Raw genomic sequence first — 72,089 nt, 5'->3', positions numbered from 1 at the left:
GACAAATACTTGCAAATTTAAATTTGATAAATATTATTTCGATCTATAGAAGAGTTATTTTCATTATTTTGCACTTTAGCACAAAAAATGCATGACGAATCTAACTCGTCAAATATACTCAAGAAATTAATTCTTATAAATATAATAAATATGATTAATAATTATGTATTATATTTTTTTTAGAACAAAGTCCTGCCGAGGAGAAGAAGCAAAAGGAAGAGAAAAAACGATATCTTTTAAGAAAGCTTAGTTTCCGACCAACCGTCGAAGAACTTAAGGAAAAGAAGGTATTTAAAGGATGAACAATTAAATAGAGAAACGTTGTATATCGTCATAGATCATATCTTATTTGCTCTATAATCTTGGAGCATCTGGAGAAATTATGAGAAGTAATGAGTATAGAGGTTAATTAACTAATTTCATTTATCTTTCGTATATATTTAACAATTTGTCCAAATCAGTAATATGATTATTATAAGAAAATGAATATCTTAGATTTACGTAAATAAAATAAATAAATAAAAAAAAATGATTTTCGATTTGATAGCGTAAAAAGTAAGATACTTTGTCTGTTTTATAGATCATCAGATTCAACGATTACATCGAAGTTACGCAAGCTCACGACTACGATAGGAGAGCCGATAAGCCATGGACACGATTGACTCCAAAGGATAAAGCAGCAATTAGGAAGGAATTGAACGAATTCAAGAGTTCCGAGATGGCTGTACACGAAGACAGTCGACACCTTACCAGGTAAATAAAACTAAATGAAACCAAGTAATTGACACCTTTCTTTTCGATCATTATTAATTCAATATTAGTGCAATATTATAAGACTAATTTCATTTGTAGATTCCATAGACCATGACAATTGCAATGTGTAGAGGTGATGCAGTGTGGTGCAGGTGTAGTAAGTGAAGGTGCAGTGTGGTGGCCACGTGTTGAAGTTGGATAAATCGAGTTTGCGTCTGGGTTGCGTAATTAAATAGCGGAATACGCCATAATCTACCAGTGATTGAAGATGATGAAAAAGGAAGAAAAATACTTTGACGTTGCTAAATCGTGTCGCCGGTTATTGTTCATTCGCGCATCGTTTATCTATTATTCGCAACAACCATCGTCGTCGTCGTCGTCATCATTGTTATCTTCATATTGTTCTCATCATCCGGCGATCCATGACTCGCAATGTCAACTATGCTTTGTTTAGCGTTCTCGCAACGCTATGAAGATTGTGATAGGGTGGTTTGCCTAATTTAAAGAAAATAAATTTTGGGGGATCACTCGCCGAAATACTACATTTTTTCTTAGGGAACGTTCGCATCTACGCTCATTATTTTATATTTTTTTAAACTTTTATTTTATTTTTTTTTAAATATGCCTTCTTTCCCTTGTTCTTATGCTCTTCTACCTTCTCTCGTATAGTATTCTTCTCGTTAATTTCACAACGCAATTGTATAATTCATTTTCAAAACGTTTTTAATCACGAATTTTTAATGGTACGTAATTGTTTTATAATTTTTCATTAGTCGATGTAATATTTTAAACGATGACGAACGCGAAATTTTAAGATATATATATATATAATAATAAGATATTAATATATATATATATATATATATATATATATATATATATAATATTAAAGCACGTAGGTGAAGGATAATTAAGTAGTTACGAACATTTTTCGTTACACGAACGTTACACGAACGTATATGCGGACGAATCCTTACACATATACGAAAAAAAAATTATCTATGCCAATCAATTTTGTCACCTGGCATCATCATCCACATAATAGTTTAATTCTACCGAATTTAGTTACTTTCCTTAAAAGAATTAATCTTTTCATCTTCATAGTCTTTCAATTTTTCTATTCTTTGACAAAATATTTTTATTTCTCCATTGATCTATTAATTATGCGCTACTTCCTTTTTTACATAATATAAATAAATATAACAAAAATAAATAAATAAATAAACAGATATCGTTCATATTTCAAGAAACTATGACAATCGATAAGAATATTCGATCGACGAAGAAAAAAAAGAAAACAAAGAAAAAAACACAATTAAGAAAGAAAAAACACCTTTCCTTTACTGCCAGGTATTATTTTTCTCATAGGGCTTGAAGACCAAACGCTAACGACTAAATATAAATAATGTTCTCTGTTTAAACGATGCATATTGTGCAATTCTACTCTGTATAGGAATATACATATGTACGTTAGTGATTTATTATTATTATTATTATTTTAGTATTGTTACTTATTATTATTCTTATTTTTATCACAAGCTCAGTTTGGTTTTTTTGAGAATATATAGCAGACTTTCTTGGTCAAGCTATACTTCTCAACTATTATTTATAGTTGATGATAGCGTCACTGAGAAATTATTATTATTATTATTATTATTATTATTATTATTATTATTATTAATATTAATATTATTATTATTATTATTATTATTATTATTATTATTATTATTATTATTATTATTATTATTAATATTATTAATATTATTATTATTATTATTATTATTATTATTATTATTATTATTGCCATTTTTATCATTATGGTATTATTTTCGATCACACAATTTTATTTGCAAAAAGAATATAATAAAAAAGAGAAAAGAAGGTAATACGTCAACGTACATGATGTATATGCACACATATATGTATATAAGACAGAAGCATCTTTGTTGTTTAAAGATTATCTAATCAAAAAGTTTTTAAGAGAGGATCAAAAAAGAAAAAATAAATGAAAAATTGGCTGAGCGAAATCGCCAAGATGAACTGGAATTCTTGATTTCTGATTGTAATTTAAAAGAAAAAATAAGAAAAGTCGAATGAAGTAAAAAAAGAAAAAAAAATATAATGGGTGAACTTAGAAAAAGATTAGAGAAACTCTCGCATTTCGTTTATAATTTTCAGCTTATAACTCCGCTTGTAAATTTTTGACTCTTTCCACTTTAACCCAAAATTACGGGTTTTATATTTACGTTATAAAATATATGAGGAAGAACAAAAAACGAATTAAGGAAGACAAAAAAGAAAATGATAGAAGACATGAAATATATCTAATTTTGATTATTGATGATTGATGAGACCGTATTAAACATTCTCTTAATGTATTTAATCACTACAATCAAACGAAAAGATTGTGAGAATAAAAGAAGATCGTGACGATGAGCTTGAAAAAAAAAGAAAGAAAAAGAAAAGAGGTATAAGGAGAAAAGAATTTTTCTCATCCTGTATAATCTAGTTTTGACGATCGCGTCCAATGGCATGAGAAGATCGAAGCATTGATTATTCTCTTTTTACACCTATTGGTAAACTCAACAGTTCGATATATTACATTCGTCAACTTCGAGTTGCATCGGAGGTACCGATATAATATAAACTTCCAAGGGCATCACGAAGACGCACGTGATAAAGAAACGATGATGAGCGAACGAGGAATAATAATTAAGCAAGAATAAACGGAACGAAGAAAATAAAAAGTGTACAACAAGAACAAGAACCTCTCTCGTTCCATTGGTTGAGCAGTGTGACTACCGTGTAGTCAAACAAAATATCCACTGCGGATTGTTTGAGAGAATAAAATATATGTAGCATACGAATGTGTGGGTCGTAACGTGAATGTTTCAAATGATATGCCGCAAGCGATGTGATTATCTTGTCTGTGTGTGTGTGTGTGCGTGTGTGTGTGTGTGTATGCATGTATATATGTATGCATGTATGTATATATGCATGTATATGTTCTTATTGCATGTGTGATGTATGAAGGTATATGTAAGGTTATATGAGAGTGTGTGTTAAAAGATAGAAAAAATGTGAAAAAGAGAAGATGATCGATGAACAAGATATTATAATTTTAGATGCAAAATTGCGGGGAACAAAATTTGGAGAAAAAAACTTCATGCCTGCTGTGCGTTTGGCCTGTTGTACTATTATCATTTTCTCCTGCTTTTTGCATACCCGCTCGCGGATAATCGACGAAGAGAGATGAGGATGAATGAACTGACTTCGATAGTATACGGCTGATGATTAGCGAACGATTTGTGTACATATTAATGGAAAAAATGAAAAAAAATAAACAAAGAAATAATGAAAAGAATATATATACTGTAAAACACACCGCAATATAGATATTCGCAGTTAAAACACGCTACGATAATTACGCAATTGTAAACGATGCATACTTATAAATACTACTTTTTAGATAACAAAGCTCTAATGCAAATCATATACATATATAAATATTATACGTATACATATAGACATATAGATATATATGTATATGTATATATATTATTATTATTATTATATTATTAATATTATTATTTGGACGCGGTACAACAAGTAGTATGTGCATTTTCCAGCACAGATAGTTGGTATTTTGTGTACAAAAGTGAAATTGAAAATAATTGTTGAACTCATGTCGAGAACGCTCGCATTGAGCCTTCACAGAAATATTCGTCTAGGAAAAATAATAAATCGAAAGAAAAGAGAGAAACAGTGACAGAGTTTTTAAGCGATAAAAAAGAAAAAAAAGGAAAGACGAAAATAAAAGAAAAAAAGAACTAAATTCTCTCGATGTTGATATGCAACGATCCAGAAGTTACGAATTCATTCGAGCATTCAATCGACACAAAACAAATCAATAGTGTTTAATTCGAAAAACATTATCGATATTAATTTTATACGCAAGTAAATAAGATGCGTACATTCAGTTCTGATAATCAGCTTCGTCCTTCCTTTTTTTTCAATCGACGTAAATGCATACATATGTACTTTGATAAAAAGCATTCTCGAGCACTCATCGCTTCTCTCTTTCTTCAGATTTCGTATTATACAAAATGCTGAAATTGAAAATTCATATTCTTCTGCAAATTGATATTGCAACTCGATAAATGCGATGCTCTTTTATTTACCATTTCTGTCAAACTATTCTCATAGTAATTTGAATTATTCGTCAATTTTCAAGCCCTTTTTATTGTAGTTTAGATGGATTTAAATTTCGCAGGCTTTTACACACGATACCTCATCGTTTAGTAGTTGCGTTTTCAAATCGGCCATGAATTGCTTGTAAATAATGCTAAGAAAAAAGAGAAGAAGACAAAAACAAAGAAAACTGTAAGAATTTCAGGACACTATTTCGTCTATTAATAATTCCGTTATTGTTTGCAGAACGAATAAGGTATGTACTCGTGGTAATTAATAATGAATTTCGATTGCGGATTACAAAAAGAGATAAAACTCGCCATCGTCGTCCATTATGCGGACGGACGGTCGATCGTGTTTGTTGTATTATATCTTACTATTAATGGTTAATATCGATAACACAAATAACAAACAATAAGGATAAATAATAATTTAAGGTGACGGAAAAAAGGTGTGTGTTAAGAGATCGACAGCTGCTGACATTTGGAGTCTGCATATTTTCCTAAATATGTTTACGGAAGGAAGAAAAGGAGGAGAGCACTCAAGACATGTCGAGTTCTTTTTTGCGAAATGCATAGAAACATAAAAAAAAAGAAGAAAAAAACAAATAAACAACCGAAGAATGTTCGTGCTTGCTGTGCGATTCGAAGATACACCCTGAGATTTTTACCAAAAAAACTCCGCCGTACGTCGCGGATGTAGGCAATTTAAATGAACTCTCCGTTTTTTTTATTATTATGTTTTATTCTTATTTTTATCTTTTTTACAACCGTAAACTCGCCATATTAAAGGGTGAGAGAATAGTCAGAGGGGATGCATCTATGTGAGGAAACAATTTTATATTGTGAATGATTTCTTTGGGTGGAAGAAGAAGAAAAAAACACGAATTTGCGACATTCGGGGGAAAAGTGAAAGGTGAATTTTTTGTAATCACACACGTTTCGTGAATGATCACTGGCGCGGTACACAATTTTTCATACTAATAATTACGTTGTTAGTGCAAAACTCAAAAGAATCTCATCAACGAATAGAATTCCACTAAGTGATAATTTAATATAACATGTCTTCGCGGTAAATTTTCATCGTATGATCTCGGGCTAATATACATATAACTGTGTGTGTGTATATTTTATTGTCGCACTTCTAATTCTTCTCTCTCACTTCTTTTATTTATCTTTTTGTTTATTGACGACGAGTTGCCGTGAATTTTATAAAAACAAACTCACGTGTACACGATTAATCAATTTTTTAGCTTTCATCTTTGGAGAGAATAAAAAAGAAATGGTATCTCGAAACTAGTGATCACTCATTAAAACGTTTTGCCAACAATGAAGACATTTCTAGAGAAAAAACATTGTATTATATATATCGAAATTAATGAAGAAACTCTTTTATTATTAGAATAATTCTGTATATAGTTATTATGTCGTAAAAAAAATAATTAAAAATGCACTCTTGACAGGGAAGAGAAATGGCGATACGGCTACCTCGTTCGACTAAAAGAAGAAAAAAAAGATCGAAATACACGGGGAACGATTTACAGTATATAAATAGAACAAATTTATGAAACGGTAAACAAACGAACAGCATTAACAAGAATTAATAAATATATCTTGCGTTCTCCTTACATTGATTTTGAAAGAAGAAAATAAAAGGAAAAAGACGCTGCGTTTTTTCAATTAAAATTCAGTATGTTTTTCGTTATATAGATTCCAGTATGTATTTCGTACACTACGATATATCACAATTTATTGTATTATCGGCGAGATATTGTAACAAACAAAAATACTGTTAACTATTCTTAAAAAAAATTAAAACTTTTGTAAACTGAGATTAAATGTCTAACGAAAATATGATAGTTTGTCACCCTTGCCTAAAAAAGAAGAATAAGCAAAAATATCTATAAAATTTTTTACAATTTCCATCCCTTTGCTCATCATGAAAATAATTAACGAATGAACTTCAACTGACATAAAAAGAAATATGAACGAAATTTTTTATAAACTTATGACCGCGTTTTGAAATGTATTATAAAGACGTTCCTGAATGTACGAACATTCTATATATTACATAAGAATATACAAAATATATTTGGCAAGTTTGCACGCGTATCTGAACACAAATTTGCGCATTAACACTGACCGTAACATTGCTCCGCTAGATGGCAAATTATTTGAATCTATATATTACTCAGAATCATTCCTATAGATATTAAAAATCCAAAACATAAAATTTATTCTTTTAACCTTTATCCAGTCAATGTAAATCCAATTGACTCATGCACTTTTTGATAGTATAAATAGTACTTGAGATATTAAGAACTTCTTTCATGTATCTTTTAATGTATCAACATATTATGATCTTGTAAGTAGAAATGTTCAAACTTTTTCGGAAACAAAAAAAAATCCACTTTATGAGCTATTTTTCCAGAAATTTCAATAAATTTACATAAATTTGATAGATTCTCGATGCGTGTTAGAATTGATGATAAAAGATAATGAAAAGCAGGATTATTCCATAAAAATGGGATCGCGTAGTCAGCAGGGATAGATGTCAACGAAATATATAAGCGTAAATTTTAATGAATTGAAAATTGGAAGCTTTTTGTCTCTGAAACAATTTAGCGTTAATAATTTCTTTAAATAATAAAAATAAGGATGGTTAATAAAAGAAGATTAAATAATAAAGAAGTGGAAAACATTTTAGATAATTTATCGCATATTGATACAAAAATAGATGATGTTAATTATTCAGATCTTCAATCTAATTTTGAAGCAAACAACAAATTGTTGGTGAATGAGGAAGATGATATTTAAGTTATTAATGACAACATTCAACTTGGAAATGGAAATACTTTGCTGATAATCAGCCACATTATATCACTACCATCTTTGAAAAGACGGAACGAACTGATCTAATATTCTGCATTCTATTAGCCATACAAGAGCTCATAATATAATAAGAATTCAACTACATAAGGTACGTATACCAGAAGAGAAATGTTTGGAAAATCTATTTAGAGCATTTTATTATATTTATGTATTACATCTAACATAATAGAAGATATTATAAAATTTACAAATGCGAATCTTTGTTAAAATATTATATTAAAAATACGAAATAATAATGGAATATTTACAATACACTACTATGTTTACAATGTAAAAGAACAGAATCTATGTTTAAATAATTTTTTTCTCTTATTTTTACTCATAGGATATACTAGCATCGTTATTCAAAAAAAAGGTATGGTATATAAACATATACCATATGCCTCTGTTTTAAATTTGACGTAAAATATATACATATACATGTATTACATATATATGTGGTCGAACATTAAGAAGATTTATTAACATGACAGAAAAATTACAAAAATGAATACAAAGGTGGCAACGAAAAAACTGTTCTTAGCTTACAGCTTACATCTTAAATCTTTTCACGAACGACTTTGTATTGATCATTATACTCAGGTTCTTTTGTTCTTTCTTTCTAATAACAGAATAAAAATCTCACTTTCGCTCATATGCATACCTACATACTAACACTGAAACAAAGCTTAGCAAAATTCTTGATCGAATTATTACGCGATGATGCAACGAGGAATGACGCACATATAAATACAGATTCGTTCACATTTCGCGCATAAAATGCTAAGAAATTTTTCGGTACCGCATATATGTAGTACATACACATAACTTTGACAGATTTCTCTAAGACAATACAAAATTACATTCTTTTTACTCAAAGCTTTACTTTAAAAGCATTTTTAATCAAAACATTTTTATCAATCGAACAACTTTTAAATTGGTAAGATTGCAATTGGTCGCACGTTAGACATATGTATATTTGTTCTTAAATGTACGTACTGCAGGACAAGTATATGGAACAACTATAGTATTATAGAAAGCATTGGCAAAGAAAATTTTTTGCAAATGTTTAGTTAATAGAATAGCTATAGATAATTCTGCTATCGTGCGGATTTCTCTCTGAAGTGTATGGAGCAATGCTTAGACTTATGACTTATTTCTTCACGATCAAGTAAGTCTTTCAAACTGTTGTTTACATATTCACAATCATTGTCAATGTGCAAAATATAAGCATTATGTATGCATTTATTCTTAATTATGGTGTCATATTTCTCAAAACAATCAAAGACCACTTTTATTTCTTATAATATAGTCATATCCATGACTATATGCAGGATTTTTAAATAACACAAAGTATCTCACGTCTAGCACTACATTGGTCCGCAAATATTATGTATATTAAGTCATTTAGCAGCTGCCTGCTATTTGATTTATGGGAATGTAACCGTGTTTGTTTATTTGCCTCATATTTGAAATTATTAATATCAGAAATGTTTTGCAATTACATATAATTAAATGCTTGCAAACGCTATTTTTACATATATTTTGTATTTCTTTAGATATTATTGTTACTTTTCATTCTAAGTTTTTATAAATCATTATTCTTTAAAGTAACACGTACAGTTTTTTTTTGTAAATTAACGGATCAGTGACCTTAACAATATTATAATCTTTTCTTATTATTACTTTTTTAAAGAATAGATTTCTTCTCAACTTTGGTACCTACAGTACTTCATATAGAATACTAATCTCTAGATTCCTTTCCAAGCACTTCAATAGTTTGTTGATTTCTTAACTTCAATAAATTTCCACTATTTTATATTTCTATTAACGAAACTCCTGGAAAATTTTCCGTCTATATGCTATGTCCAAGATCCACTTTTATTTTTCTGTGTCATCATGTACATTAAATACCAACATGCTATCTTCTTTGTAACAATAATTTTTTGTAGAAGTATGAGGTAGCATTTATTTTTATAAGTAAATTTTTAATAAAAATTCTTTATTATCTAGCGATCTTAATAAATACCCAGTAGTTACATTTATCGAATGAATAACACGAACAATCGAATTTATTAGTAAAAATAGGTTTCGAGATTCTAAATAGATAAAGCAAGATTATGTAATAGAAAGCTGAATACGTATTTAGTAATTATATTTATTAGTATAGTTACTAAATATGTATTAGTAATTATATTTAAATCAATTCTCTTCGATATTAATTCTCTTAATCTTATTTACATTATAGTAATTATAATGATTACGTAGTGATTACAAAGTATTATAGTTATTATGATATTATTACAAAACTATAACTGTGGACAAAAGCATAGATTGTATTAGGGCTTTTTCGGTCATTAATATCCGTTATTATTAATAAAACGAAATTAACAAATCGCTGCGCAGATATTATGTGAAGGGAGCTTTTTGTTCTTCTTTATTGTTCATCGTGAAAAAGATATGCACAACAATTTAATCAATTCGTGGTACCTAAAAATTTAGTAGAGGGCGTTGCTATAAAATGAGCTCGGACTTTGCTTCCGTGACTGATCGATCATATGATTTTGCCAATACTCAATCTTGTCGTCAAGTTGAGATTGTAGGGAATTTCCCCAACTCGTAATGATAACGAAGCAACGGCGGCGTACTTTTAACTGAACTGAATAAATTTCTGTGATCAATTCCTGATGATAAGACAGGATACCATTGGATATAAAGAGATGAAAAATGTAGATTTAACAAAACGAAATACTAAATTACGATCCTGACACGACAATTATTGCATTGTACGTTTACAACTACGAAAGCACGTTACGCATTTCTCATATCGTGGTCAGCGATGACAGTCGATTTGCACGGAGAATATTCCCATCTTTTCCTAGAATTATCAATCCATTGGTCGCGATGAATAAGGATGGAGGAACTAGGCTCGGAAACCGTTGAAGTTTCAATAAAATATCGCTCGCCGCGTTCTCGCAAATTAATGGGAGAATGCGATTTCTTTGAAGGATCTTTTATGATTCGTGAGGTCGATGCGCAATAAAGAATGCTTCACGGATTGAAATTATAACAATGTATTTCAAAAAAATGAGATACAGTTGTCCTGACCTGCTTGTTTCGTTATAAGTATTTTCATATTGCTCATATATCTCATTGTAGATTGCCTTAAATTCTGATGTTTCCTGATTGTTGTATATAATTACCAAAGACATCGATTTTTTATCTTGTTTGTTATCTTCTCTCTATGATACAAATTTTGTTTTATTTGAATGTCGTAATGTATTATATCATTTAATCTTACATGTATTTCTTGTAGAGTTTCTACTTATAGTTTCTACTTTTTAAGCAGTTATCACAGAAATGAAGCCGTTATGGTTCATACTATTTTATTTCACTTAATAGTTTTTAGAAATTATCAAGTTTTCAATTATATAGAAAAAGATCTTTGAAAGAATATTCACATATTGTTAATTCTGTCGTAGCCTTCTTTTTTATCTTGTTTCTTGTCTTGTGGCTTTTCTAAATTTATCTTTGCCTATTACTTATTTATTGAAGTTAATTTATTTATTTATTTAATTTGGTATCGCTTTTCTAAGCAATTTTTACTTAAACTGCTCCCTTTCCACTTTTCTTTCCTAATTTATTATTACCTTTGCGAATAATTCGAGAAAAATTCATATATCAATAGTTCAAACAGTCGTAAAAGTTCAAACGTATCAAATAGTCATATCAAAGCATTCGCAGTGTCCAGTAAGACAACTGAATCGTACCAACATCTCTGGGTATGTCTCAATCGGAGGTATCCAGCATAATCTAAATTGTAACAAGTCATTCCATACTATAATTAAGATCTTACAACTTAAGATATTACAACTTTTCTCTCTTTCTTACTCTGACTTGCTCAAAGCTTTAATTGTTATTCTTTACTCTGTGTTACTCTTCTCGTTACTCTTCGTTACTCAAGATCTGTTCCACTTAGGACCTTGTCGATATTCCTCACTTGGTCTACTTAAGACCTGATACACTCAGGATCTTCGTCATTATTTCTCGCTAGATCTCCTCAAGATCGTCCGCGATACTCCTAGCTTGTTCTACTCAAAATTGTCTCTCCGTTGTTCTTTTTTCACGTACACTCCGTAGCATTTCTCATCTCCACTTACATTCGTGTATACAAATTCGGTAATTCTTATCGCTCCTTATCCTATTCCTTATTTCATTGTCTATATCACTCACATTGCATTTCCATCTCACTCCTTCTCTTTCTCTCATAAACAACGTACCTCACAAAGGACAGACCATGTTCTGTTCGACTGCCAACCAACTTGTCTCATATACACACGCACACAACTAACTAATACTAATAATACTAGAATTTTTCATTTTTTTGTTCGACTTATCTCATGCACGCATACATACAGCTATCTAACTCTAGAAACTTCAATCCCTTGTCTAACTATCGATAGGCTTATATCATACATACATACACACAACTAGTCCTAGAAACTTAGTGTGAGAGAAACTTTTTCTTCGTTTCGTTGTCTTTATTAAATGTGGTAATATTGTCTTACTGTCTATTTTCCGTTTCTTACTTATCTAACATAACTTTTTGTTTCAGGTTGAACCACTACTCTATATGAACAATAGGAAAACAAAAAAAAATAACAAATATGATTGGTATGAATTTATTGTACTTATGTTGCGTATGCATCCGTGTACGAATGGATGTGTGACCAGTAGCTAAAATTTATACTAAACTTCTTGTTTAAAACAATTACTATACAATGTGTATCCTATTGTCTCGGTCATTAGCCGGTGAATTGTATTCAAGGAAGGACATATTCGTGTTCTATATAATAAATTTCATCTATGATATATTTATTCCGTTTACACAAGTTTAATTGCTCCAAACTCTTGATTCCTTGATAATATTTAACAAATGTCTGTAAAAATTTCCGTATATCTTGTGTGATCATTTATAAATATAACAAAATATTTTACGCTATCATATGTTCGAGTACACTAAGCCAAATTTTTCGTTCTTTAGACTGTCCGTTCATCTGTATGATTGTTGACAAATTTTCTCTTAAGATATATTTCGCAATTTATATAGGAATTGATTGTGTGTAGTTTCACACCATCGACCATTTCATATGATTTTAATTTTTTTAAATTACTCACGCTAAGTCCAAATCGCTGATGCCATTTTAATAAATTCTCACTTCCATAACTTGTGTGCATCATAAGATTTATATTTCAGTTTACTAAATATAATTATCTGTTTTTAGTTTCCGTTAGTGCCATAATTCTACAAATACGTTTCACTGATGTACAAATTTCTCAAAGTAATTTTAATTTGTAATAGCAAAAACCGATAATAAGTTATTTTCCGATATTGATACATAAATAGCGTCTTTTATTTTTATTAGATTTGAATTATTTCAATTAGTTTGCATTTAATTCAATTTCTTTTTAATTTGGTGGTTTAATACTGTATATATATTAATTGTTGTATTCTTCTATGATGCTGGTATAGCAAATTAACCACTGACCATTATAAATTATCAATAAATATCAATTTTTCAAACTAAAATTTTAAACCCATTTTTTGGAAAATTGTATTTTTAATATTTTTTCAAATTTACGTACACGATAAAAAATAAACTATTTGACTTATTGACTTTATCCAAACATTTTTACTTAAATAATAACCAATCATTCTCGAAGAACCAGGAATATTGATAAAAGATCAATTTAAGCCATGTTTTCTGATAAGAAAAGTTAAAAATTTTTCATGAAAATTATAATTTTCTTTTCAATCCTATAGAATTTTAATTTCTATATATTTTTATCATTTTTTTTTTGGTTCATATGACAAAATTTCATGAAAATTAAAAATCCATTTAATTTTTTGTTTTAGACAAAAGTTGAGCTTGCCGATAAAGATATATCTTCTCTGGCGAGTTACGACGGTTGCTCAATAATATTTGCCTGTTAAAAGCATTATTTTTTAATGAAAAATTCTTTTATATTTCTTTCAATACTCATTAAATTGCACTATTTTGAGAAGATTAGCCGTCTTATTTGTATTTTAAAAATTCTCAAAAATCATATTTTTCTAACTTTCTAAACTAAATTGGCCCCTTAAGATAATCGCAACATTATTGACAATAGATCATCAGGAAATTTAATTACCCTCACTTTAAATTGCTCGAACATGTGATAGAAGAATAAGCAAATAGAAATAATGAAAAGCACACAAAGCTACAAATATTTGGGATACAGACAAAAATAGGAATAGTAAAAATAGAACTAAAACAAAAATATAAACAGAGACTAACAAAAATACTGAAGACGGAACTGACAGCTAGAAGCAAGACAAAAGCAATATATATGCAATTCTAATATCAACATAATCATTAGGGATAATAAAATTGAATGACACAGAATTAAAAACATTCAATACATTCACACCTTCATAATATTACAAATATAGAATACACCACATATCTTAGTAAGAGTAAGATTCATACTAAATAGAAAAGAAAGAAAAAGGAGATATATTGACATCAGAAACATATATTATAACCAAATAAATAACCTTAGAAGATATTTCATAGAACGAGCAAAAATTAATAATCTACACAAAGCAGTCATACATACTGATACATCAGTTATGCCACTACAGTTCCACAAATAAGTATACAATTCTACTAACCATATAACAAGAATAGATATGAAGAAAGAAAAAAGAAAACTGGAAAAATAAAATTACACGTAAATCAGCAAACAACCAACATGTGGCTAAGAAAAAATAACATTAACATCGAAAAAGAAAAACTTACAGTAGCAATACAAGACTAAACAATCAACATCAACTACTACAGTAAACACATTATCAAAGATCCCAATACAATACAAACAAATGCATACAACAAATATAATCAACAAATAGAAACAATAGATCATATTACAAGCGGATGTATATATGTAATAACGTACCGAAAATCATTCACCAAGAATTAGTCGTACAACACAAACTCATATAACAGCACGCTACTCTACATACAAATACACATTCCTGAATGTATAATATTAGAGAACGATGAATAAAAAATGAATAAAAGCATTATTGATGACAAAACAATATCGCACAATAAACTAAACATTACATTAATCCACAAATATGTAGTATATTTTTTGTAATCCTTTCTAGAAGATACAAACTAGCGAAACTTGAATCACTCTCTTATGGTTAATAAGGATTTTATTAATTAGTACATTACAATGGTACAATTCTTTTTTCTGAAGTTGTTTTACTCAAAATCGCCCTAAATTCCTTTTACTCTTTGCTTGGTTTACTCAAGACTGTCCTCAGTCCTTTTTTTCATGTCTTCTCTGTTTCTTATCTCCATCTTTCTTATCCCCATACACATGCATTCGAAAATTCCGATCGCCTTTTGTCTTAGTCGTTACTATATTCTATTTTTATACTTATCTTATTCACACTACACATTCTTTTCATTCTCATTCCCAATATTTCAGCTCCCTCTCTTCCTTTCATAAACAAACGCATCTTACAAAGAACAAATCGTATTTTCGTTTGACCATCGATAGATTTCTCTCATGCACACACACAACTAATAAACGCTAGTACCTTCCATTTTTTATTCAACTGCCGATCGATTTATCTCATGCACACATACACATCTAACTAACGCTAAAACTTTCCATTCCATAAATAAAAGAAAATAACATAATTAGTTGAAATATTCATACCAAATATATCAAATATAGAGAAAAAAACATTGAAGAATACATACAATTGGCTGAACAAACGATAGCAAAATATATCTAATTAGCTAAGGAAATAAAAAATTATGACATCGGGACAAAGTTGAAATAATATCGATTATATTATCAAGTACATTAAGAAGTCATATTACACAACATTCATCAATATATTCGCGCATTACAATTACTCCCAAAAACATATATGGTATCGAAAATTTTAGTCCATTCTTTGTGCATGAAATGTGAGCGTATCATGCATAAATGCATAAGTGTATTGCCCCTTGTATCGGTCTACATAGGAATTTTCTGTGGGTTTATTTTAGTGTGAATGAATATGCTTGTGCGTATGCGAGTGAACGAGAGTGAGGTTTGAGTTCTCAAAGAAAAGAACAATAGGAAGACGAACGTAACGATCAAAAGAGGAAGGTTCCAAAAAAGACACAAAGTAACAACAACTTAAGACGTTCTTCATTTTTCTGTATAGTATTTGTTAATTTTTTTCAATAAATCATTTATTTTATTAAAATCACCGATATCATATAGTGGCAGAAATCAGTGATATTGGACACATGTATAATCCCAAGAAACTTTCTAAATACCCTATAGAGAAAACACCCTTAACAACGGTCCACGTGATTATTATCCCTATCTAGGCTCCAAAAGACTGAGAGAAAAAGCATAATAATAATAATAATGATAATATTTATTAAACTGATTATATCTTTTGGCATAGTTATACACAAATACAGAAGAACAGATATATAAGAAAGCAATAATAAGTTATTTATGATAAGGAAATAGCATTGAGTTAGCTATTACACTTTTCGCAAGGCTATTAAAGAAAAGTGATGAGACACAAAAAAGGCTAGTACATGAGTAAAGAAATTAGTCTGATTACAAATACAGTCGATACAATTGTTCGCGGTGATACTGGTTAAGTGCACGGATGTGTGGAAAAGCAGGAATTTCTTAACAATTCTAAGTGAAGTCTTGAATAACATAAGATCGAGGATTTCAAAGTAGTCGATATGATTATTCATAATTTTGAAGACAAACAATAGCTCAGATATGAATTAATGCTATTTCAGAGTGAATAGTCTGAAAGAGACTAAGAATGGATCATAATTATGGCTAGATTTTGGAATAGGTTTTATAGGAATTTTATAGGAAATTTATAGAAATTTTATAGGCCAATTTTATAGGAAACGAAGCAGTAGAATTTATGCTGGATTTTTTCTATGGAATAATGAATCTAGTAATAATGATTCCAAATGGACGAGAAATATTCAAGGTATAAAGTAACAAGAACGTGGTACAGGATTTTTTCATAATGACATTCTCATAATGAGGTCACCATTATTACCCGCATTTTTTTTATTTTTTCGATTCAAATAAGGAAAAAAAGTTTATTGATATTTGTTATGAATTCATCACAATATTTGCAGAAAGATATGTGTAAAAAAAATTATAGATTTATCCATAAAAAAAAATTGAAAATGACCTTGAAAATTTTTAAAAAGTTACCCAAATATTTACTATAATCATCTTAAAACTCTTTTTAAATTATGTTATATCAGACAAAAAAATTTCTAATTGGCTCACTAACATCAAAATACTCTAAGATCATGTTTTGTTGTTCATCCGGTATTACAGATTAACACAATGATACCAATAATTGATAACAAATAACAAACTATGGATATAATAAATATTATACATGTATGTATAGAACATAGTGACACTCATGAGCAAAAAGGAAATACATTCAATCTATTTGACTGTTTGGAAATTACTGAATCATGAAGTTTTTATAGACATTTCAAAAAAGTGATTAACGTATTGACTTTCTTAATTCTCGTTTATCCAGTTGTTCTAAATATTTTTCATTTTAAGTAATCTCTATATGTAATTTATGAAAATTAAATTCATATTCTTGATAGAGTTATTGACTTCTATTACCTGTCAAAAATTATTGAAATGTTATATATTTATTAAATGATGGAAGATTATTTAATTTAGTTTCATTCTAAATTGGTTACTTTATTATTAATATAGGTACAAAAATTAAATTTTTACAAAAATTATATCTGCTTTTTTATCAATAATTTCTAAAGAATGAATCTTTCAATAATTCGATAAATCCTTATTTAAAACCACAACATTATTGAACTATTGGAAGGAGATAAAAACAATTGTGAAAATTTTCATTTAAAACTGTCTAAGAAAGATCAACGAAAACTATTTAGAAAAGATCATTGAAATCTTGTCATACTTCCTAATAACATTTCATCGAAGAGGATTACTAATGCTAAGAAAATATTCTCGGTATTAGAATAAAGAGGAAACAGCATAAATATCGTCGTATAGTCTTAATGAGAATCAAGCAGTAAAGATAAAAAAAGAAAATAAAGAAAAAGAAAAGAGTATGCTCCTAGAAAAGAGTATGTAAAGGTAGTAGGATCCTCTTTCAACACATAATACGCGTGTTCGCTTATATATCTATCTAAAATGTTTTCTATATAACAAAACTTTTTGTCAAGCATTCCTTCCATTTTCATCGCTTCTTCGAAAAAATTGGAACTCTTCAAGCGCTTAGTTCAAATTAATTACAGTATTTATTTTCCCACTTATCATGAATGTCTATGCTTAATCTTATTAGATTTTATTCTTCTTTGTGGATATTACGATTTCTATTCTATTTCTTTTCTCACGTATCTCAAATGGAGGAAAGACAATAAAATAGGACTAAAGATAATAGTTTGGAACTAAAATTATATCTTTTAAAAGCTTGTTGATTCGAGAAAATTTAATATTCGACAAAAATCATGTTTCAAAAATATATTAAAATATTTTTATCAATAATTTCTAAAAACTCATGCCAATTGTTTTTCATCTTCGATGAAACATATAACTTAAATAAATTATCAAGTTTAACTTGTTAATTGTGGAACATTTTCGATAAGTGAACGTAGATATACGAAATTTATTTCAATGAAAAATAAAATGATACAATATTCGAATAAATGTTTAAATTGTGAAATAAAGAGTGGGAAAATAAAATGTTTTCTTAATATATAGGAGTAAAAAACAAATGATTTATTTATTCTTTCATCATAAAAATGTTACATCTTCGTGACAAGCTGATTCGTTCTCCCCGATTGATAAATTAAAATAAAAAGATATTTAAAGATATGTTTTTATATATGCATAAAACTAATTCGAATTTAGCATTGTAATACATGTACTTTGATGTACTTTGATATATATATTTTGATACATGCATGGAGAAATGGTACGAAGTTTCTAAACATAATCGGATGTTATATATATTAAAGTATTTTTATGTATTATGTATTTCGTCGTAAGGACGCAACTACGTTTAGATACGCTTCTCGCAACGAACTAGCGATTTTAGTAGATAGGCACGGAAAATCTTTCCCCTCGTCAGAATCTTCCTAATCGTCAGAGTTAGAATCGTATAGATCCACTGGTTGCGATGTAAGGCTGACGATACACAGCTAGGATACCATCGAGAACTGTCAGCAAAATATCGCTCGCCGCATTCCTGCAAATTAATGGGATAACACAAATTCTTTTGAAGGATCCCATATAGCTCGTGAGGTAGATGCACAATAATGAATATTTCACGAATTGAATTTATAATAATCTATTTTGTAGAAATACAAGAGATACAATTGTTGAAATGTTCTTGTATAATAACGTGTAGTTAATTGTGTTGACTATCTTTGAAGGAGGGATAGCCAGTAATATTTAAAAAGATTCAGAGGTCTTGATGATTCGATTCCGATAGCTGTATATAGACTTGTTACGATTTAGATTGTGCTGGATACTTCCGATTGAGGAATAACCAATGATATTAGTAAGATTCTGTTGTCTTACTGGAGAATGCAGATACTTTAATACGACTGATTTTTTATTTCTTTCAAACTATCCGCAAAGGTAATAATGGATTAGGAAAGGGAAATGGAAAGAAAAGAGTTTAAGTAAAACGTATAGATAACTGAGGTTGCGCATGTATGCGTCTACAACAAATCTGTTCAAAATATAATAAACTAAATTTCTGATTTTGGTATGAGCGAGGAGAATTGATTTATAAAGCTATTAATTGATTTATAAATCCTATTAAAAGATTATAATTAAATCTACGTTTATTTTAGACAAAAATACTAATCTTACAGCAATTAATAATAAAAAAAAAGAAATTAGATAATTGTCTTTCAAGATCAGTCCAAAATGTCTATAATTTTTAATGTAGAAACTTTAGTTTACGAGATGATCATTAATGAAAATGACAATTAATGAATTGAGAAAACCAATGAGACGGACTAATGCTTGACATTGAGCGAGATTTTTTACTGTTGTTGATTTTAACTTCGTTGTACTATCCTATACGAAAGCTTATATGTTTCGAACGTTAATCAAGAAAGGATTTATGCATCAGTTTAGATATAATGGAAAGGAGAAGACTGTGAGTTCATCAAAGAACAAATCTAAAGAGACAAAAGGACAAATTTAAGAATATTCGTCATTTATTGTTGCAGAATGAAGCGAAATAAGAACATGAAAATAGAGAGCGGATGATTAGAAAAGAGGATGAAGTGAAGAGACAATTAATTCAGTGAGTTGGTCACGTGTATAGAATGATCGACAGGCAAGTACCGAGATTGAAAAAGAAAAGTTCAAACGATAAAAGATGTATTAAAGAAGAGTTAGGAAGAGACGAATGAGAAAGAGAGAGAAAGAAAATGAGAAGGATAAAATTACGAAAGATGAATGAGAGAGAAAGTATAGAGAATGAAGGAGCAAGCAAAACGAATAAGTGTGATAATGAAAAAGATGATTTTCTGGAGAGTACTTCCGCAACAAGATTTGAAGAAAATATTAGAAAATATTTCATTTTTTTATTAGCATTTTCATATTTACATTTTTTTTTATATATTATTTTATATTTACTGATAGTCGAAATTATGTTGTTAATTGCATAAAAAAGAACAAAATGTATTAAAATGATAATTTTTAAAGTTGTTCATTTTGTGGATGGAAGGTTCTAACGTTAATTGTGTTTATGTGTACATGAGATAAGTCGATCAATTGAACAGAAAATATGATCTATCCTTCGTGAAGTGCGTTTGTTTATGGAAGGAAAAGAAGAGCTAAGATGTTGGGAGTGATAATGAGATGAAAACGCAGCGGAGTCAAATAAGCAACAAAGTAACGAATAGGACAAAAAGCGATAACAATTATTAAATGCGTATGCACGAATGTGAATGGGGATGAGAAAGACTACAGGGTAAACGTGAGAAAAAGAACAACGGAAGAGTTTTGAGTATATCAGAGAAAAAGTAACGAGAAGAAAAGTACAGAGTAAAAAGAACATTAGGCGTTCTTGAATAGAACAATCTAAGAGTAAGAAGTTATAATACATTCATTAATAAAATCCTTATTAACCAAGAATACGTGATGTGAATTAGGTTAGTCTGTATCTTCTAGGTAGGGTTACGAAAAATATCCTACAATATAAATACGTAAAAAAACTTTTAAGGAAAAATGCTGGTTATTAAGAAAAGTTTCATTTTTTTTATATATTTCATATTTACATTAAAATTTTTTTATGTATTATATTATATTTATCGATCACCAGAAATTGTTTTCGATTGTATAAAAACAAAATGTATTAAAAAGAATAAAATTTTTAACCTTTTATCAAAACAGGAAAAGAATTTTATTTATTTCTTTATTTTTTTAACCAATTTCTCTATTTCTATACTTTATTTTTTATTTTTTTTTTCTTTCTTCAGTATATGCATTCAAATTAACGGTTTATATTATAAAATCACAATGGAAGAAAGAAAAAAAAACGATGAAATACAGTTTCTTCGAAGATATAAAATAAATGAAAACGAAGAATTAAATACTTTCGATAAATTTTCACAGCGAGGACGAAGAGCTTGTTGCTTTTCGTCTCTGTCTCTCTCCCTCTCTCTTTCTAGTAGGTATATATGTCTTTAAAAAAAAAATAGATACTCCGTGAGGCGAAAAAGCAGTAAGATTCTTACTAGAAAACTAACTTTACTAAATTCTTACTAGAAATTTAAAAGAAATTTACCACATTACTATCTTAGAGGTTATATACTGTCGTAGACACTGCTTCCATTCTTTGTACCAGTGTTGAAAGCCGTTTAATGTTATCGCTTTTAAATGGTCTGCCACAGTTCTTTGGATGTTATTCATATTGCTATAATAATAGACTTTCATTTTAAATTTCAGTTAGAAGAAAAAAATGTCTGCAGGATTCAAATGTGATAAATAGGAAAGTTATAAATGTCTTTTCTTAGAAAAAAATTCGATGACCGATATTATAGATTGACACAAAGTATTGTTATAATAAAGCATCCACCTATGTACAATGTTTGGTTGGATAACGCAAATTCTTTTCCGTAGTATTGATCTTTCTTAATGTTAATCGTCGACCTGAAAACACGAGTTCTTTTTTCTTGAAAATTCTCCTCTATTTTTCCGCCGAAAATCTTTTGGAACACGATTCTTTCTCTACACATTCTTGACCTTTTGAAAATAATTTATGCCATTTATGCTAATTTTCACTACAGATTTTCTGAACATTTCCAGATTCAAAGAAATACGTTTTACAATGCTCACACGGAGAAACTACAGTAACTCACTCGGTCGTTTCAATGAGCTTTGGACACATAATTCTATGGGAAAAATAAATAAATACATGTCCAATTGTTTATGTCAATGAATTTGAGTTTGTAAAATAATGTTAAATTTTGTAAAAATTTGTAGTTTTTTTCAGTTTTATAGACTAAAAATATAAAGATCCTATAAGCAATGTATGGTACATTGGCAAGCATTTTTCATTCAAGAATCTTGAATTCCAAGCTAAATGATATTCCAATAATTTTCTTTTTTATTGTATCGATTTAAACGAAAATATACTAATAAATATAAACTAATTTATTCTTTTTTCCTTATTTGATAATTTAATAAAGTGTTACTATCCAATCTCTTTTATTTATTTTCTCTATTAATAGTTGACGTGAATTTTGCAGTGATCTATGCTAAATAAGACATTTTCGTTTTGCATACTTTTATATACGAAAGAGATATGTAAGTACCAAATGACGTAGGATCATAATTGATTACTTGTAGTACTGTCAAATACGTGTCAACTACACAACTTTTAGCGTTTATTTAATACATAAATTAAAAGTTTTCCCGCTCTTGGGCCCTGCTACATGGCGCGCACTCTCATGCCATCATAATTTTAGAGTTATTTATTTATTTTTTTAACTTGATAAAATGTTATTCTCGTCCGAAGATGATTACAGGATTTACTAACTGTGGGTTTAAAAAAAAAACAATTGGAAAAGTGGTAATCATCTTCAAACAAGACACTACATATAATTGCGTTATAATTGATTACTTGTAGAAGTTTAGAATACATAACATCTTATATAACATTTTATTGTACTTAAATATACAGATTTATAAATATAAAACTCAGTTCTTCAGTCATCTTCAAGTAGAGTAATATAATCGACGCCACGCAGAGCTTTCTTCTTTCTTTAAAGAACGGTATTGACAGGATTGGTTGGTCTTTCCCTGGCTTTCAAGTTTTAATTAGTTCTGGTATTTTAATATTCAAACCTGTAGCTGGTTTATTTATATTTTTCATATTAATAAGCACCAGTGTCTACATCCTACGTAAAGTAATTAGGAGAAGGAAAGTTATCGCTATTTCTGAGAGTTCTTTTAATTTTAAATTGTTGAGATTTTCTATTTTTTCAACGTTAGTGAGCATCTGCTCCATGTCTCAAGTTTCAAAATACTTTAGTCTTGATGATCTTCTTTTAAAAGTACCTCTTCGAAACTTTGAAATGAAACTTTTGAAAGATTATTCTTTGAAATCAGAGAGATCTCCTCTTGTTGAATTTATGGTCCCATATCTTACTCCTTCATTAAATCTAGCTGTTAAAAATCTGATGACATCAGTGTTCAGAAGATTAAAGGCATCAAAGTTGGCTTCATCTGCAAAAGTCAACCATTTTTTCAAGCAACCTTCGTACTGCTTTACTGTCAACTCTGTTATGGAGTCCAACATTATTTCAGCCGCTTCGTCTGGGATTCTTCTGTTGAGAAAAGCTTGCCTGATAATCTGCCGACTACTAGTGAGAGTTTGAGGGCTAGTGGGTGATTCTGTTGCCTGAAAAGAGATTGTAATGTTTATTTTTGGTTCAAAAATTAATGGCAGTTGACAGAGGAGAGAGATAAACAGCGGATACCATAGTGGAGCAGGCCAGAGAGGTGCAACTAAGAATCCTGGCGCTTTATCATTAATTAATTTCCTTAAAATCGGTAAAATTAGAGCAAAAGGCGGGAATGAATAAAACTTTTCATCTTTCCACGAAAAGGTAAAAGCATCTACTAATAGTTTGAAGTTGATAATTTATTATTAACTCTTTGAATATTTTTATTATTAAGATGCTCAAGGAACTTGATCGTCTACTCTACATTAGCTTTACAAATTTCATAAGAACTATCTATAGACAAAAAATCATTCAGGTAAATAACTGATAAAAAACTAAGAAATCTAAGCTTATTTACAACTGGTTTCATAATTCTTATGAAACTGTATGGACTAACAGATAAAACAAACAGTAAGCAAGTAAACTGGTATAAATGACTCCTGAATCAAAACTTGAGGAATTTTCTACTAACCTTATTCACTGGGACTAAAAGATAAGCATCTTCTATATCAATACTAGCCATAAAGGCGTTTTTATCAACTAGATTCTTTGCTGTTTTCAGTTCTTCTATTTTAAAGTGTGACGCTTTAATAAATTCATTAATTTTTTTAAGATTAGTTATAAATTTATCAGATCTATCTGATTTCGGAATTAGGAAATATGTTGATACAAACTAACTCTTGAATTCTGCATAAGTTTCGATAGCTTGCTTCGCAATTAGCTTCTGTATTGCAATTTCAACTCTAATATATTCGGCAGATGATCATGTAGGTTCTTTAAGTTCAGAAGATTGAACAGGAAAGTTCTCAAACGAGATATTATAACCCTTAAGGCAATCCAGGATGAATTTATTATCTGTTACCTCTCTCCAATGTTCGATAAAAAACCTAAGTCTGCCCACTATTTCCTTTATCTTATGTAAATCCTCATTATACTTTGCGTTTACCTCTTTTTCAATGTCTGACTCTTTTCTGTGACGATCTCGATGATATTGCTGCAGTTCTGTACCTGTAATTCGCACTCATGAATTTTCTCGGAAAGTGAGGGTCCACTTGTCTGTGTTTTGTAGGTGGGCCTCTCCAGTTTCCCAGTGCAGAATATTTATTAACTATTTTTGTAGCACATGATTTCTCTAGCGGTTTTATTGTAATGACAGCTTTAACTATCGCTTTCGCTTCCTTAACCTGGTCAGTTAATTTTTGACTATAAAGCCACTCGTCCAAGGCACTAGCATCGAAAATTGGCTTTATATCTTTATCTAATATGAGTGTGATAAAAGATTTTCTAGCCTCTAATTGCTGGTAAAAAACGCCTGATAAAACTTTTCCTGTATCCCAGAGATATTTTAACAGTAGGATATAATTAACAGGTTCTGTTGACACTTAGAAATCACCATAGAAATAGCTGCACTCAGAGATGAAGTAGCTGTTTCAAAACACAACTTTGTGTTTGTATAAAGTGTTCATCCCTTTTTTTTGGCAATATCAGCGAGATAACGTCATGATTAATCTTTGGTGCCTCAGTTACCAACTCGCCATTTCTAGGATATTTTTTAAGAAACTTTTTTTCAGCTTCTTTTGGAAGGCCTTTTTCCATCCAACATTCCCATCATTTTTTAAATTTCTCATTAATTTCTCATTAATTTTTATCTGAGACTGGAACATCTTCATCCAGCACTTTTAGCAGCTCATCATCCAAATCCTAATAATACTCATCGTCACCTACGACTTCGCCATCTTCCGAAGCAGTAACACAAATTTCTGTCTCAATTAACTTATTGTCATCAGTTGTGACTACTGACGTAGCTGTTACCGCGCTATTAAGGTCATTTTATCAGATTTATCAATAGCATCCATAAGAGAGGAGATGTAATCATTAATATTATGATTCTCATATTGCATTATAGCATAGCAATTATAGAATAATGCCATTCAAAAATTAATATTTATCCTTTTTGTTCGTATAGAACTAAGTTAAGTTCGTGTGGAACTAATCCATGCGAGTTTCGTGTGGTAGGAACGCATATAAATTTTTTTTTTTAAATCTACCCAAACATGACTAAATAAATCTTACCTTTATCTGACTCAATTGACATATTGGACGCCTTTTTGACTATTTTTCCGCCTTAACCAATTCAGCAAGGCATTTTGAAATGTTGTCAACTTATCTCTGCAAACATCTTTTAGATATTTTGGGATATCTATTACTTTCCCTTGAGCGTGAGCGAGATTTTTTCCTCGATTTTCTCATAATAGCAAATTGTTTGAAATTTTTAATTTTTAATTACTTAAATAATAGCTTAATTTAGCTTTATGTGTCCGATGTTGTTGACACAACCAAACAATATGATGGCATGAGAGTTGGCGCCACTGAAGGTCTTCTAATTCAATATTCTCAAAATAACACATTGCTCTTTCGTCTTCCATACCATCTCCGTTTAAAATTCTTCTTTCGTTTGGTCTTTCTTTGGAATTGAATTTACTATGTTATTAATACTTCGTACACAGAAGACATTCAATTTGTCACTCGTCTTTCCTCCCTCCATCTCATTCAATATCTCAAATTCTATGTTATCTATTTCTCTCATAGCTATTGTTTTTCCTCTAATTATTTCTTTCAATATTTTCCCCAGTTTTCTCAGAACCTTCTTATTACAATTTAATAAATTTTCATAATATTCTTTTTTCTTTACTTTTATCGATTTAACTACTGCGTTTTTTTTACTTTAAACTAATCCCAGTTATCGTCTTTTCCATTGCCAATTGCTGCACTGTATGCTTTACATTCTATTGTTCGCTGCTGTTCTTATTTCTGCGAACTATTTTTTTCCTTCCTATGATCTTGGTATTTTGACTATCATTTTTGATACAAGCAAGTTTAACGTATCTACAATATCATCAACAAACATCTTTGCCATCTGATTTAGTTCTAAATATTTTCTTTGTTGAACTGTAGTTTTTGAAACTCTTATGAATTCATTCTTATCGATTCTAATATAGTTTCTGGTTTTAAATTTTCTGTGTTTATTTTCCGTAAAATTTTTACTTAACATGACTTTAATCCATGGATGGTCCGTTATTTTTTGTTCATATTCTACTTGCATTTGTATGCTCATATTTGAAAATAGTAGGTCAATAGTTGTTCGGCTATTCTGCGTTATTCTCGTCGGCTTATTTACATATTGTTTCATCCCTAAGCTTGATATTTCTAATAATAATTTCTTTTTGTAGAACGAATCCACCGTGACATCTATGTTGAAATCTCCTATTATTAAACAATCTTCTTTAATTGTTAATTCCTCTATAATATTCTCTGTGTGTCATAAATTTTAGATCTGACAAACTAGGTGAATAGTACACAATTATTATCACACCTTTGAATATATTATCGTTGCTACACTCTAACAGTTTGCTTCTATTTTGTACGTTTCTAACAACTCATATTTAATTCCGTCTCTTACATATATAATAATACCACCTATATTTCTATTTTCCGCATATTTGATTATCTTGTAACCCGGCAAGCGCACTTTACTATCTCCAATTTCATCAGCCACTCGAGTCTCAGATAACGCTATAAACACAGGTTTCATTCTGTCCACTGCTTGGTGTCGTGTCTCATCCTTATGGGCTACAAAACTTCATGCGTTTGTACACCATATCGTCTCTTCTTGCTGTAATTGCTACTCTCTTCATCCTACTCTTTTTTCCTCTTGCGTCGCTCTTTTGTATGTTGGACACTCCTGATCGAGTGCATTATGTTCCATGTTTATCTTCAAATTTTGTTTTTAAACTTAGTGTTTACACATTGTTCTCTTCCTCTTTATAATCTTTCACTTTATCATTTCCTGCATATTTAAAGCAGATTTCTTCCCTTTTACAATATGATAATAGTCTCAGCATTTGAAGTACTGACTTACATTAACGTGGTAGTAAACCCGGCATTTTTTCCATCCTACGCTGAGCTTCTCTTTGCTAAGAAGCTCATCATGGGTTCGTTCATATATTTCTATTATTATTCTGCCTTCATCAATTTTTCTTTTATTTCTTTTACTGTAACTTTCCTTGGTTAATCTTTTAACGATTTTCATTTCTCTTCCTTCGATTTTTTCCATGCAGTTCTGTGTTTTAATTGTGTCAAATAATTCGTCATCAGATAACTATAATTCCTCTATGTTTATATTGACGATCTTCAATTTCGGCTTTCGTTGTACTTGTTCAGTAACTTTGAAATTTTCACCCATTTTTTCTTGAACTGTTTTCTTCAATGTTTCTATCTCCTCTTCCCTTTCACATCCCATAATAACCGCTTCTTTGCTGCTTTTTTAACTTCGTTATTCCCACTGCCATGTTCTTGATGTCTGCCTTTTCCTTTATTGCCTTTTTGTGGCTTCACTCTTCTGTTGAAAGTTGAGTTTCATAATTATAATCTTTTTTGTCGTCTTTTTCTTGATAGCTTCACTATAGATTCCTTTGCCTTCATTTGTTGGGCTTACACCTCCTCCTTATACTAATTTTTTTAATTCATCTATTTTGTGTTTCAAACTTTCATCGTGAATTCGCTCATTCTGTTCATTGTTCCTTTATATCGGCTATTAGCTAGTAACTTATCAATGCATATACCGATACGTACCGACTAAGTAATTAAATCTCAGACAATGTAACTGGTTGTAATCGCTATTTGCTTCGCTAATTACGTGTTACCATGGCAACGTTATCGCCGCCCGTTCCATATTCACTAAATGAAAAATTTCGACAAACGAATATGTTGATATCACTGTGATTTTGATAAATATTAAATCCTTTGATATATCAAAATGCTCACCACAAGAAAAAAATCACATTGTACTAGTTTCCGCATTATTATTGAACTTTATTTCATCGAATAATTAGCTCTAATACGGAGAGTCACGTAAACACCTCTATTGTAAGAGAGAGAGAAAGAGAGAAAGAGAGAGAAAGATAGAGAGAGCCAGAAAGAAAGAGATAACTTTCTTGAGTTGAGCCTTTAAAGGACCAAAGGAGGCATATTTCTATGAATATTACGATTTTACATATCCCTTTTTTAATTTTTCTTTTCTTCTCAAAAGTAAACTAATAAAATCATCAAAAATGTCAGATCATAGTATGTCATACATATTGATTTCATAATCATCGTATTTCTTTTTTTTTTAAACATATAAATTATTATAGACAAACTTTGATCAGCCTATAGACAAAAGAATATGGAACGGATGATCAACAAAAATAAAAAAGCCTCCCATAAAATTACAAAGCCGCCTGAGAATTTGCTCGGAAAGAAAGAGAAAAAGAAAGAAAACAGAGTGCGTGAAAGAGTACATCTAAATGTATTGAAATATTGAAATAATTCAGCATATTTAAAATTAAAATAACATCTAAATTAACAATTTTTAGACAACATTATTAACAAGTATTGTGGAGGGTGAAAAACTGCATCGATTAATGTATTCGAAATTAAAATTTTATGTAAAAAAAGTGCAATTGCATCTTGCAACTCCACCGATGCACAAAAATGCATGAAAGTTTTACAGATTATGTAGCGTTTAATACCATATTATTTTGTCATATGACATTTTTCTCGATCTCCAATTTTTTCAAAGATATAGCTCGATCCAGTTCCGTGGAACACCCTGCGTATCTTTGCCTTAATTACTTTTTAGACTTTCTATTAGATCTGGGAATTTTAATATCTTTAAATCCTCCAACTTGTGTTCGATTTTGGGTTCAATTTAATATTATTAAAATTAGCTAATTAATTAAATAAAATATATTAAATAAAGTTTATTAGTTGTTTCAAAACTAGTTGGCGCTCATTAAATCTATAAAGCATATATAAATAATCCTATTGCAACGATTTCAGCGATAAGTACGGAAAAAAATAAACTAAAAGCGCGTTAGGAGAATCTTCTCCTTTCTGTTGATTCATCATATCAGTCTGTATGCTTTTATAGGTACGTTGTATTCTTCACTCCGGCGTACATGATTAGAAGAACCAAGTTGAGACATCAGGCACAATGTACGATGATCAATGCTTACAGAATAACTAAGAACAGAAAGAGAAACGAAAAAACTTCTGGATAGCTGTCGATGCTCTTTACATATTCGATTGATATTAGGTGCATTACATTTTTTATCTGCCTAAAACAACTCATTATAATAATAAAATGGTAATAATATTTAGAAGAAACTAATAGATATTTTCAGGTTCCATTCCAAACAATATTGTAATTCATAGTTCTTCATTTATCTTGCCACATTGCTTGATTTCAAGTGTTCCTTTTAAATGTTTTTAAAAATTGACAAACAAAGAAACTAATACATCATGGAAATCAACAGTCTTACTGCGATAAATCCATAGAGTGATTAAATGACTTTACAGTGACTAATACACGAAGCGTAGGTAACACGAGCGTTGCTTTCTACGGTGCAATAAACAAAGGTAATTTTTTGGTTTCCCGTGAAACCAAAAGGTAGAAGTAAAAATCATTTTCAAGATTCGGTCAGGATAATAATAAACTCCTATGTATGTGTATATAAATAATCGAATAATATATTTTAGAATAATACCGGTATAAGTATTGAATTAAAAATAGCAGACAATATAAAAAAACAACTCTAAAATGTCCTAAAAAAATAACATGGGAGAGAAGTAGAGAAACGAATCCGTTATTCTGAATGATATTTATCATTGATAGATCATAAACAATAATATATGTCTAACTAAATCTATTTATTATAAGAATAATTGTTTAAAAATATTTTATTTGTTTAACAATTTTATTGTAAATGTAATAAATTTGGGATAGCGTAATGGTACAAATATACCTGCATGAATCTATACAATATGTTGCAAGACTTTATGCCATAAGTTATTTTATTCACAATTTTTATTCGATCTTAATGATCAATAATTAATTCGAAATACGAAGTTTTTTTACGCGAGACCATCATTTCTATTTTTCAAAACAAGCTTTTACTTACAAAAAAATTAATATTTCTCGAAAATTGAATACGATTATCTCATGTAAAAAACACCCTTATTTTTCAAATCAGTCAAATTGGACAAATATTGTGACCATAAAAATTCATAACATAAATCCTTATAAATACTCCTTAGAAAGAGAATATTTTTAAGAGTAGAACGTGACAATTTTTTATTCATATTTGTTGATGTACACATCGCACTCTCAATGATTCACAGTTCTTTCTCCTAAGGGCTATCTATTATTATTGAGAACATTTGTCCTTGTGAATTCGTTGGATATTCTCTAAGAAAACTTGTATATAAAAAACACATTGCTATCATTGTCTGAGCTTAGACATTATTAGTCAAACACGTAGTTTTCGACACTGTGTCGAATAGGAGCTATAGAAAACAGTATTATACAGAATGTTGATCTTTACTTGGATGCGATTATGACGACTCTTCTTCCAGAAATTCTTAACTCGCTGTTTTTCTCAACACTGTCCCTTCATTGTTCTTTTTTCACGTATACCCCGTAGCCTTTCTCATCAGGACGCGGATCACATATGAGATAATCGAACACATAAGAACGATCCTCAAGACAAAGGATCACACATGAGATTATTTAAACATTTCGAACGAACTATCCTGACACGCTTAAGACCAATAAGCATCTTATTTTCCTTTGCCATATACTTTTTCCTTGAATTCCTTCCTTTCCCGTTCCCCAATTTCATTATCGTCTTTGCGGATAGTTAGGAAATAAACCATCGAGTCAGTCGATTCAAATCATTTGAGCTCAAATAAGTAAGACAACCGAGTCTTACTAAAATCACTGGTCATCCCTCATTTCCAGGTAGCCGGCACAACTAATGATATACAATAACGAACAACGCATATCATAACATATGTATCTAAATACTTAAAATACATTGTCATAAGTTCAATACACGAGGTGTCTTTAGGATTCCTCTAAAAAATTCCGTTCTTCCATTAATTTGCGAAAATGTGGCAAGCGGTATTTTTCTGACAACATTCGACAATTTACAAACTTTGTACCGGCACCTTTTTTCATCGCGACCAGTGGATCTACAACTCTGACGACTAGGAAGAGACTGGAGCCATATCAACGGTGCAAATTGACTATTATTGCTGGTTTGGTGCGAAAAGCTTAATGTAACACGCTTTCATAGTTGTGCACTATACTATAATTATATATCTTTTATTATTTATTTTAATTAATAGTTATCATAATAATAAATGATCTTTATTGTCAATCACGGGCCAAAATAGTCTAGAAATCCGGCAAAACCTAAGTCCTGAAGCACTTTCCAGGAGTCTATACAAAAATCAAGTTATAACAATAAAACTGACTATAGATACAGCGTCGGAAATAACGCAACGATTTTCTGTTAATCCTACACAACGGAAAATATTAAAATTTGTTACTATAATCGATTCGACAACACAAATAAAGACGAGCATTGAAAAAAAGTTCCAATAAATCCACACAAACGCAATAAAACAACTAATAGTACGTGAAAGAAATAAATACATATGATATAATGAGCAATTATCTGCCATGTTCGATATATAAAAGAAAGAAATACTCTCACACTTCGACGAAGTAAACATAAAAAAATTATATTGAAACGAGAACTTAGATTTTTTAGACAATAGCAACTAAAACATCGTTATCGACTACAATGAAGACATCGATATTGCACGCTACAACGCGAATAACAGTCATTATCAAAACGTCATTATCAAAAAGAATAATTTTAATAGGAATAATAACAATCATATCACTTCCGAAATAATTGTAGTGCACGCAAACGATCGTAAAGAAATGCATACTTCAGTAATAGATGAAAACGTGATATAAGAATCGAATCACAAGAAGAGCGATAAATTAAAATGGTGAAAGTAGGTTGAATATGATCCCATATATACGCATGTAATCTTATTATATTAATTTCTTTTCAGTGAATTCCAATCTACAAAATTTTATTCAATCTTTAATTAAAAAATATCAAAACTATTAAATAATTATATTTAGTTTTAATTATAGAGTTAAGTAATTCAATAATCCTTTAAGGGGTCAAACAACCCAGAACGCTCGAAAAATGGGTTTATTTTTTAAAATCTATAAACTCAAAAGTATCAAACGAATATTTTTTATTTTTAGTTACATGCTAGTTTATAGTTTAAACAATCTCTCTTACAAAAATTATTGGTAAATATTAAAAAATGGCGGTGTTGCAATTAATGCTGTAGGGATTCTCTACCGGAATGTGCGTCACTGACCACTAAAATAAAGTGGAAGAAAATTTCTGTAATAACACGTATGAAAATAAAAATATTTTCTTATTCGTGAATGTTGTAACTATAAAGTAGCGGACGGATTTTTGTTTATCTTGAGAAATGGATTATGAGTGAACGAAATATTGTTTTTGCAAAAAAATTGGACAACAGAAAAATTAATGTGTCTCTTGGTTTGTTACAGTTTCTTTATTACCTTTTGTTAATGTAAGGACGTGAGTTTAGTTAGTTTTTGAGTCATTTGCCCATTTCTGTATTTTCCTATTACTATAATTAAAGAGATTAATTAAAGTATAAAACAGTTGATATATATCTAGTCCATAAAATAACAAAAGAATAATAATATTTTCCGAGAATAATAATAATATTTTCTAACACTGGAAGCTGAAATTAGTTTAGTAACGACATTACTATCCTATCCCTTATATATATTTCCTCTACTGATCGTTGTCGTGCGTTTCGCGCGTCTAGTGCTAAATAGGATACAGCAGCTATATAATTTTGTTTGATGATAAATGTATAAAAAATATATACATTTGTCAATTATTTTTTCACAATTAATAATTGATGAAGATATATATTATATATTATTTTTAATAAAGATCAAAACACGAGTTCATTTCCACATTATCTAAGAGATTTTTCCCTCAGTACTATTTTGTTATGATTTCCTGTGTAGGATTAATCCACTTTATATCATTACTGTTGAAAAATTGGTAAATCTATGTTAGTAATATTTTAGCGAGAAGAGAACACTCAATAGTGTAGTAGCTTAGTAAATATGAAAAAGTTTTGTTAACGGTTTCTCATTTAATTAATTTCCATTCATATATGACTGCTATTATTACTAATAACAATAATACATAATATAATAATATAATGATAAGAAATAGAAGAATTTATATAATATACATCAATAATTTCGTATTTATCGTCATATGTTATTAGAATTAGACGTACCAATTGAGGGATGTCGAGATTATGAAGGACACGATATGTTAAGAGTTCGCACCATTAGGTGAACTGATACATTCTTTCTTCTTTTGTTATCATAAATTAAATTATTATTATAAATAATTATATATTATATACATCATATAATATGTATATATGATGAATATAAGTATATTCTACTTTTTCTTATCATTTTTCTTATTACTATATTATTATATTATATGTTATTATTATAGTAATAGTAATAATAATAATAATAGTAATAATAATAGATCACCACGAAACGCATGTCACGTGAGGAAAATAAATATAAGAAATTGGATTATAATATCATATTAAACTATCAAATAAGGAAAAAAGAATAAATTAATTTATTATATTCATTTACATCAATACAATAAAAAGAAACTAACGAAATTATTTAATCTCGAATCGTTTCCTGAATTACGAATCGAGATGCTTGGAATGTGCTACATATTACTTATAAAATCTTTACGTCTCTAGTATATAAAATATAAAAGAAAATACAAATTTGTCTAAAATTTAACAATACCTATTTTAGACATGAATGACTGAACACGTATTTCTTTATTTTTGCCATAAAATCATGTATCCAAAACTCATTAAAACGGCCAAGTGAGTAACCGTAGTTTCTTCGTGTGAACATCATAAAATATATTTCTTTCCGTTAAAAATGGTTTAGAAAATATGAGCATTATCAGTTTAAACAAACAAATAAACAGACAATCGTCAATTTCATGGAAATAAAACACATACTATTCAAGCATGGTATGAAAATCAGTAGTCGGAGTACAAGCTTTTTTCTTTTGCGAAAGATTCAATGGGCGCAATTGTACGAAACATTTTCTTCTCAAAAAATATAAAAACAGCGTTTACGCCAATGAATCCAAACGTAATTCTTGATCGATTTTGATGAATAAGATCTCATTTTGAAAATAAAAGTTTAAACAAAGATCTTTTCCGAAAATTTCGCAAATTTTTATACATAAACTATTCTCGAAAAACACTATTTTTAACACGATCTTTTTCAATGAAAATAAAGTATTTTCAAAAATTAAACAATTACAAGACAACCAGTAGTAGTATATAACACCTCGCCAGAAAATAAAATTCCCGTGTATAATACTGTTTTCATATTCAATGTCCAAGCGAAAAAATAAGTAAATGTAAAAATAGAAAAAATAAGAGAAAATGTTAAAGAGCTGACACAAAAAACAAATATGAGGGTACGTATTATATTCTATTGCACCACATGTTATTTAATATTACATTTAATTAAGAATATAAATATTATAAAACGTCTAAAAGAAACAAATAAATCAACGAATAATATATAAGATAGAGATAAAGGATAAGCGATATGCACAATATGAAAAAAGAATAAACTTTCAGAATACATATAAAAGAAATAAGAAATGAGCACAACAAAATTTGTGCGAACGAACATAAGGTAAGAGAAAGCGAGCTAAAAAACTTAGTGTTCGGAGAGTTTAGTCAGAGTTATCGGTCGGAATATTTTCTAAATATGACAAATAATGCTTGGCATGTGAGTAACATATGTACATCCAATGAACAAGTAATTGGTATCACATTCTGACAACTCAGGTTCTATTGTAATTGAAACAATTGATGAAATGATACATGAAACATTCGTATAACGAACACCTAAAGTTTAAAAAAGCATTTTTATACTTCTTTTGTTCAAATTATATATCAGACATTCGCATTATTTCAGATTATATATGACGTATGATTCGAAGTGTAAAATAAAAATTTTTCCATTAAATAGGCTTGATGGTCTATGTAAAAATACGCTTAAGATACCATCCGAGCGACGGAAGATCGTGAATCAGTAGAATTTATAAAATAACCTCTTTTCCGTAACCGTTTTTCGACTCGAGCCAGAGGATCCGTAAAAAGCACACCAACGCACCATCCTTATGTAAACTACTTCGCAATTTCCTCCCCTTTCTCTCTCTCTCTCTCTCTCTCTCTCTCTCTCTCTCTCTCTATCTATCTCTCTCTCTCACTCTTACTCCGTACTTTAACGCGATCATATACCAGTCTTTTTTCTCTTTCCAAAATTCATATGGATTAGACATAATTGAAGTTTTTGAAAAATTACAAACACATAAAAAAGTTTTTATATTATTAATTAATTGTAAATGTATTATGTAATATGTAATGTTTTTACATTATAATAATTGTAAATTGTAACAGTTTAAAAACTATTAATTATTAATAAACTTCATATATAAAAAAAATTTAGATTCTGAATAATTCGTAAGTTTTTTTCTAATTGTATAAATGTCAAATATAATCAACAAATTTATTCTTTTTACTATTACATTTAAATTCTGATTAAAATTCAAGTTCAACAAAATAATCGCTTATCAAATTAAAATGTACACTATCACTTTTATACTTATTATGTTATATTCATAACTGATGTACATTCTACATTATATATTAGGGGGACCGGAAAATAATGTCGTTTTCTTAAATTAAATTCAAACGAATAAATTTTTAACAAGTTTTTATTTTTAATCACAATCAAATATCGACACTCGCAGAAACGACATTACTTTCCGGACCACCTAATATAATGGTAGTGATTTATAATAACGAAAGAATTTAAAATATATTTAAAAGAGAAAAGTACCATATAGCCAATCTATATTCGCTAGTGTCTCACAAAAATCTCCGTCCTCTTTTTTGAATGCATTCCATACATTACCTCGAGTGCTAGTTTTTCGTACGAATTCTTAATGAATCTTGAAATTGATCTTTGATACGAAATCGTATCTACAATAATTTGGGCACATAACTACCCACCAATAGATATACCTAATACTAATAAGATACGATGACAAATACGAAGCACTTTTTTATTTTCGTCTATTATTTCCTTGTCTTCCTGCTCTACAATCATAAGTTCATAATACTTGCTTTTGGTTAGAACAAATGGAAGAAAATCTTACTCACACGGTTTCAATTTATGATACTATACAGCTATATATACTTAAATAAACATACAAATATAAAGCATTAAGAAATAAAATATTAATATGATGAATTAATTGTTTATTAAATACGTTGTGTTGATTATTTAAAAAGAAATCAATAGGTTTATCAAAGATATAAAGTCTTTTTAAATAACAATTCAACAATATAATGCTTATGATTCTTCCGAATATCAAAAAATGAATACACATTTCTCTCTACAATCTCTCTATATTTTGTAAATGAATTTAAGTATTTGGATCCACGAAATTTTCAAAATGATTAACATAACCTGGACGCAACTGGATTCGAATCCCGTACATAAGAAAAACCAGCAAAAAATTTTTAAGAAAAACGTTTTTTTTGTAATCCAGATTTTCCTTCACGCACATATGGAATTGGTATTGTGTTAGACTAATTCTTACAAACAATCGCAGCTCGCGAAACGAGTAGAGCGAGTAAGTAACGCGTATGGTGTTTCTATACAAATAAAATTTCATTGATAAATGCGATTATCGCATTAGCTACGTCTGCTTCGCTATCACATATATATTCGATAACGAATATATATTATATATATTATATATATATAGCTCCTGATTTTCTTTTCATAACGTACTGCCGACCAATTTGTCTCATACACACACGTACACAACTGACAAACGCTAGAACTTTCTATTTCTTTGTTCAACTGCAGATTGGCTTACTTCACGCATGCATATACACACGTCTAACTAGCTCTGGAACCTTCTATCTCTCTGTTCGACTATCAATCGCCATATTTCACACACATATATGCGAGACTAACTAGCTCTGAAATCTTTCATCCTACATTTATGTATTATATATCACATTCGAAGACACAATTTTGAGTTGATTATCAAGCATTATATTTCTTGTTTTATTATTCTTACAATTTCGTCCACAATTATATAAAAGTTTATCTAAAATTAATCATGCAGAAGATAATGTATTATGAACATCATTTTTTAACAAATATAAGTATGTTAGACAAATGGAAATTTTTTTAAAAGATTGTCTCGCTCTCCTGATAATAATTATTCCCAAATCTATTCCTTTTCTTGAAAAATCATACAATCTTCTGCGCTTGCCACCTAAAGTCCTTAGAGTTCCCAAAATTTTTTCTTAGCTTAAAAATCCATCGTATTTTTGATCTGTCATAAATTAAGAATAAAGAAATCATTTCAAAGGAATTCGTACAGTTTTTGATATTTTAGTCTTGTTAGTTAATTTCGAAAAATCATCGATTTTAGATGATTTTTAAATCATATCATAATATTTTACGATAAGGACTATATAAAATTAATTGTACGGTATAATACTATATTTTGTACGATACCATAACTTTTTTATTATAAATACTTCCACATAAGATTATACACGAATTTACAATTTATATCAATGTTAATGATGTAAATATTAATATTACGATATATTCGTACTAAGTCTTCTATAAATTAACAAAATTTGTTTATGAAAAATCATACTTATCAAATGATTTTCTTAGGCTGTTTTTTATTATCATACATTGATATGTAAACTGTTTTACATATTAATATATTCACAAAGTCACCAACTATTTGCCAGTGTTCGTATACAGAACATTTTCTTCTTGTTAATGTTTGTCAAATTGTCATTATTTCATCCTGCTGCTCTTTTAAAATTTGTTCTAAGATTAATCTAAAAACATTTATTTTTTATATTTATTTTTTACATTTATTGCATTGAATTTCTATACATTAACAATCAGTGGATTCTTTGAATCTTAAATCTATTCTAGGATTTATCTTAAGAAAAATTTTCTGAAACATAAACAGTTTCAGATGATCGTTGATATTCCTGCTTAGATATCTCATAATTCTAAAATACATAAACTATTAATATTTTTAATATATCTTGTGCCAGATAAACATTACTTTATTCTTAATTGCAAAAAGCTTATAACTCAACTTTAAACTAATAAATATATGCGTGTGCGCATGTATTCAAAAACCCTCATATAATAACAGAAAAAACTGATCAAATTCTTAAGCGTAGTCATTTTGACTGAACAAAAAGCGGAAGCTGCCAAATTTAGTTTTTAATTATTGCCTAATCTTGCAATTATTCTGTGACGTACTTATTCTATATTCTGCGTTCAATTAGTTCAGTTTTTTGTTATCTGTAAATCAATATTTAATAAACAGAATGGTTGGCTTTTATGTGTGATATGGTAAGTATCTTTATTTCAAGTATCTCTATGAGGAATATCATTATTATACTAACTACAAACTGCGATTTTTACTGTTTTTGTCATTTGCTATTTATATAACTCTTTGATGTATAAAAATATATAAAACAAGAATAGCAATGCTTATATATTCATTTTATTAATAAAAACTGTTACACTATTATAATTAAATTTCATATAAATAAACTTAAAACAGACGTAAATTATTCAAGTACTGTATATTAAAATCAATTTATTAACGAAAATGCTACACTGAGCTTCAAATTTGATAACAATTGGTTTATTTAATAGCAATTAGTTTATTTGGAAAAAAAGATGTTAACATCTAATTCATTGACAATTATGGAAAGAGGGTATGCAAAGGTATGTTTGTATGTATATCAAATGAAATTTTGTTAAGGAATAATAATGGGGGAGGGGATAACACGAAACTTTGAGCTCGTTTGGTCTAAATAAATGTCAGATGAAGATTATAAAGAAACGTACGCATCATTATTAGCATCATACGTGGAAGCAATCCATCGAACCAAAACTAGATATAGCAGTCAAATACGAATAAGCAGTCCACTTCGACCACCAAAATGAGAATCTCAACATTACACTCACTAATTAATCTATTACGAGCTATCAAGCTACTGGTACAGTTATCTCAAAAATCATTTTACGAACAACCTTGAAGTATTTTGTTAAATTATTTGTAATCTTAAGTGAATTATATTGTGTTTGTATTGTTCAAGAAGTTCAGATCAACTCTTAATTTGTAATCCTACTATAGTGAGTAACATTGATAATAAAAACACATATCAACACGTATCTCAACAAATTCATTTCTTCGCCTTCTTCCCTCGATTTCTTTCCGCAACAAGTATTCATTCATCCTACTTCGAATCACCATTCTTCACTAACTTTCGTTTATTTGTAAGCACAAATAATAGGAGATAGATTCTTTTAAATATGCATTTTATCGATCTAAAAAGCCGTTTTAATCATCCCATGTTTCGAAGGAAATTGACTTTAGTAAGTTTTTGATCTGGGACGTGACATGTGGATTATTTATATTAATTAGTTTATACGATTTTGTCAAAACAAATGATTTATATTTGTAATTTATATTTCCGAATCTAAGTAGACTGTGTACAGTGAAAATTGCAAATGAATAAAAGAAAAAATAACTATAAAAATATGAAGCTTACAATAAAAAACATTTATGAAAAGATTTAATTCAATAGTACTACTATTTCAATCACGTTTTACTTTTGCGATACTCTTTTAATATTTTCAGTTATATTGCACTCTTTATGTGTAATATGTGAAATCGAATTAACATTAGCATTGAATATTTTCTAAAAAGCAAAATGCATTTTTACTCGTCACTTTTTTTCAAATTTGTAATTATAAGAATCATATATACTATAGGAGTTATTAACTAAAATATCATTTATACAGCATGTCTACGCACTCCTCAACATCGTCGCGTAAATAATTATTAAAAACAGTAATTAGAATTACAAAACACAAATTTTTTTCACAAAATTCTTTGATCACTACATAATTTATAATATTTTGTTTATAATTTATCATAAATAAACAATTTTAAAAGAAGTTGCATAAATTCTATCATTTCTACATTCCACGTAAATTTAGAAAGAAGTACGAATATAACGGTCGGTATCAAAAAATGGTGATGCGTTCAAGTTTCTATTTTACAAAGCTATATAATAATTGATAAATTAATAAAAAATAATCTATACAACCGTCAATTTTGTGAATATTAATGTTAAAATATATTTCTTTCCACTTTCAAATTTTTTCAATTTAATAATCAATCTAATATGGGGAAATATTTCTCATTGTTGGACTCTTTGCATCACTTTTTTATTTTCTTAAATTATCGTTATATAAAGTAACATATTTGAAAAAACTTTCTTCTTAATAAATAAGCGCATTAATATTCTTTCAGTCATTTCAGTTACTTTATTTCACCAAAAAAAAACAAGCAATATTATATAAAAAAAAACAAGTATAGTTATATTATCACATTTATGTTCGTAACATATGTCTTTTATTATTTTGAACAAAGGTTAATAGACCACCACAATAGTGTATTTATAAAATGTTAGATATTTATAGTATTTATCTTTTTCATTAAATATATACAAGTAATCAAATATTACAGCTGTCAGATTCCATTTTATTTATTATTATTGAAAATCCAAAAAGTGTTCCTTATATTAATAAAAAGAAGCATGACACCAATCTTTCGATGCAGAATATGTTCATTATTGCAAAAATAGTCAATAGGCACATCAATGTGCCACTATTTTTTGCAACTATGAAATATATTCTATAAATATAGTGCATCAAAATATTTCACACTAATAAAAAACTTTGTTTCTAGTTAATCCAGACATCATTTTCATTCGTTATGGTATTTCAATTTGCAATAAATTTAAGTATTTTACATTATACGAATAAGGTAATCTTTCCTTGTAATTTTTAATTCATAACAATTAATTCCAACATTTAGCATTAAACAGATTTATATCATTTTTGTGTTTAGTATTTTCAAGTAATAAATCTTTGTCTCCCTGTCTTTATTGTACACTTCAATTGTTTTTTCTGTTCATTTACTTGCTTATATGTAATATTTCAATTTATCCTAAATACGAAAAAAAATGAAACGTAAGAAAACTGAAATAATAAAACAATTTTCGAGAATTTTCGGAAAAAAAGACATAAAAAGTTCATATTATATATATTGAGATGTTTTCTGAAATAATTCTATCTCAAAAACATGAATTTTTCTCTTCCGCTATTCTTCTTTTCCAGATTTTTCTCATCACTAATATTATTTAATGTTTTTTAGTATTAGTTAATGTAATTTTTCATCCCTTTGTAATTCTGCCAGTGATAAAATATAACACTATGTTAAATCTTATCTTTTTATATTTTATTGCTTTATATTATTAAAATATAAAGAAATTTATATTTTACAAATTCCTTGAGATCTACATTCCATATGAGATTTACATTAATGTATCGGAATAATAATTCGATCTTTCTAATGTTATATTTTTAATAACACGAATTAAATATCGCATTGTAAATTTGACATAATACGTAATTCCAGTCTTCTAACGAATATGATGAGAAGCAATTTCCATAAACAACATGCAAATAATTCTACTTATATTTAATATAATTTAATCCACTAGATGTATTGCTTATTTTGATATTTCGATAGTTTCATTCGCATCATCTATTCCGTAAAGTAGAAAAGACAGAAACAAAGAATCTTATTTATTATCTTATATAAAGAAAGTAAAACTATTAAAAAAATTTTGCTAATATTATAATAAAAATTATTTTATTATAAACAAAATATATACGTTTTTAAATTTTTATCTAAAATTTTTAAGAATCATAGCTTTTGAATATTACAAATGAATTAATAACATTAATAATCAAAAACTATCAGATGTTCCAATTTTATAATATCAAAACCTTAATTTTACATTATGTACATAAAATTTGTAATTTTGCTGCAATTATTATTCTAAAACAAAATATTATTTAAAGATAATTTCAGAAAGTTATATTAAATATTATTAACTTTGCAGAAATTATTTTTACAAAATATTATTTAATTTCATATAAATTGATACTACATTACTTTATTGTTGATAATAAATTATACATACATTATACATACATTACAATGACATATAAAATATTATTTTCAAAAATATTTATCACAGTTATAAGCATTTAGTCATTCTTTACTTATTCTTTATCGCCATGAAATGTCAAATATTACTGAGAAAGACTTTAGAAGCTGTATAGGTAATTTAGCAAAATTTCTCATTTTGACTCTTTCTTATTGTTAGAAACAGTTTTAGTTTACTTATGTAGTCAGTATTTCATTTGATTATATTCTTTGTTCTTATATGTTTGTACACTGCCTGACATAATTAAAAAAACTATTATTAATTATAATTCTATTATTGTATATTTATTGTATATTCAAATTCTATGATATAGGTTAAACTATGACGTTACTGTGTTCTAAATAAATTTAAAAATCTCCATGTAGCAATATTTGTAGATAGTTATATTACTATATATATTGATTTGACATGATAATTTCTGTAGTCATTGCAGAAAAACTTTAAATCGTCATAAGTATAAAAGTAAGCAATTGTGACTCCATATTTATAAGATATTTTCTATTTGTTTCATTCCCTTATTCCCAAATTTCATATAGATCATTCAGTTACACCTTGTATATGGAATATATTTGAAATTGTTTTCTTCAATAAATTATTTATTGTTTTTATAAATGTGTAAAAATTATTAATTTATCTTAATATGCTTATATATTAAACGTTAAATATATCACATCCAATTTACACATTACAAAAATATTCAGACAAATACTTTACTTCTGGATATATTTACAAATAGTGCGATTATTCTAAAAAAAACTATTTCTAGAAATAGTTTTAATTAAAACATAACATTTGTTTACAAGTGCTTCGTATGAGATTTCTTATGAAGAGGCAATATACAATTCAATCATTATACTGCCATTTTACATGAAAATGTATCGTAAAAGTAAAAACATTTCATTTAATCTATGTCAATTATCAACTTTTTATTGGGAAAAAAGAAATTGTATCGCAAAACCGCTACTATACTTAATTTGAAATGGTGACAGATGGCATTAATAAATATAAAAAAAAATAGATTTGAATAACTTTTACAAAATAATCGATCAAAAATGATAAATGAGGAACAAAAATGACAGATTATTTGAAAAGTAAAAAAACATCTACGATTGAGTGTTAACATTAGCAAAATTTTGAGATGAAAACAAAAAAAATATAAGCATACAAACTATTCAATGATTACTTAAAAAAAACAGTTACAATGGGAGAGTAACTATTAAGAAACCATAAGATAGCAAAACAGATAAAAAATGTTTAACTTTTGCAAAAAGTATGATTTTGAAGTTGCGAGAAAGTGATGTTACTTCTAATCATGAGTCTAAATTCAACATATCTGATTTGGATTAACAATACATGATACGACATCAATCAAATATAGCTCTAAATCCAAAAAACTTGTGAATCACTTTAAAGTATGGAAGAAATGTTATAATCTGGGGATATATATTGAGTGGAGGAATAAGAAAACTTGTTTTTATTGAAGATATTGTGGATAAGAAATATCTATATATTTAAAAAAAAAATTTAATGCCTAATGCAGTCAGTATAGGTAAAGATGTGTCAAATTTTACTAAGATAATGAGCTGAAGCATAAAACATGAATTATATGAGTATCTATAGTATAATTATCAGAAATTGTCATAAAATATTATAGCCTCTTTCTTCGTCTGCAGATTTTAATTTTATAGAGAATCTATAGGATAATTTTAACAGAAGAATAAAAGCAACAGCAATAAAGAATAAAGAACTCATAAAAAGATTATAAGATTGCAAGAGATTATGAGAAATGTAAGAAAACAAGTATACAGTATCTTTAAAAAATTATATTTAGTATGCTAAAATGTTTGAAACATGTAATAAAACAGAAAGGTTATATTACTAAATATTAAATATTGAGTTTCGATTTATAAAATATTAATTATGTATAATGTCTAAATATTTTTGTAACGCGAAAAATGTTTGTGATTTCATTTAATTTATAACACTATTTTATTACATCGAGTTAATTAAATAAATTATACATATTTGTAAAATACAATAAATATTATATCGAAAAAAATAAATTTGAATTCATTTCTTTAATAAAGATATGGATCGTTAATGTCAACCATATATACATGATCGAACATTTTTGTGATTAACTATACCTTTTGCAATGTATCCGACGTTGATGATATAATCATCGAAGTTTAAGAATTTTATTTTTTTCATTAGTTGATAATTTTGTGTTAGAATCCACTTTTTTTAACTTCTTACAGTGTTTCATTATAAGTAAATTCTGAGACTACTTCAGAACACTATCTACATAACTTGTTAACTTTAATTGTTGTATATCATGTACGAATTGATTTCTTTTCATTCGTTTTCTCCTTCGCACTTGATTTTATTTGTTTGCTTTATATTTCTTATTTTTTCCTTTATTCTTCACATTTCTTTTTTCTTTTTAATTAAATTCAACAACGAGCCGTAATAAATACTAATCAACATTTTATAAAATACGATTACATATCAAATACTTATGTTAACATATTAGCAATCGTTCTGTTTTATAATGCACTTTAGTTCATAACGGCAAGATGTTTATAACATCGTTTATATAAAGCAGCACTATCGTATATCTTAACCAATGAGACTCATCTAAATCTTGAAAATCTTAACCAATAATAGGCAACTGCATATTTCCATAGTTAAAGTGGTATTTATAATGACGTCATTAGGCGTGAAATATGATAGACTAAAGAACAGGCGAAAATTAAAAAAAAGACAACATAATAATTCTGCTGAAAATATAACTTCATTATTTTCATAAGAAAATGCAGGATGAAATTTTCAAACAAAAATGAACCCTATTTTTAATGTCACGGAGAGTAAAATTTCGTTTCAGGACAAAGCATAAAATGTATCGCACCATATACATGAAATAAAACGCTATTATCAGCGCTAGTGCACTAGTGCGTTGAACGTAAAATATATGTTATATTATGTTTTGCATAGATTGAACTTGATATCTATACATGAAATCTGTTGATAATTTGATTGTTTATATTTTTATAAAGAATCTTAAGTAAAACGTATAAGAAATGCAGGAAGAGAGATAATTTTCATTTTTTATGTTATTATGTATAATAAATTTATCACTTTTAAGATCATCGTCCAATGTGATGTAATTTAAAAATCGTTCTAATAATTTATTTTATTATGTTTTCATTGTCATATAAAAGAAAACAATGGTATTATTCATGCATCATCGATTAGTTACTTTTGGATTATGTAATATTTACATCAGTGTTTTAAATAATAGGAATATATTTCTAATTTTTTGACGTAATATTATTACCATATTGTTATAGATATTATATTTAATTCTAATATAGGAGTAATGTGTGTAACATTAATAGAGTATAAACCATCAATATATGTATTTTTATATGTTAAAATATACAATAAATATAAGTGTTATTTGTCAAGAAGTAAATTATATCTATTGTTTAGCTATTATACTTTCCAATGGAATAATATCAACTTATAAATTTTTACTCATTACAGAAGAATTATTGGAGTATATATATGTATATAGACATATATGTGTAACTGACCTATCTACAGTATGTCGCCTTACTTATACTTTATGTTTATTTATTGTTAGCCTAGCTATAATAATGTGATCTTTTATTTGCAGCAACTAAAAAATTACAATAAAGGAACAGTTACCGGTGATATAGATCATGTATTTTCAAGCTTGCCTATATGGATTGGTGATTTTTCAATTGCTTCCAATTAGTCGTAGAGTAGTAAGAGTAGCGAGTAACAGGCTGTTTAGAATGCAAATCAAACAACATAGAGTACAAACATATGCAATTTTTATGAAATTCATTTCTTATTGGAGTTATATAACAACTATTTAGTTATTCAATGCTCATGTACCAGAAGAGAATTTCAATTTTTATATCAAACTATTTAATCGCTCATCATAGAAGTTATTAATGGATTATGTCTTATGAAATATGTATCGTCTTTATGCAAACTGCTTCGAAAAAATTGATGATTTTACATTATCTGATATCAGTTCAGGGACCCTATTTTTGAAATAAGTACACATCTATATGTGAATGGCAAGTTGCAAATAATTGCTTTGGTAAATCCCTAGAACATTATTTTTGACAGTTGGAAGTACAACATGTACATAATTTAGGTACCAATGAAAATCATAATTTTCAGTGAAAAAAGGTAGAGCAACAATAAACATGTACATATATAATATCAGAATGCTGATAGAAAAACATACAATCTTTTTAAAAATGGATTTAGAAGGCATAATAAACACACTTTATGTTTCTCTAACTATTAGATATAAATATAACTATATTAAATAAAAAACATACAAATTATGTTAGCATTTATTTAGTGTTATGCTACTTAATTATATTTTTTATATTAGGAATTAGGAATAAGATAGTAATGAGGATATATCATATATTAAACAAAATATTTTATTTATTTTTATAATATATTAATACAAATTAATAAATTAAATAAGATACAGGATCTTTTCAATTAATCTACGTCATATAATATTTTTGATCAATATTTGCTGGATATATTTTCCAATATATATCTAACATATATTTTCCGATGTTACTAAACATAAGTCAACGTGAATCGTATACTTATGTTTCCAATTGCGAATACTATACATATATATTCAAGGATACCGTCAGAAACGTGTACGCATTTTTACTATTCGAATACGTAACATTGCGAACAAGTTATGGAATAAAATCTCAGTTCTTTGATATACGCGCACTATCTTATGTGATTGTACTTAACAAGCATATATTTTGGAGCGATAAATCAAAAGAAGGGACAATGCGCTTTTAATTCTTTTTTTCTGTTTTCGTTATTAATCACAAATAAGTCAAGCGAAAGGTAATAACCTTAATCTTAACCTATCAATCATTAACCTTAAACTTATCCTATCTTAGTAAAAAAAGACGATTTACAATGGATATAATGAATTTTTTGAAATAAGGTATTATAAAATCCATTACATTACGCCAAATATTTTTTTTATTATAAATAATATTAAAAAAATATATATATGTTTATAAATATTACTACTTTCAGGTATAATCTTCAAAAGTATACAATTTCTTCTTACCATAGGAACAGTTTTAGAAATGAACCAAATTAAGCAAAAATCTCTCATCAAAGGTGAAATATTATAAGTGTAATTAAAAAATAATACAGAATTTATGTTTACGAAAGTATTATTAAAATATCAAACATATTTCTGAATAATTTAACTATATTTGTAAGCAAACATAAGAAATATATATTTCTAAGAATAACTTTATGAAATTTTTTCTATTAGATTTATTCCACAAGAAACAATCGAGAAATCAGAAAAAAAAGTTAAACGAAAAAATCAGAGAATGTAATGGCAAGTATTTAATCACGTATATTAAATCAAAGAAAATATTCTATAAATATTTGAATATATGAATATTATATGTTATTATTGAAATATATAAATATTATATATTAGAATATTACTTTTCATAATCATGATTATTTATTCCTTTTTATAATAGACTTATGGATTAAAATATTTTTCTGTTGTAGGTATTGATTATCCATTGGACATATGGTTTATAATATCAGAATATATTAAACCAGAAGATATAGGGAAATTTGCTTGTATTTGTAGATCTTCTTACTATGTGACTACAACTGCAAAATTTTGGTTTCATCTATATAAAATGTATGTTCTACATACAATTTTTATTTTTACAATATTATGTTCTCATAATAATTATTATTAATATATAATAGTTATTACAAGTTCGTTCCTGGTATACCAGAACGCTTGCAGCCACATTGGATGGTACTACGCCATGAATTACGTTTTTGCGTCATCAGGACATTGCATTATTCCTATTTTGCTGAGAGGAGTACATTAAATTATGTATCACAGTTACAGCAAAGAGAGCCACATTCTCTTGTTAAAAGACGATGTTCTCTCATGTGGCACAAAGTATATTGTTATTTTTATATTTCAATTATATTTCATACTATTCTTTTTTTTTCACAAAATTACATATAAAAATATGTTATATATTTTGACTAATGGAGCTTGATAAGAATAATAAAATATAATGATAATGAAAAATATTAAAACATCCTAATCAATATTTAATTATTCCAGAAAGGAATTAGTCGATGGTATTTTTTTTTCAAATTAAAAGAAATATCAAGAATATGTAATAGAACTTTGACACAACAAAATAAAAACATACATGAAGAAACGAATGATATTGAAAGAGCAAAAAAGATAAATGCAAATCCAGAAGAAGGTTGTAAAATTTTACGTGTATGTATTTTTCCCATTAAATTTTCACGTTAATACATAAAGTTAGTATCTAATGTCAAATATTAACTTAAATTGAATTTTAGGTAAGATGTGTAGAATATAGCAAATTACCATTAGTAATTGGACTAATTTTACAGAAACTATCAGTGACCTTAATGCCTGGTCTTAAATATTTGCGGTTACAGCTTGGATTTGGAACATCAGATATTCCAAATGCATTAACAAGCGAAGTTATACTCAATTATGTAAATGATTATGAAGTTTTAGATTGGTGGCATCCGCGTTATCCACATCAAGATACAATATCTCATTTATGTGAGGTAGGTAGTACTATACATTTATCCTCGGATGATACCTGGGAATAATATTTCTGTCTAATTTCTCGCAAGAATATTATATTTTGTCTAGTTATAAGTATTATATAAATATTAAATTTTATAACTGAAATATATGTATGCAAATGTTATAAAAAAAGTTTCAGTTCTAATTGAATAACCTAAACATTCGATTATTTCTCAACATTCATCTCAATATTTTTACATATTGATTTCGTACAAGTCTTTTGGATATTAACGAGCTGTAAATAATTGTCATTTCTATTTTGTTATTTATTCTTTTCAATAGTATTTTATAATAAAACATAATATTACTATATCTTTTTTAGCCAAGGTTTATCTATTAAAGCTATTCAGCCACTTATCACTCGAGACTTGTATTATCTCAGCAAAGAATATGGAAAGAAATGTAAAAGCGTATTAGAAAATCTAGTCCCTCTTATTCATTCTTTCTATTGATTCATTGTATTGTATTCAGTGTATGCTTATATAGATAATCACGCTATCGATGCACGTAAATTGAAGAAATGAGTTGACAATGAGACATCATTTAATGTATGAGCGTCAATTTGGATAGAACAAAGCCAATACATATTTTGTAAGAGAAACAAAATATGCGATTTTCAAATAGACGTTAATAATTTTCTCATATTCTATTGATGTGTATTACTCTTTCTATATCTGCCTAAAACAATTCATTGTAATAATAGATTGGTAACAACATTATTTAAAAGAAATTAATAGATATATTTACGTTCCGTTGCAAAAAGCATTCTAAGTCCTTCGTTTATTTTGCTACATTGTGCTGTATAAAACACTTCGTTACAAATAATAAACTGACAATAATATTATTTAGGGAAGTAGTAGATATATTTACGTTTTGTTATACAATATAAATCATCGTACTGAAATAACGAACTACTGTTCCAATTGATTTAAAGATTATACAACCAAATCTATGTTATTTAAATATGTTAATTTATTTAATTTGTGTTGAGAAAATATACGTCGGGCTTCTAAAATGTTCTTTGAATAGCGAGCTTTATGAGAATCGTTGATTTCGGGCAGAAGGTATTTATCAAAGGTAAGATTTTCTTGCATAAAAGATCCTGAACTTGGTATATATAATTATCAGAAACTTTTAACTTTGGCACTTCATTTTCGAGGTGCATGAACGTAATTTTCTTACGTTCAATTCTCCCTATCGACGTCTTATCCTTCAATGAAACAGGATATTTTATTATAGGGAATCAGCATCAATTATTCTATCGGGAAAAGCAGCCAAGAATAGTTGATTATTATATACAATTAAACTACAATTTTGAATATCTAATCCATATTTTTCAGAAAATTGAATTATTGCCAATGACTCTCATTTCTTCATTTCGTATTTCTATTTTCCATAAAACAGGATACTGAAACGACTCAATTAACTTTTTATAAGAAGTATGCAATCTTCTTTTATTTATTTTGCCGAAAACGAAAGCAATCATTCGTTTTCGATCCTGTTCAGTCCATACGTTTGATAAAATTTAAAAATAAAGAATTAAAGAAAGAGAAATTTGAATCCATTTAATATCCGTATCATTGTCAAAATACTACAAGTTGGAGATGAAATACGAGAATAGCATCGTAGTATGTGTATGTGTTGACGCCTAAGTGCATCTTTCAATTGTTCACAGTACTTTCTCCTAAGGATCATATATCACTATTGGAAATATCTAGCCTTAGGAACTCGTTGTACATTCGTTAAGAAAGAGCATAGATAAGAAACACATTGCCATCTTTGTCCGAGCTTAGGCATTTTTTAGTCAAGCACGTAGTTTTAAAAATGTATGTGGCTGAGCAATAAATAAACAGTGAAAGTAGATGCTTAAGCGCGACGAACCAAGGATTGTCTGGCATATTCATTGACACAAGATCTAGTCTACACAATCATCAGAAGAAAAGGGGCACACATGGGATTGTTTAAACATTTAAGAGAACTATCTTGACCCTCTCCGATCAATAGACATTTTTCCTTCCCTTTCCATGATCTGATTATATTTCAACTCCACTCCTTTTATTCCCTTTCCTAATTTCATTATGATACTCGCTTGAAGTTTCGAGAATGACGATAGTCATAAAAAGAAAGCAATCAGTTAGGAGTAGTTTTTGACCGAAGAGAGTCATCATAGCTGCACCCAAGTAAAGACCAATATTCTATACACTACTATTTTCTGGAATAAATATGTATCAACTGTTTTATTTTAATTAATCTCGGCTATCTCTGACTAGAAAACACTCACAAAGCTAAAATATAAATGAGTATTGTATTACGTGATGATCAACCCATTACATTGAGCGATTTAGAATGCTATTTGACATTCAGTTTAAAAACTTAGCTATCTCTACATGTGATGCCCTTTGCATTTTTTGTAAGTTGCATATAAGTAGTATTCCTATTAAATTTTGGTGATTATAACGGCAATTCGAAATTAACAACGCGACAGTATAATTGGATGCACAGTTTGATAAAGATAAGATAGTTGACGTGAATTCGTTTTCCAAGCATGATTTTAAGGCTGTTCATTACCCTTGGTTTTTTAATGGTTTATGCCATCAAAGAGAACAGGCGTAATTCTTAATCGATTTTAACGAATAAGATCGTCTTATTTCAAAAACGAAGGTTTAATCTACCATTCGATTAACCTACCAATTAATCTACCATTTCGACGAATTTTTGAAAAAGTTTTGTATTTATACATAAATTATCCTTAAGTATTTATATATAAAAAATGCAAAGGATATCACATGTAGAGATAGTTTTGATAGTAGTCAGCAAAATTGTCATTTCAGTACGAAGATATATATTGTATAACAGAATATAAATGTATCTACTATTTTCCTAAGTAATATTATTGGCAATTTATTATTTGTAACGGATTCTTTCAAACATCAGAAATAATGTGGCAGAATAAATGAAGGACGAAGAATTGAAATGCTTTTTGCAACGGAATATAAATAGATCTATTAGTTTCTTTTGAATAATATTATTATCGGTTTATTATTATAATGAATTGTTTTAGGCAGAAGTAGAAAAAGTAATACATGTAATGTCAATCGAGTATGAGAAGATTAATACCTATTTAAAAATCGCACGTTTCGTTTCTCTTACAAAATACTTTGTAAAAATTATTGGCTTTGTTCTGTACAAATTTACGCTCATACATTAAATGATGTCTCATTGTCAATTTAGTTCTTCAATTCACGTGCATAGATAGTGTGATTATCTATACAAGCATACACTGAATACAATACAATGGATCAATATAAAGAATGAATAGAAGGGACTAGATTTTCTAATATGCTTTTACATTTCTTTCCATACTCTTTGCTGATATAATACACGTCTAGAACGATAGTGGCTGAATAGCTTCAATAGATAAACCATGGCTAAAAGAAATATAGTAATATTGTTTTATTTTAATGATTTTATAAAATAATATTTAATACGTCGTGAGGGCACAACTACGAAAACGTTTCCAGATACGCGTTTTGCACCGGACCAGCGATGATAATCGATTTGCATATTTTGCAAAATTTCCCTCCTCTTCCTTGTCTTTAGAACTATAGACCCACTGGTTGCGATGAATAAGGATGGCGGCACTAGGCTAAGATATCGTTGAAGGCCTTTAGTAAAATATTGCGTGCCGCGTTCCCGCAAATTAATGGAAGAACGCACGTTCTTTTAAAGGATTCTATGAAGCTTGTGAGGTAGTGATAATAAATATTGCGCGAATTGAAGTTATCATTGAAGTATATCAGTATATTTGTTGAAATAACAATTGTTGATGCTCTTGTAGAATTGTGAATTAGTTATGTTGCTGCGTTTTAGATTGTGCTTAATACCTCTGATTAAGGTATAGACTTAAATGCTTTGATGCAACTCTCTGTAAATTACTCTTAAACTATCCATGAGGGCATTAATGAATTAGAAAAGGGAAATGGAAAAGGAGGAATTTAAGTAAAAAATGCCCGGAAAGGGAAAACAATATTCTTATTGATCGTTTGCATGTCAGGATAGTTCGTTAGAATGTTTAAATAATTTCATATGTGCCATTTGTTCTGATGATCGTGTAGATTAGAGGGTGTCAATGGATATTTCAAGATTAGGCGTCAGACAACCCTTGTCTCATTGCACCTAGACGTCTACTTTCACTATTTATTTATTGTCCGGATTGACACATTATTGAAAACTAGATACTTCACTAAAAATGCCTAAGCTTGGACAAAGATGGCAATGTATTTTTTATCTATGCATTTTCTTAACGAGTATCCAACGAGTTTCCAAGGGCAGATATTTCTAATAGTGATATATGATCCTCAGGAGAAAGTATTGTGAACAATTGAGAGACGCACTTGTGCGTTAACATTATTGGAAAAATACATAACATAGAGTAGAAATGACAATTATCTATAACTCATTAATATCCAAAAGACTTGGTCGTTTTGAAATGTAGAAAAATACGAACTAACTAACTCGGATCATTTACTCTTGGTTAATAAGGATTTTTTAATTAAAATATTACAACTCTTTACACTTAAGTTGTTCTACTTAAGACCACTGTATGTTCTCTTTAATCTGTACTTCTTTTTTCGTTTCTCTTTCTCTGACCTACTTAAGACTGTCCCCTGTTTTTCGACTATCGACCGATTTATCTCATGTATACACACATATCTGATTAACTCTAGAACCTTCCATCTTCCTGCTCAACTGCCGATCGGCTTATCTCATGCACACATACATACAGCTACCTAACTTTAAAACCTTCCATCCCACATAATAGTACCAAATGTAGATTAAACGTTTTTAGATGCTGTAAAATTACGGATTTTTTCTAAAATAAATATTTATACAGAATCTATTTTTCTTTAATGTTTTCCTATTGGAATGCGATATCTAGTGCGTTTTCAGCTTCGCTATGCATTGATATGATACATGGGCTAGTGCTACGTCTCGTCATTTATTCATTTGTGTTATCATTTTTGTCAAGAATAGATGAAATAATATCATCATCATTCATAGTTGTATTATTTTTTAAATATTATTTTTATCTATATTTGAATATCATTCATCATTTTTTATTTATGTCTTAATATAATCGTTATTACAGTCTTCGAAACTATATATATTGTGGGCCAAATTATCTAATTTACGATTGGTTTCAATTTCGCTCTTATATATAATAAGACTATGTACATACATACATAGGTGATTCATCCTATATTCAGATAATTGATAATTCGAATGATCGAAATTCTTATAATGAACTTTAGGTAATCGACGTTCTATTACACTTTTAATAATAATTATTTTATAAAAAAAAAAAACAAATAATTTACATGTATTACATGTATTTTTTATAAGTTATTGTATAATAAATATTTAATAATTGCAGATATTTTATACTCATTATTATTTACTCAAATTAAGAAATTTATTATATACGATTGGTAGAGATAATGGACTTACAAGAAAGGGAGATAACTTGAATATTCAGAAGGTTCTGAAAATGAGTGCAAATATATAATAAAATCCTATTTTTCTGTGCTATAATTCGATTTTAAGGGAAGAAATCACATATTGAAAAGTATTCGAAATTTTCTTTTTCATGCAATTTCTCAAGAATGAAGAAAAATATTTTTAAAAAGTTTAAATAAAAGTTGCATCATTTTATCTGGTCTATTAAATTGTATAACGAGAGTTTTTGAAATATCCATGATTTTCGAATTATCTTCATGATTTTCAAATTACCTTCCTCCATCATCATTCCTTAACAAAATTTTATTTAATATATATGTTGAAATATCCCCAGATAATCTTTTCATAATTGTCAATGAATTAAATGTTAATGGTTTTTTTAATCAAATAAATCAATTATTATCAAATTTCAAGTCTATTTTCGCAGTTTCCTTTAATAAATTAGTTTTAGAATATAATATTTGAATAATTTACATTTATTTCAAATTTTTTTTTCATAAAAATTATTAATATTATATTTAATTATAACAGTATAACAATTCTTATTAATAATATGAATAAAATAAGTCTTAGCATTCTCGTGTTGTTTATTTTTAATAGCGATAAAAATAGCGACAATTAAGGTTTGTAATTGGTATAAATATTCTTCATAGTTTAATCTGTTCCATGGTCCAAAAATTGTAGCTAGGCTTGATTGTTAACTATGAACCAATCATGAATAGTTCAAGGAGTAAAAATAAACAATAGAATTATATTGATCCAGATATATACAAAAAAACAAGTGAAAAGAAAAGACTATATTTCAAAATAATGAAAAAAGATTCTACAATAATCTAACATATGAAAAGAAAAGAAAAATTTAATTATTGGAAAACAGACAGAGCATTCTGGAATACTATATGAAGTAACCGAAAACACAACAAAGGTGTCACATGAATAAAGCAAGAGGAAGAACAATATACATACATAGACACAGTACATGAAATAATAATAACTAAAACAGGATTAGCAAAAAAATAAATAAGAAGAATGCACGATTGAACAGCCTTAGATAGTATTCAAAATTTCAGATAAAAGAAGTTTAAAATCATATATGAACCATTAATACACATATGAATCATAAATGACATCATATAGCACCCAGAGAGAACATTTAAATTCTTAATGGAATATAAAACATACATCAAGCTGAAAGATGAAAATGGAAGCATAAAGTATCCTGTAAACTATTGCTTACTTGCCTTCTGACATTATATAAAGTTATCATATCATTGATTACATAAACAATAGAAGTACACTTACAAGCATACAATATTTTTATAGAAGAACGAAAAGGATGCAAAAAAAATAGCCGAAGAAGCAACAACTAACAATAGGCACTGTCATAATGAAACAAACAGAAGATCAAAAGAGAAATATGCACATGTTACATGAGATCATATTTTTTTAGAAAAAGTATATGATACTTCTATTTTATAGAAAAGCATATGATATTATTTGCTTTTAAAAATCTTAGAAATATATATGATACTGATCACCAAAACAAAACTCCTTAGTAATATAATGTAAAGATGAAATTAAAATACAAAAAGAAAATTTCCAAGAAGACTTGTTATGTATATGTTCTGTATATATTAAAATAAAAAAAAAATTTTCAAACCAAATATCCAAGATTTTTTGTTTAATTTTCTATTTTTCAATATAATGTATGTAGGATGGAAAGTTCTAGAGTTAATTAGTTTTGTGTGTGTGTGTATGTGTATGAGATAAGCTGATCGACAGTTTAACAAGTGATGGAAGGTTCTAGAGTTAATTAGTTGTGTGTATGTGTGTATGAGATAAGTCGAATGGCAGTTGAACAGAAAGATGGAAGGTTCTAAAGTTAGTTGTGTGTGTGTATGAGATGAATTGGTCGTTAGTCGAATATCGGAGGATAGTCTTGAGTAGACCAAGCAGAGAAGAGAAGTACAGAGTAAAGAGAATATAGGACAGTCTTGAATACATCAGAGAAAGAGTAGAATGACCTAAGAGTAAAGAGTTGAAATATATTCATTAATAAAATCCTTATTAACCAAGAGTAAATGATTCATGTTAGTTTGTATCTTACAGTTAAAGTTATGAAATATCCTACATATTTTGGGGGCTCACCCGGGATAGAAATAGATACGGACGTACGAAACTTGGTATAAAGTGTCATGCAATGAAAAATATAAAAGATGAATCGAGTATCATAAGAGGGCAGGAATTGTTCATCAAAAGAATTCAAGATTGAAGAGCTGAAGGCTATTATACCGACGCTTTGTCTCATGAATTCAGGCCTATATTTATGCAGAAAGATGGAGAAACAGGAAAAATTCATTCGATATATTACGCGATCGGACGAACGACACCCGCGGGAAGTGAGTACGCAAGCTATAAGTTAGAGGTGCTCGCGATATTAAGAACATTGTAAAAGTTTAGGATTTACTTGCTGGGAATCCCTTTCAAGATTATTGCGCTGTTTTTTGTTTATATGCGATAAGTCTTATTAATATAAACATATATTTAATTATTATTTTTTATAGTCTATTCTACATTATTTAATTCATTATATTATTATAGTAATGGTTATTTATAAGGATAGAAATGTGTACACTTACAAAGTGTAATATTACTCCAATTTTATTTTAATTTACCTAAGACTGAACGGTAACCATAAAGTTACGCATCGACAGAAACCGGGCTTGCTGTGATCGTCGGCTTTTGGATGCAGGACAGAAAAAGCTCGATCGCGCCGCTTGGCACTCAAACGGTTAAGAAAATAGAGAGTGATCTGTGTATGTTGGTACCCAAGGAGTATTATAGAATATTATGAGATTGGTTATTTCGCCGCGAGCAAGACTGAGATGCTCCTGAAGATAGAGTATTGGATTATATGGTCGCGATCAAAGATGAAAAAGATGATCCCCAATTGCGTGGAGTATATTTTAGCTGCGAAAAAAGATGGTAAGCTAGAGAAATTCCTCATTAACAAGGGCGAATTCCCTTTAGATACGTTTTATATAGATTACCTCGGACCGCAATTGTCGGCACGAAAGAGTTACAATTATATTTCCGCAGTGATAGATAGCTTCTCGAAATATATTTGGTTATGTTCGACAAGAACAATTCCGGCGAGCGAGGTTATTGAATGTTTTAAGAGATAGGCTTTTTGAAAATCCGCGATGACTAATATCGGACTGAGGAACTGCCTTTACGTTGCGCGATTTTGGAGAATATTGTAAAGAAGAAATGACCGACCATGTTTTAATCGCGATAGATACTCCGAGAGGGAACGAGCAAGTTAAACGAGTGAAAAGAATGCTCATATTACTACTAACAAAACTAGCGCATCCGAAAAGGGAAAACTGGTATAGTCATGCGCAGCAATACTTAAACGTTACGAAACAACGTAGTGTCAGCATCACTCCGTTTCAAATATTATATAGAACCAATGTGAGTTTACACGAGAATTCGGAAATCCTTGATTTCCTAGAGAAATGGCTTGTCAACTTCCAAAGGGGTCGAGAAGAGATATGTAAATTGGCCGCGAAACAAATAATTAATAAACTACAAGGTGAGAATAAAAGGCCCTATGAAAAAAAGTGTTTGAGTTTTTGTCTGTACCGAGAGAATGACCTAGTGACCGTAAAAAGAAATCAGCTATGGCCAGGCTTAAAATTAGCAACTCCGTACTTAAGTTCCTATAGAGTAACCCGTTCTGTGAGGAGGTAGGTAATGTAATGTGTAAGATAGGTGAGTATAAAAATCTCATGATTCGGCTTCACTTTATCATATGAACCCTTGGGTTGATTACGCAAGCGATCAATGTGATGCGGAATACGATGGATGCGTGAAGGAATGAGTGAAATAGATAATAAGCGATTACAAAGTGCGAAGTGAAATGTGAAACAACATGTCATCCAAGTGTAGCTAAGTGATAGCAGGTGATCTTAAAGAAAAAAACAATAAAAAGTCTAAATAATTTCTTTGATAGTAGCATTAGTATGACTCCAAAATCCTTCACGTATATAAGAAACATGAAGAAAGTATATATGAAAGACACCATATTACTAAAACACAAAAAGCAATCATACTATAAATGTGCAATATTGTACAATAAACCAAATGTACACAGACGATATCAAAATATATGTAGCAAATAAAACACAGCGAAACGAATTATTATAAACTACAGAGATATTTATAATTATATGAAAACGAAATTTTAAATCACAAATTTCAAAGTGCAAAAGATTACACATAGAAAAAACAATAGATAGAAAACCAGACGCAATGAAAACTACAAGGCGAACTCGATAAACATTATAGTATGAAACATGAAGTATACAAATATCTCGAATTTCAGTAAAACACAAAAGTGAATCCTACGAATATCAAATAACATCTACAAAAACAATATAAAGTCAGATTTTTAGATTACAATATACTCAGGAAAGAAAAGTTCGCAATGGCAATACGAGATAAAGTAATAGCAACTAAAAACTATCTAAAGTACGTAATTAAAAGCTCACGTACACAAAACGACGCAAGAAACGTGAACAATTTCTAGAAACAATATAACAGAAGGATGTAAATTATTAATAGAAGGAGAATATATAGACAGATACATTATACCAGCCCAAATTATATAAAAAGCAATTGCCAATGTATATAATATAAGATAAAACAATCGCCAACAATTATCATCGAAAATGAAGAATACGAATTTTATTAGGATATATCAGTACATATGGACAAAATAATAAAATGTAATAGACCAAACAATACATTCATAAATAGACTGCGAATGTTTATGCATGATAAATATGCAAAGAACATGACATTTATGCATGAAAAATATACAAATATGCACAATAAATATGCATTTATGCACAATATTAAGTATATACTATATTAAGTGTTGAGTGTAATATTAAGTATCTTAATATTACACTAATATATAAATAAATGATTTAGTTATTTTGTTGTATTGTGTTAAGAATTATAGTAAATTATAACTATTTTCACTCCACATCACATGATATTATCGGTGCATATTTAAATTTACTTAAACAATGTTGCGGAATATCCATTGGCTTGTTTACAAATTTGCTATTTAAAATACGTAAAATTTTGTTTAATTCTATAAATCCTATATTTTTGTTACATAACACTTATTTTTTTCGTAATTTTCTCTCCGTAATCATTGAGAATGTTTTGCAATTGAACTATACATTGCATATATATGTTCCTATTGCATGATCTAATCGTAAATTTATGATTTCCAATTTTTTAATCGTAGCCGGTAGTGTTTGAGCCTTTGTAAACATTAAATTTTGAAATAGTTCGTTTTTTTGAAGTAGTTTTAATGGTTGCAGTATCTTTTTCTTTAAAATTTAGAATTACCTATTAACATGAAAAATAATATGAATATAGTTTTATCCAAATCTGTTTAAGTTCATATTATTATTAAAATAAATAAATAGTATTTATATTTTCATAATATTCTCGAAGTGTTCAGCATAGAATGATGCTGCTAGAATTCATGTACTCCATTTCATAAAAATTGGTTCTGGTGGTAGAGAAGTATTTTTCAACGTTTTATGATACACTTTTATGCGAAGTGGTACTTTTGAAAAGATCTTTTTCATGGATGATATTACTTTGTTGACTAAAAATAAAATCGGACTTCCTTAGAAATTCTGTGCAGCCTGTGTGATATATATCATATTCTCATAAAATAATTATAATTTTTTTTCGGCTTTTACTATATATGGTGCTGCATCTGTTACAAGCAAAAAATTTTTTTTTTCGTTATCATTTGGAAATAAAATTCTTAAACCTGAATTCACAAATCCGACTATTATTGCATGGTTAGTTTCTTCCAATTCCTTAAGCATAACAAGTACGGTTTGGTTACTTTATTTTCACACAATTTTCCAACGATAAAATTTGCAATATATTGACCTACGGAATTAGTGATCTCATCCACAGATATCCATATATAGTGGTCTGATATGTCCTCTCTGATATTCTTAATTGCTGATTTGTAACAGTCGTTCAAGTAATTTTTACATATGTTTATATATTTAGTTAGGAAATTCTTTTATATATTATTATTTAAAGCACGTCATGGTATGTTGGTAGCAACCATCGCTTTTGTTAAATTCGAATAAAATTCTCTTTTTTGGAACTTGTTTGATCTCAATTTTCTGCTTCGAATCTAGTATCTATTTCATCACTTTTTCTTTTATGAATAGAAATATTTACATATTGAGTTAATTGTGATTCGCGATCGTACTTTCATTACACGTTTGACAAAGCAAATTTCTATTCAGGTTCCATAAGTTTATCTATTTTTTATAAAAATATACATTTGCATAAACACCTGCAGTCTACTCATAAGTAAAATAAAAACTATTTTATAATATCTAAATAATATCTAAATAAATTTACTAGCATTTAACAAACAAAATGTTAGAAATGAATAATTCCGAATGAATAATTCTGCCAAACGCGTGAATGTGGTTGTCGAAATAATATGTCTGTGACGATCTATCCGCAAATGGAATAAAATATAGCGCAAGCAGAACATACATCTCCGGAAGATGGATAGAAAAGAACAGAGATAGTCAAAATATTCGCTGCCCGGAAGACGAATACTACGTAACATACGGACTAACTAAAAGCCATATCAGAAGTCGATACAGCACAGCATTGCTTTTTCTACCTTTAAAAAAATCCAAAATAACCATTTTGACGGAACATCATGACATAAATGTAGGTTAGGAAAATGTTTGTGTGTGTGTGTGTGTCGAAAGAATGCTAGGAATAATATATATAAAATAGACACGTAATTTTAGGAGTATAAGCGATATGAGCGATATATGAGAGAGAGTATATGAGCCCATATTTGGAAGAAGATCACTACTCCCTTGTTAAATGTATGATTCAATAATTAAGTTTGAATAAATTTTCAAATTGGATTAAGCAACGAACTGAAGATACTCATACAAAAATACGTGGAAAGAAAGAGGAGCTTAGTAGAGCAATTGTTTTCGGAATGAATGGTTTTATGATGTCTTTCTCAGTATGTTACAATAAATTTTAACATTGTTTTTATTTTTTGTTTCTTGAAGTTAACAGAATGGTTTTCATTCAAGATCTGTTGAAAATCGCCGGTATGTTTAAAACGTTTATTCATTATTCATGCAATTATATTTTCTTCTTCTTTCATATGAATATTTCTGTAGAAAATTAGGAAATGTAGTTCAGTTGTTAAAGTTGTCTAGGCAATGCCTTGTTGGTTCGTTGGTAGAGAGTATAAATCAGCGACTTGTGGCCAGTGTGGATGATGAAATTTCAGTCTTCAAGCAGATGATGAAAATGTTTGATGGCTGCGAAGATGATAAACAGTTCGTGATATACACGCTGCAGTTGTCTTTTATTTTACTTAATTTTCGCGAAAAGAATACCTGCGATTTTCACTCTTTATTCTTTTTCTAATTTAGAGCATCTCCGATCTGAAATATCGGTTAACAATAGAAGTGTGACAATTGGCGAGATGCACGATATTGTTGTTGGATTGGAGATTCTGATCTTGAAGTTTTAGAAAGGCTCGATTGATATTTGGGTACATTCAATTGGTGTTCTGTCGTTTTTTAGATATTCATTGAACGGAATTTGGATTTGGTGTATGTTCGATAATATGTAATTTACCATTCTGAGAAAACAGCGTGGATCTTTGATAGTGATTGAATCAGGATTGATTTTCAACCTGTTGTTTTAAAATTTTTGATAGAATATCTTGAAGTATTGTTAGTATTCGTCGATGCTACTTGAAGCAATGATGACTTTATGAATATAACAAAATAGAAAGTTAAATTTCTTGAAAACAGAGACAATATATTTTTGGCTGATTTGTCTCACATTATTTTGCCCAAACGATATTACAACATATTTAAATAAACCAAATGGTATCGTGATGGCTATTTTAGGAATGTTCTCTGAGACCATTGGAATTTGGACTCGCTGTAAGTCCATGGCGAAGAAGATATTTTCCTCGTAGAACCAATTGAATAGATAGTGTATGAATGGTGAATACCTATCTGCAATCGTAGCATATTTATTGCGGAAGCCAAATTGATGATAAAGTATAAATTTTTTTCTGCAATAATTGCTTTCAATCTTTTTTGTATGACTTTTTCAAAGATTTTAGATATGATTGGTAAGTAAAAAGCTATACCAATCTTGTATCAGATGTTTTAAAAAATTCTTCTGGTGTTTAAAGAAAAATAAATGCCATTTTTGAATCAGTATTTCTGGTTATTATTGGTAAGAGGGCGCGAGAATGCTAAAGAAAAAGATGGAGAATATGTAAAGGTGGATATAATAATAGGGGCCGTGTTCCTTTTGGATAAGGTTTTTGGAATGAGTTCAATAAATAGCAGCACTATAAAAAAATTGTTACTGTTTTATTGCTACTGTATAGAAAAATTGTTTCTAGATTAGGTATTCAAAAAAAGTTCAGTAGTAGGCGTGGCACTACAGAAAAATTTATGCCAATTCTGAATCATATATTTATATCTGGTGATGCCAAAAAATTATAGTAAGGTGGGTATAGATTATACAGGTTGTTGTAGGGTTAGAGGTCGTTGGTAGAATAAGGAGTGGTGATAGTCAGCTGAGTTTGGCGACTCGTATATCAGGCCCGGTACCTTGTTGGGGGTTCGTATTCGTGGTTTGTATCGAAGAATGTATTATATTGTACGATCGAAGACGGTATGGTGGTGGAGATATCGTTTTCTATAGATGACGTAGATCTCAGGTGTTGTTACGTTTCTGAGCGCGTTTTATGTTTCTGTTTTTTATTTGTTTTTTTCTCTTTTATTTATTTTTTATTTTCTTTCTTTTCTTTTCCCAAGTATTTTGGTGATGGCAAGGACGAGGATACTACAGAAATTTTGGAGAGCTAGTCCGTAATTGAGATTAAAATCAAGATTGTGATTGTGGTCGTAATACTTGCTTATGAATGAAGTGTAAAATAGAATGATAAGATCTTATTACGATGAGTACAAGTTATGAGGAAGATATTTCTCGCATTATTGTCGAAAATAACCAGACATAAGAACTGTAGAAAATGAAGTTTCCAAAATTCAAAGATGAATTTAAGTAATGAAAATCGAAAATATCAGGAAGGGAAGATAAAATGAGTTAGTGGAATGCTTAAAAGCTGTCTTACTGCTGAAAACAGCTAAAGAAGTCAAAAGTGACAACAATGACGAAGACGACGCAGAGGAAGACGTAAGTCAATGGAAGTTTTCACTATCAGAGATTAAGAAGAATCAATTCTAACATTTAGGGATGACAAGACTGCAAATGTTTACAATTGGCTGAAGATGAATTCGACGAAATGCCAATTCTATGTAATTTGATATATTTTCAGAAAGTAATTTATTGTAAAAGACTATTAAAAGATCAGCAAGGTAAGTTTACTTTTTTTAATAGTGTAGATTCGAAACAAATTTGTACGTTAGCTGAATTTAGGACGATTATCTCCGTAGATGGATGTACATATCCATGTCGAATACTGTTATGAGGTATGATCTTATTGGAATTGTTTTCTTGAACGATAAGGATATACATATTTAAGACGGAAATATTTTAATATCAAAGATTAATATTATTAATCGTGAGAGCGCAATTACGAAAGTGTTTCCAGATACGGTCTCACACCGGACCAGTGATGATAGTCGATTTGCACAGAGGAAGTTTCTCTTTCTAAGTTTCTCTTCCTAACAGTCAGAGTTATAGACCACTGATCACGATAAATAAGGGCGGCGATACTAATAAAGGAAGCTAGGATAGCGTAGTAGGCCGTCAGTAAAATACCGCTCGCCGCGTTCCCGAAAATTAATTGGAGATCGCGAATTTCTTTGGAGGATCCTGTGGATCTCGTGAGAAGCAAAACAATATAGTGTGAATTTATAGTTATCACAATATATTTGTTGTAGTATGATACAATTGTTGATATGTTCTTGTGTAATGAAGTATGTTGGCTATTTATGAGCCAGTAATGTAATAAGATTTGGAGCTTTGGATGTTTGTGAATTTAAAGGATGTAGTTTTGACTGCTACAATTTAATTTGTGCTGGATACCTTTGTTTGAGGCTAGTGATATTGGTAAGACTCCGTTGTCTTACTAGTGAGTGCGAATGTTTAAATGCAACTGTGTGTAGATTTCTCTCGAACTATCCACGAAGTTATTAATGAATTCGGAAAGGGAAAGGGAAAGGGAGGATTTAAGTAAAAAGTACCTGGAACGGGAAACCGATATTCTTTTTGGTAGTGGCCGTCGAGATAGTTCGAGAGAAATATTTAATCAATCTCATGTGTGGTTCTTTATCCTGGTAATTGTGTGGACCCATGAGTATTGTATTGATATTTGAAAGATAGATACCCGGTTCGACACATTATCGAAAATTAAGTACTTTATTAACAATGTCTAAGTTTGGACAAATGTGGCGATGTGTTTTTTATTTTATCGTTTTTTTAGCGATTATTCAAAGAATTCCCAAGGACAGATATACCCGAAAAGAAAATCCATTTTTTTTTCTTTTTGTCCTCTTGATAGTTGAAGTATTACGAACGAATGCATAACTTACACTTACTTCGCTCGTTTAATAAAGTTGTGGTAGAAAAAAGAATATCGCATATGTGGTTTGCTCCTATTTGGTGATATTAATTTTTCGTCTCGTCGTAATTGTGATGTATTAAATATACGTATTTTTAGATTAGAAAGGAAAGTTGTGGTTTCGAGGGTTTATGTATTCAACGATACTAATTTTTTATCACAAATCATATTACGATAAATTTTTATTTATTTTTGGCTATAGAGAATTTTTTTTATCGATCCACGATTTGTATCTAATTCGAACTATTGCAAATACACATTGTCTCTTTTCCGTCGTAATACCTTCTCTACCAAGTAAACGTCCGAATTTTTTACTCTTGTTAATATTAATTTGTAAAATCCTGTTTCGATTTCAGTTTTCCATAAATCTTGAATTATGTTACAGAGTTCATGCATTTCACGGATTTAATTTTAAATATCTTATTGGTCCAATTGGCCGTGTATCTTTTCATGAACAGTTGCTTATATTTACTGATACGAACAAAGTCGGCAATCTTAAATTTGCTTGAAGCAGTTATTTTTACATGGCTGCAGATAAAAGACAAACGTTTAGCAGAATTTTTCGACGCCACGTCCATAAGTTTTATGCCGATCGTTCGATGTTGTGTTTATTATAGTCGCGTACGAGTTGCTACAATATTTTAAGCCATTTATAATTTTTATGGTAAATAAACGATTTTCACATATTTTCTTTGAGAGTTCTGTTTCAGGGTTCGATGATCGATGCTTTCATAACGCTGCACATGGAATAATCAAATTAAAAAAATTTTTGTTGTAAAATTCTTTTTTATTGTTGGTTTGTAAATTCGTTTGTTTCGTCTATGATTTTGCAAAAAGCCTTGACTATGTCTTGATCCTGTTTTGTCTTCGGAGGTTCCGTCCACACGTATTTGTAAAATGTATCGCTAACCGTTAAAATGTATTGAAATTTTAGTTCGCGCACAAATATGCTCTCATATTCATTATGTCATTTGCCAAAGATCATCGTATTCTTTGATGATCACGTGTCTTTTCAAGAATCTTCTTTTAATTGGTGCATACAGCTCTTTCACCAATTGATTTTTTCTTCGCTCATTTTTTCGATTTCCAGAGTTCTATTAGAGGTTTCCAAGGAATTTGAACTTTCTTTTGGATTTCTACAAGTTTCAATTGGAATTTTTTGATTCACTTGTTTCCTTCGTTTAATAAATTATTTATCGTTTCTATTGCAGTCAAATTATTATCTATTTTATTACATATTTGTTACTGTACCTCGTTTATCGCCATGTTGAAATGTTTGTTTCCGTAATCGATTCTGTCAATTCCTTGTGATGATCCGTCAGATTTTTAATTAATATAGAAGCGTTGAAATTCGTACGTGTGAGGCCAGTTTACAATTTGAGTACTTATTTTTTTCTCCTTTTCGCTCACTTTTGTTTCGATCCATTTATATAATTAGATAATATCGTAAACAACATAGATTTTTCATCGTCGAATTGTTTATTTATTCTTTTTTCTTTTCGTCTAATATTTTTTTTAATGCACATTTATCTGTTTCTTAAAATATAATCTTTCAACGATTTATTTAAAGACCTAATACGGTCGTCCAAATAGATTTTATTATTCGCGTCGGTTGAATTACTTGATTTCTCTAAAAACAACTTTTCTATTTCTCATACTATAACCGTCGTGATTGTTGTTGAAGAAAAAACGCTGGCTCTTCTTGTCCTCATATTATAATCATCTTTTTTCGCATTGAACTTGTTAATATTCATATTCGCACAAATTGAATATTTTTTAACCTCGCAACGAATTATATAATGATATTTGCTTTTCGCAACTTATCGATAATCGATATTATCTCGTTATTATACGTGGTGTGATCGACGTTTCTGGAGGAAATATAGAGTCACTATCTGTGGACGAGTTCGTTACGATCATTTCAGTGCAGGTAAACTATAGATGGGTCAAATAATGATATTTTTATTGATGATATTCTTATATTTGTATTCTTTGCTATTGATAATTTAAGTTGTGGACGGACAATTCCGTCGATGTATGTTCATTTGTATTATTATTTTTATATATTTGATCAGATCTCTATCATAGTATATTGACGATTTGAGTTATTTTCTTACCTTACGTTTTAAAAATGATATTATCGTTTTCATTCAATTTGAATGGAGTATCGTCAAGTATTTATTTGTTAACATTTAAATAAACATCATACACATTACCAATTTCTTTACTAAAATCGGAACTAAACAATAAAGTTATATATTTTCGAGGTACTTTTTTAAAATTTTTTTAAAGAATTTCTGTAAAATTTTCGGTATCGGTAAATGTGATATGGAAAGGCGTAACATTCGAAGATAAAGATGCTGTCGAAGCATTCAATCTCGGTATTAACAGAAGATCCGCGATAATGTTTCCTTTTCTTGAATGAATGTTTTCCGGCGTACAGTCGTATCGTCAAATTTCCTTTTCTTCTTGTATGCGATGTCGCTCTTACTTTCACTAAGGTTATTATCGCTATCGTCATCGCCGTTGTTATCATCATCGTCGTCGTTGTCGTTATCATCATCGTTGTTGTCATCATTATTATCTTTTTTAAATTTTTTTCTTTGATATAGTCATTGTTATCATAATCTCTTTTATTTTCACATCATTTTTGTTCATAAGAATCTTGTTGCAAAGGTGCGATATTCGGTTTATAAAATTCTTGTAAAATTTCATCGAATTCTATTTTGTGTCATTTAAGTTTTTCGAAATTTTTCGTATTACTTCATTCATTTTCGTTATTTTATTGAAATTTGTTTTTGTTTGATGTTTCGCTCTCCTTTCTTATTTCTGTTTGTTTCTCTTTCTTTCTTTTTTCATATTTGATAACGATTCCATTAATACTCATTTGTCTAATAATGAAAAGTAAAATCAAGTTATCGATTCCACAAATAGAAGATCACCAATTTTTCATGAAAAGTGTTTTGAAATCTATACTCACATAATGCCATAGTCGTTGAAACCATTTCTATATTGTCTTTGAACGTTGCTGTCTTTATCTATTAGGGAAAAGCCATTTTTTTCTCCAACAATAATTACATAATTTTTAAAAATTATTGTAATCCATATCTATCTTAATGTGTTTGACTTACATGTATCGTGAATTAACATTATCTTGTTGAAAAATCATTACAAAATTAGCATTATCTCTTATGAAATATTTTGGAATTTTTGTATAAGTTCGACAAAAATAAAAGCTGTCTATATTGGAATGTCTTTCCATGAAAAAGTATTATCTTATAGTACTTTACTTATCGCAAGCCACGTCATTGAATATTAACATTGAATCGGATAAAACTTTTTTCGATAGAAATCACATCATTGTCGTTCCAAATACCCAATATCGTCTATCGCTGACAAAATATTTTCGAGATATCGATATTTACGTTGTTGTAACGATTTTCAATAAACATAAACATTTTTAAAACGTAAACTATTAGAATTTTCTATCAAATCTATTATTAAATTGGTTTTTCTACAATCGGATGACCCGCGAATAATACTACGTATATCCGGTAACAGCTTACTATATCGATAATACGTATTTGTTCCTTATCGAACATCGTATTCTCACACATTTTAATTGCTATTGGTTATTTTATGAAATGTATAACGATGATAAACGTTACGAGATATTTCAATAATTACTGTGATTGTCATAATATTTCTCTTATTTATAATAGATATAGTACAAATTAATACTTTGTAGCTTCGTTTCGTTAGTACATCGAAGAATGGTGGACTGTAAACACTATTTAAAGAAATTATGCAAATGCATTGATAGTGAGCGATTATTAAATACTGTGTTCGATACGCTTCCTGTTAAGTTACAAGGTTATCATTCTTGTGAACCAGCCACATTTACAGAAAAAATTTACAGAAAAAATTGTTGAAAAGAAAAAAAAATGTAAATCTGTTTGACACTGCTTGTCATGAACACGACATTAGATATTTGAAACATAAAAATGTCTAAAAACGCCATATAGCGGATAAAATATTAGCAACATTTATTAAAAATGTATTACCACGGAAGTTGTAAAATTTGGATGAATATAAAGAGAAAATTGAATGTTGTGAAACAAGGAGATTTAATTTCGTTGTTATCTCTTCTTGAGATGTTAGGTTCTCATGTAGATGATGCAGCAAGTATTGCTTCTGTAGTTAATAAAGTAAAAACTCCAAAGCAACAGTTTAAAAAAATGAACAGATCTTTCGAAAAACATGAATTATATTTATTTCTGTATGAACATAACACTGCATAAAGTATGAAGAGAGAGAAAGAAAGAGGAGATGAATGAACAAACAAAATGATTTATCTAAATATATGAAAGATAAATATATCGATGGTCAACTACTTAGCCATGAGATAAATTTATCTTTGTCTAAAATTCGTGATAAAGTTTATGTGGATAACAATGGCATCGCTTCGATATTTAATGAGATAGAATATGAAATAAATTGAATTGAAATCGATTGTAGCAAAAATGTTGATATAACTATAGAAACTACAGAGTCTGTACAAGTACGGAGATTTCCGTTGTGGATTAAATAAATTAAATACGAAGTGTCGAAAGTCTGCTCAAACGGATTTTGAAAAAAATCTTTAAAAATTAATGAACAATGCTGTATTCGGTAAAATAATGGAAAATGTTCGTAATCGTATCGTTTAACTAATAACAAAATAGATAACGAAGGACGATAAGGTATTTGTTTCTCGTAAAGCTCAATTTTTATAGAAGAATCGTATACAAGGAATTTTAAGAGTTATTTAAAAGAATTATACGAGATATTTTTAAGATATGTTTGTACAAATTCCATTACAATTACATATAAAACCACAATTAAATATAATTGTAAACTATTATATGCTGATACCGTTAGATATATCAAATTTTACATAATAATATTCATAAAATTCTGAAGAAAGATTTGGTTTGACACGAGCGATTATTTGATAAACAACGTGTACGATATACTATTAGCAAATAAAAAATTATTGGATTTGATGAAAGATGAAAATAATGGAAGAATTATGCGCGAATTTATAGATTCAAAATAAAAAATGTATGCTATAAGAAATAGCGATTGTAATTACAGACTAATGAGTTTAATTTACTTGTGTGAGAAAAGATGGGAGAGAAAGAATGAATAATTACTCAATGTGCTTTTATTACACAACGATGGTCGATTCGCTTTATATATACTTGTATTAATTCATTTTCGTACAACCGTTTCGCTTCTTCTCTCTAACAACATTGACGGAGAGGTTGTGCTCGCGTCGCGAGACACGCTTACGTTAGAGCGATGCTTTGCCGCTGCGGAACATTTCTGAAAGAACACGAACGATACACATTGAGTCACATAAAAAAAAATAAAAAATGATGCGTGATTAATTTTGTACACTAATAGCTAAACCTCATACTACAAAAAGTATAACCAACAAGTACATACATTCAACGAAAAATTAATTTCAATGATTTTTTAGAATATTAGCTCCGTCATAGAATTAAAATCGAGAAACAGAATTATATAACTAAATCATATAAATGTTATACGATAATATAAGATAAAATCGTGCATCATTCATATGATGATAAGCGATATATTTGTAATGATGATGTAACTATGTTATCATAGGATTATTATTCTATTATGAAATAAAAAATTGTTTGATTCACAAGTTTTATTTCTTCATCACAATGATAGTAGCGCGATATTTTCTCATTTCATTATTTTTAATTTTTCTTCATCTTATTTTCCAACAAGATAAGAAATTTTTTGCTTTTTTCCCCCTCGTTCTCGTTTCTTTTCGAAACCAATTTCGGAATGAAAAATAAAATATTTCTTTCCCGTTTTACTTTCATTTCTTTCTTTTCCACACTTACGTCTTTAACTTATTTTTGTCTCCATCATTGTTATCTATCGTATTCGTGTTCTTCGAAATTCCCATC

At 28.7% G+C, this 72,089-nt stretch overlaps 3 protein-coding genes across 10 annotated transcripts in view; 2 read left to right on the top strand and 1 right to left on the bottom strand.

Moving 5' to 3' along the window:
- Positions 1-1,032, top strand: part of LOC124957993 (phosphatase and actin regulator 2-like) — a 119,364-nt gene extending 118,332 nt beyond the window's left edge. The window contains exons 13-15 of the mRNA XM_047515647.1: positions 184-287; positions 581-753; positions 853-1,032. Coding sequence (XP_047371603.1) covers positions 184-287; positions 581-753; positions 853-868 — 293 coding nt within the window. The 3' untranslated portion in view covers positions 869-1,032. The remainder of the gene's footprint in view (positions 1-183; positions 288-580; positions 754-852) is intronic.
- A 22,198-nt stretch (positions 1,033-23,230) lies between these two features.
- Positions 23,231-45,835, bottom strand: LOC124946376. 7 transcript variants are annotated; one of them, XR_007100027.1, is made up of 3 exons: positions 45,304-45,757; positions 43,130-43,390; positions 41,454-42,687 (listed from the first exon to the last, which is right to left on the bottom strand). XR_007100027.1 is itself a non-coding variant. In XM_047486949.1 (2 exons), exons 1-2 carry the CDS (start codon positions 45,337-45,339, stop codon positions 23,542-23,544), a joined length of 345 nt encoding a protein of 114 aa, XP_047342905.1. In that variant the 5' UTR covers positions 45,340-45,758; the 3' UTR covers positions 23,231-23,541. The 7 variants fall into 7 exon arrangements, 1 of the variants encoding a protein (XP_047342905.1); XR_007100032.1 differs by lacking the exons at positions 41,454-42,687; positions 43,130-43,390; positions 45,304-45,757 and adding exons at positions 23,231-23,850; positions 24,840-25,742; XM_047486949.1 differs by lacking the exons at positions 41,454-42,687; positions 43,130-43,390 and adding an exon at positions 23,231-23,850 and having other exon boundaries at positions 45,304-45,758.
- A 1,940-nt stretch (positions 45,836-47,775) lies between these two features.
- LOC124946375 (transmembrane protein 183-like) lies at positions 47,776-50,027 on the top strand. Of its 2 annotated transcripts, none has more exons than XM_047486948.1 (7): positions 47,776-48,082; positions 48,281-48,367; positions 48,528-48,596; positions 48,779-48,917; positions 48,989-49,190; positions 49,362-49,526; positions 49,610-50,027. In XM_047486948.1, exons 2-7 carry the CDS (start codon positions 48,334-48,336, stop codon positions 49,889-49,891), a joined length of 891 nt encoding a protein of 296 aa, XP_047342904.1. In that variant the 5' UTR covers positions 47,776-48,082; positions 48,281-48,333; the 3' UTR covers positions 49,892-50,027. The 2 variants fall into 2 exon arrangements, with proteins under 2 accessions (XP_047342904.1, XP_047342903.1); XM_047486947.1 differs by having other exon boundaries at positions 47,776-48,185.
- The last annotated feature ends 22,062 nt before the right edge of the window (positions 50,028-72,089 follow it).

Source organism: Vespa velutina, chromosome 2, assembly GCF_912470025.1.
Source record: "Vespa velutina chromosome 2, iVesVel2.1, whole genome shotgun sequence".
NCBI classification, from domain to species: Eukaryota; Metazoa; Arthropoda; class Insecta; order Hymenoptera; family Vespidae; genus Vespa; species Vespa velutina.
This window is presented reverse-complemented; position numbering and strand designations above follow the sequence as displayed.

Excerpts from the sequence above, each read along its gene's own strand:
- LOC124946376 (XM_047486949.1), bottom strand. The coding sequence starts at position 45,339 with ATGATTATATCATCAACGTCGGATACATTGCAAAAG. Across the intron at positions 23,851-45,303 it reads CGTCGGATACATTGCAAAAG|GCAACAGAATCACCCACTAG; the intron begins GTATAGTTAATC and ends ATCTCTTTTCAG.
- LOC124946375 (XM_047486948.1), top strand. The coding sequence starts at position 48,334 with ATGAACCAAATTAAGCAAAAATCTCTCATCAAAG. Across the intron at positions 48,368-48,527 it reads GCAAAAATCTCTCATCAAAG|ATTTATTCCACAAGAAACAA; the intron begins GTGAAATATTAT and ends TTTTTCTATTAG. Across the intron at positions 48,918-48,988 it reads TGGTTTCATCTATATAAAAT|TTATTACAAGTTCGTTCCTG; the intron begins GTATGTTCTACA and ends AATATATAATAG.